Source organism: Hibiscus syriacus, unplaced genomic scaffold, assembly GCF_006381635.1.
Source record: "Hibiscus syriacus cultivar Baekdansim isolate YM2019G1 unplaced genomic scaffold, ASM638163v2 tig00009796_pilon, whole genome shotgun sequence".
In the NCBI taxonomy this organism is placed as follows: Eukaryota; Viridiplantae; Streptophyta; class Magnoliopsida; order Malvales; family Malvaceae; genus Hibiscus; species Hibiscus syriacus.
Window position 1 is genome coordinate 65,418 of NW_024062201.1, and position 56,419 is coordinate 121,836.

General features: G+C 35.1%; 4 protein-coding genes and 3 pseudogenes across 8 annotated transcripts; 3 read left to right on the forward strand and 4 right to left on the reverse strand.

Moving 5' to 3' along the window:
- Positions 1–14,710: 14,710 nt before the first annotated feature.
- Positions 14,711–20,873, forward strand: LOC120203310 (probable ubiquitin conjugation factor E4). Its single transcript, XM_039203621.1, has 16 exons — positions 14,711–15,718; positions 16,651–16,855; positions 17,049–17,200; positions 17,320–17,602; positions 17,687–17,839; positions 18,299–18,502; positions 18,608–18,720; positions 18,808–18,922; positions 19,012–19,101; positions 19,207–19,410; positions 19,503–19,598; positions 19,737–19,859; positions 19,991–20,083; positions 20,189–20,353; positions 20,448–20,537; positions 20,616–20,873. The coding sequence occupies exons 1-16, from the start codon at positions 14,847–14,849 to the stop codon at positions 20,793–20,795; spliced, it is 3,138 nt and encodes a 1,045-aa protein (XP_039059552.1). The 5' UTR covers positions 14,711–14,846; the 3' UTR covers positions 20,796–20,873.
- Positions 20,874–21,295: 422 nt separating this feature from the next.
- LOC120203289 lies at positions 21,296–24,380 on the reverse strand (annotated as a pseudogene).
- Positions 24,381–26,216: 1,836 nt separating this feature from the next.
- LOC120203313 (SNF1-related protein kinase catalytic subunit alpha KIN10-like) lies at positions 26,217–31,239 on the reverse strand. Of its 2 annotated transcripts, none has more exons than XM_039203628.1 (11): positions 31,168–31,239; positions 30,878–31,085; positions 29,765–29,908; positions 29,457–29,665; positions 29,156–29,287; positions 28,757–28,942; positions 27,840–27,929; positions 27,657–27,740; positions 27,346–27,477; positions 26,822–27,064; positions 26,217–26,695 (listed from the first exon to the last, which is right to left on the reverse strand). In XM_039203628.1, the coding sequence occupies exons 2-11, from the start codon at positions 31,065–31,067 to the stop codon at positions 26,582–26,584; spliced, it is 1,524 nt and encodes a 507-aa protein (XP_039059559.1). In that variant the 5' UTR covers positions 31,068–31,085; positions 31,168–31,239; the 3' UTR covers positions 26,217–26,581. The 2 variants fall into 2 exon arrangements, with proteins under 2 accessions (XP_039059559.1, XP_039059558.1); XM_039203627.1 differs by having other exon boundaries at positions 29,457–29,639; positions 29,724–29,908; positions 30,878–31,084; positions 31,168–31,184.
- A 3,954-nt stretch (positions 31,240–35,193) lies between these two features.
- On the forward strand, positions 35,194–40,720 carry LOC120203311 (annotated as a pseudogene).
- A 2,823-nt stretch (positions 40,721–43,543) lies between these two features.
- Positions 43,544–44,407, forward strand: LOC120203291 (uncharacterized protein At5g39570-like). The gene is made up of 2 exons (XM_039203607.1): positions 43,544–44,220; positions 44,318–44,407. The coding sequence occupies exons 1-2, from the start codon at positions 43,552–43,554 to the stop codon at positions 44,405–44,407; spliced, it is 759 nt and encodes a 252-aa protein (XP_039059538.1). The 5' UTR covers positions 43,544–43,551.
- Positions 44,408–44,578: 171 nt separating this feature from the next.
- On the reverse strand, positions 44,579–46,796 carry LOC120203292 (annotated as a pseudogene).
- A 4,024-nt stretch (positions 46,797–50,820) lies between these two features.
- LOC120203312 (KH domain-containing protein HEN4-like) lies at positions 50,821–55,318 on the reverse strand. 4 transcript variants are annotated; one of them, XM_039203624.1, is made up of 8 exons: positions 55,210–55,318; positions 53,679–54,272; positions 52,794–53,222; positions 52,437–52,694; positions 52,060–52,323; positions 51,746–51,810; positions 51,395–51,457; positions 50,821–51,225 (listed from the first exon to the last, which is right to left on the reverse strand). In XM_039203624.1, the coding sequence occupies exons 2-7, from the start codon at positions 54,249–54,251 to the stop codon at positions 51,424–51,426; spliced, it is 1,623 nt and encodes a 540-aa protein (XP_039059555.1). In that variant the 5' UTR covers positions 54,252–54,272; positions 55,210–55,318; the 3' UTR covers positions 50,821–51,225; positions 51,395–51,423. The 4 variants fall into 4 exon arrangements, with proteins under 4 accessions (XP_039059555.1, XP_039059556.1, XP_039059554.1 ...); XM_039203625.1 differs by having other exon boundaries at positions 51,385–51,457; XM_039203623.1 differs by having other exon boundaries at positions 50,821–51,457.
- Between the last annotated feature and the right edge of the window lie 1,101 nt (positions 55,319–56,419).

Genomic DNA, 56,419 nt, shown 5'->3' on the forward strand with positions numbered 1-56,419 from the left:
TTTCAAGAATAAACTACTACTTTTTATGTTTATTGTTTTTGGTATATCTTCACAGTGTAGTTTTTGGTATATCTAACTTGGTATGTTTATTGTTTTTGTAGAAATTTTTTTCGGCTCAATTGACCTTGAGAAATAAAGTCAGCCTGGCCACTACAATTGCAAAGAAGCTTTCACCTGCTCAAAGACAATTGTTTGAGGAAACCTGCTTCGGGCCATGGCTGAGAGTACAGCATCCGGGTGGAGATGCTAATTTGACCCATTTGTGGCTTCAGACCATGACATCAAATCTACCCGACAGTATACAACGTGGTGAGGAAGAGATATGGTTTCATTTTCCACTAGCGTATACTTGTTTTGGGCGGAAGGAGTTCTGCTTAATCACTGGTCTACGATTCGGACACGATGATGTAGGCCGGTACACTCGTCATATCGCCCGCCCATCATGGTTATCCCGGGTTTTTCCGGATGAGTCAATGGAGAAGCCGAACCTACATGTCGACGACCTGAAGAAATTGTTTAATAAGAAAGCTGGTTTCACTCGGATGGATGACGTCGATGTTGTCCGAGTATGCCTTCTACTACTTGTGTATGCCGGCTTTTTAGGCAGAGAGGCCAGACAACCTATTCATCGGGAGCTAATAATATTGGTAGAGGACCTGAATGCATGGAATCTGTTTCCGTGGGGTTCGTATATATGGAAAGCTACCTGGACTAAGTTGTCGTCTGCCTTTGATGACCGCAAAAGTTTGCGGGGCGATGGGTCCAAATACACTTTGTCAGGCTTTGTTTGGGCCTTTAAGGTAAGAATTTCTATATAATGTTTCTAAAATTATAATTAATTATTTAACAATTACTAATTTTGTTATTATATTGTTTGTAGATTTGGATATTCGAGGCTTTCCCCAGCATGCGTACATATGCAATAAAAACGTCAAATGATATTCCCAGGGCTATTTCCTGGAAGAGGAAAACTCTGTTGGATTGGGAAGACTTAATACCATATGCCACAATAAATAATGTAAGTTAACACAAATACTTTCATATAATATATAAACAAGTTATTAATAGTAGACGTTTAACTTTGTTTGAGTTTTTATATTTTAGGAGGCTAACATTCCATTACAAAGACTGACACTCACGGAGGAAGAGCTTGCCACTGATTGGTGGCAAGCTAGTCAGAATTTTTTTGATGGCACGGATGATGAGCAGCATCCACTTCCTCCAATTTGAGAGCCATCACCTCACCTAGAGCCATCACCCGATCGACCCGACTATACACCTCTAGAACGAGAGCCATCACCTATCCCGTCACATCATCGAGCCTCTTCTCCACCATCACCTCATGATAGGCGACCGGCAAAGATGCCACGACTCCTATCTCCCTGTTCTCCACCTCCACCTCAACGGGATGAGTCAAGGGAGTTACGTGATGAGGTCAATGCCTTGCGTGAGGAGATCGGTACTCTACGCGATAACGATGGTGCATGGCGTGTGGAGGTGTCAACTTTACGTGGTGAGGTTGCCGCTCTACGTGAGATGATAGTATCGTTGCAGAATGAGGTTCATACTCTACGCAACGAGGTAAGTTTAAGATTTTCCATATTTAACTTAATGATAAATTTACTCGTAATTTCACTTAGATTAGCCATTTCACTTAGATTGCTTAGTAAATTTATTCGGTTGCTGCCAATTCTGCTAAACTGTGTATTCTTTAACACTGTGAAATAGTATTTGTCTTTGTTTTGTCTTTTGGTTGAAAGTAAATTTGTTCGGTTGCTGCCAATTCTGCTAAACTGTGTATTCTTTAACACTGTGAAATAGTATTTGTCTTTGTTTTGTCTTTTGGTTGAAAGTAAATTTGTTCGGTTGCTGCCAATTCTGCTAAACTGTGTATTCTATAACACTGTGAAATAGTATTTGTCTTTGTTTTGTCTTTTGGTTGAAAGTAAATTTGTTCGGTTGCTGCCAATTCTGCTAAACTGTGTATTCTTTAACACTGTGAAATAGTATTTGTCTTTGTTTTGTCTTTTGGTTGAAAGTAAATTTATCCATTCAAGTTTCAATTTGCAGAAGAAGAAATAGTTTACTTTCGCAACACGAAACTTAAAATCGCAACGCGAAACCAAAATCGCAACGCGAAATGAAAATCGCAACGACAGAATCGCAACGCGAAACCAAAATCGCAACGACAAGATCGCAACGCGAAACCAAAATCGCATTGCGATTTTCATTTCGCGTTGCGATTCTTTCGTTGCGATTTTCATTTCGCATTGCGATTCTGTCGTTGCGATTTTCATTTCGCGTTGCGATTTTGGTTTCGCGTTGCGATTTTAAGTTTCGTGTTGCGAAAGTAAACTATTTCTTCTTCTGCAAATTGAAACTTGAATGGATAAATTTACTTTCAACCAAAAGACAAAACAAAGACAAATACTAACTTCAGGGTATTAGTTTGAAACATATTTTTCTTTGTTATCTGATGCATTTTGTGAACTATGATAGAATAATGACTTGGGTGAATACAATGCAAGTTTGAAACATATTTGTCTTTGTTTTCACTGTTTAAATATCATGTCTGTTTATTTACTGATTTTTGTATTTAATTATTTAGCGGCCCGATAGAGTGGATGCTTTACGTCGGGTTATGCTTGCACGACGGAGTTCACGCATCAGACAGCGTGCACGTGCTATTAAGTCTTCGTACACCCCAATAGTGCGAAGACACCGCAAGAAGAAGCCCGACTCGCCTGTCATCCCTCAAGAGTCCACTCCTATCGTTGAAGAGGCCCCCCTATCATTCCTCGAGAGTCCCCTCCCACCGTTCAAGAGGCCACTGTCATCATTGAAGAGGTCCCTCCCACCATTCAAGAGCCCGATTCACATGGCGTCATATGTAGGCTTCTTGAGAAACCCTCTGACGTGCCGGACATGATGGATTCAAGTTGGCTCTCGTATGAGTTACCGGCCAGTACCATACCGGTATCTGAAGAGGAGAGGGAACAACTACCGGACACAATTTTGGATAACACCCTTTGGGCTAAGACCGCAGTTGATTTTTATCTACATGAGCGGAGCAAGGGGTGTTTCACTGACATATGCAAGCTCACCGATGATATCTATTTGTTGCTTGAACGGCCTTGGTGGGGCGTATTATTAGGGGTCGAAGACAATGGCTATTTCGATGGGGGGGTAAGTCTTATATTTTTCTTATATTTCAATTTGATTAATTTTTTTTAAATTTATGTAAGTCACTAATATGTCTTTTTTGTAAAACAGCATATCGATGCGTGGGTGACACGTCTTCTAATAATAAGAAAACTTAAGAAAAATAAAAATATACGATATACAATTATGCCGACGTCTTTTCACGCCGTTCACTTGAAGAATGCACGAGATGAATCATTTGATTTGGGCAATGGACAAGCTAAACTTTATCCTGCATGGTGGGAGGTCGTTAAGGTTAGTATTTATTTTAGATTGAGTTTAAAGGTTTTATGAAATAAGTGCGCAAATGAATGAATTATTACTTATGATTGCAGGTGTTTATCCCTGTTTTGGAACGTAAACATTGGATTCTCGTCGAGCTTCAGCTCCCATCCCTTAAGACAATAGTGTATGACAGCATGATAAATTACATATCATTGGCTGATTTAAGAGATGTTATTAAGGGATGGAGCTCTCATTTGGCTAAATTCTTGGATGCGATCAATTATTGGACTCGTTCTGGAAACAAGAAGCCAAAGAAGCTCAATATTACAGTTATTAGAGACGAGACCGCGCCACAACAAACGAGCGGAGCCAGAGGAGATTGTGGTCCTCTCGTATGCTTGGCGTTGGAGCGTTTGACGACGGGAAGCATCAAGTATCTACCTCCCACCGATAGAGATAAAGCTGCAGTAGGCTTGTGGTTTCGGCATTATATGGCTAAATCGATATATACGAGACGCTGCCTACCTGCATCCGCGTTATAAAAATGTCCATAAACAATTGGTAAGTTTATATACTTTTGGTTTGAAAATGTTTGGTTAAGTACCTAGAATTCAATAATTTGCTGTTTGAACAAATGTTTGGTTTCTGCAGGTTAATCTCAGAAGTGAACTGCGTGAAAATGATGTCGAGCTGCAAAAGTTGATTCAATAGTTTAATTGATTGTTTTTTGATTGTTTAATTGATTTGTAAAAGTTGATTCAATAGTAGATGATCGGAAATAAGAATTATTGCTTATTTTTTGATTGTTTAATTGATTTGTAAAAGATGATTTGTAAAAGTTGATTTGTGTAATTGATGCGAATATAATTCTTATTTGTGCTTGTTTAATTGATTGAAATGTAATGGTTGATTTTGTTGATTTCAATCTGCATTATGTTGAAGGCAAAATTGACTATCGCAATGCGAAATGAAAATCGCAATGCGAAATGAAAATCGCAACGAGAGAATCGCAATGCGAAATGAAAATCGCAATGCGGAAATGAAAATCGCAATGGGAGAATCGCAATGCGATTTTAATTTCGCATTGCGATTATCTCGTTGCGATTTTCATTTCGCATTGCGATTTTCATTTCGCATTGCGATTCTCTCGTTGCGATTTTCATTTCGCATTGCGATTCTCTCGTTGCGATTTTCATTTCCGCATTGCGAAATGTAATGGTTGATTTTGTTGATTTCAATCTGCATTATGTTGAAGGCAAAATTGACTATCGCAATGCGAAATGAAAATCGCAATGCGAAATGAAAATCGCAATGCGAAATGAAAATCGCAACGAGAGAATCGCAATGCGAAATGAAAATCGCAATGCGGAAATGAAAATCGCAACGAGAGAATCGCAATGCGATTTTCATTTCGCATTGCGATTCTCTCGTTGCGATTGTAATTTCCGTGTTGCGATAGTCAAATGCATGCCTAATAGTGATAACAACTGAATAACAAGAGTTGGTTAAGTCAAAATGGTTGGCCTGAGTCATTAATTCAACTGAAAATGTTAAAAGTTCACACATAAAATCCACATAATACAACGTTTGCATTTAAAAATCACCTAAGTTAACAGTCCCAAAAGGTGAAGCCAATTGTGATTGGGATTTTAAAGATGGTTGCCTTTTGCTTGACACCATATGAGCTTTGGATTTTGATGAGGATCCATATTTTGGTAGAGGAAAAGATGATTTTGATGGCACTGGTGATCCACATGTCAACCTTGTATGACCACTTTCCTTGCACCGACTACATGTCGATCTCTTCTTCTCTTCACCCTTAGACGGTATACGATCGTGACTTTTTGGTCGGCCAGGTAGCCTTCTGTCCATGGCTGGTGGCAAAACTGTTTGTAAGTCATCTGGTATGTCCCACTCAGAAGGATGTGGAATAGGGTAGACAATCTCGGCATAAGTCTGTCGATAAACTTCTGTAGTGTAGCAATCCATAGCGTATGCGCTTGAATCATCTTGGTTTAAATGAAGAGCAACTTTTATAACATGGCCACACGGATAACCAGATGTTTGCCATTTCATACAACTACACGTCTTTGCATTTAGATCGACTAGCCCATTTAAGTTATTATCCAGTACTTGAAACAAAGTGTTTGAACATGGTTCAACTCTCCTGTCTATGGTGAGGAAAAACTTGGGTTCTTGAACATGTATGTTTATCAATAAAAGTCCTAACTTGAAACATTTTGCAATCTTTTATTCTCTTTGCAATCATACGCCACGTACAGTTTTTGTCAATCATACACCTTGTTTCGAAACGATCTTTGCTTGATTTGTTAACTTTTAGTTGATAGCCATCTTCCACACATTTCGTATACAAAGCTATCTTCAAGTCTTCCTTTGTATCAAAACAATCATCTTTCTTGACACGAATAACTTTTGTGTAACAATCAACTGCTTTCTTTGCCAACTCTTCTTCCGGTAACTGAAGTAATTCTGGCATATTCCAGTTATACTCCCGTGGCATTTTCTTTTCTTCGGGGACTTTTTCTTCTTCTTTTTCTTCTTCAGGATTATATGAATTACAGAATGGATGTTCAACATGTTCATTCACAGTCGTAACTTCCTCCTCATTATCATCAACAACATCTTCCTCGGCAACGGGTGTTTCATCATCAAAATTCGGGTATTGACCAATATGAAAATCATTACACACATGGTCTGTTTCTTCTTCTGAAACATCATCAAAATCCGTGTATTGACCAATATCAAAGTCCGGATATTGACCAAGACCAAATTTCGAATACTGACTAGTACTCACAATTTTTTCTGTTGGCTCATCATCGTCTAACTGGTCAATACGAAAACCGGAATTTGGTGCTGAAAGTTGATTGGGATTTGGATTAGAGAAAGGTTGTGGGTTTTGAGAAAAACTTAGTTGATTACTACCCGCTACTGACCCAACAATACTACTTCTAGGTTCAACAACATACAATGTAACATCATCTTGTGAAACACTAATGTAAGCAATGAATCGTTCAACATCTTCATTGTCGGTTAACAAATAAACTTTACCATTTCTCTGATAAGATAGCCTAAATCCACTTAGGGGCTCTAAATTCAATTTATTTGAAACACGTAGCATTAGAGTTTCATAAGTTAACTTTTGTAAAGACAATTTTAGTTGAAGATTCATGGGTAAAGGCATATATTGTAAAACACCATGAGCATTATCCCATGACCCTCCAAAACACAAATCTATCCAAACATGATCAACATTAGATGATTTCATGGTTGTAAATTAATTTACTAAACAGACGAGCTGCGAAACTAAAACCTGTTGCCGGATTGGGAAGGATGTCGTTGGATATAGGAACGGATGTCGCCGGAGAGAGTGATAGATGGAGATGGAATGAGTTGCGATTTAGGGATTTAGTTTATGATTTCAGTGTTATATACCCAAAATTTCAGTGTTGTGATTTACAGATTCTCGTTGCGATTTACGGATTATCGTTGCGATTTACAGATTCTCGTTGCGATTTACGGATTATCGTTGCGATTTACAGATTCTCGTTGCGATTTACGGATACGCGTTGCGATATACGGATACGCATTGCGATTTACCCATACGCGTTGCGATTTACGGATACGCGTTGCGATTTACGGATACGCGTTGCGATTTATGTGTTCGCGTTGCGATTTTCATATTCGCGTTGCGATTTTGGAAAATCGCAATGCGAATTTGTACTATCGCATTGCGATTTTCAAGAATCGCGTTGCGATTTTGGAAACTGATTTGCGATTCTGGGGATCGCGTTGCGATTTTTATTTCGCGTTGCGATTTTGTTGGTCATTTTGGCAAATCCAAAAAAAGTTGGTTAAAATCGTATATTATAACTTTTTTTTGGTCACTGAGGCGATTTTCTCTTTTTAAAATTGTGAAAATATATCATTGAATTATTTAAATGGGTTCAAAATGGGCACACGACGTTAACATTTAACGGAGTTGTTTACGTGGCAATTAAAAAAAATAATATAATTAGGGCACGGGTGCTTGTAAAGTTACGTATATGCGACGTTGGCACACTACTTTGTTTTCTTCTATTTTGGTCACTACTTTTATATGATTTGTTTCCTTGGATTTTCATTTAATCCAATTTGATCCCGATTTTGTTTTTAATTTGTCTAATGCCTTAATTTGAGCATTAACTTTAAAATCTTTTATTCTAGTCATGTATTAAATTTGTAGATTAAATGCCATAGATTTTAGAATTAATCAATTTGATCACCAATATTAACTTTAATTATTACTTTTTAATTAGGTCCTAATTAAAAAGTAATATAACAAAATGTTGTTTAACTGGGTACTCGCATACCTAGTACCCGATTTATTATATATTTTTTTTATTTTTTTATTTTATATTAAATTTTTATTTATAATTCTCAAATTATTTCACTATAACGTTCTAATTTTCTAATTTATTAAATTTTGCCACCATAACATTCTAAATTAAATAATTCTTAAATTATTTCACATTAACATTCTGAACTATTTTAAAACATTTATTTGAACTTCGAAACATTTGAAATTTAATCATAATTTTTATTTTTATTTTTAATAATTTTTTTTCAATTTTTTAATTTGATTTTTCAAACTTTATGTGTGAATTATATATTATAAACCTTTAAATTTTAAAATTTAGAATTTTTCTATATAATTTTTAAAAATAATATAAAAATTATAAATCGGGTACCCGTGGCCCGAAAATACGAGTACCCAGATGTAATGGACCGGGATACGGGCCGAAATTTTGATACCCAAAAATTCCGGGTACCCAGTATTTCAGATACCTGAAAACACGGGTATCCGATTTTGAACACCCCTAATGGTAAGACTTTGAATGAGTAAAGAGAGTGACTAAACTGTAAAACATACAAAATATAAGGATCTAGATGTGAGAAAATATGTCATTTGTCAAGTGAATAAAATATGAATTCAAACATACTTTCACAATCATCTTATTCCTCTCCTATACGTACTTTGATATACATGAGTTCGCGGCTTATATTGGAGAGTGCTCGTGGTGAAGTTAACAAAAATATTGAGTATAATACAATTAAGAAGTTTAAAAATCTAATTAAATGCATTTTTATGAAGAGATTAATACAATTATTTAATGTGAGTATAAGGGTTAGAATATCCCTTAAATCTTTTTTATATAATATTTAAATCATTTATTAATATGGGTTACAACTCAATCGATAATTATTAATGCTATTTATTGTAATTCATGCATGAGAAGATTTAGGTAAGTATAATAATGGATGTATTTTTTTAATTATAGTATCCGATCTATTGACCGATTAATCCAGTTCGGGTACTGCAAAGACGAGGCGACCCTCCCAACCTAGTTTACTCCATTCACAAACAGTAAGATTCGAACCCCTGACCTTGCTTAAGGGACCTAGTGCCTCATCCCATTAGACCAACTAGTTGTTGGTAATAATGGATGTATTTAAGCCATAATAAATAATTAAAATAATAGGAAGTTGGCAATCCTAAATTGGCACATGTTCATATATAATTCTTTGGTTTATTTATTTTTAGGTAAAAAATAACCATAAAAACTCCAAATAAAATTGGGTAAAGTCTAAAAATGGTCCCCTGATTATAGGATATTACTTTATTGAGTACATCGACTATTAGAAGTTACAAAATGGTCCCTCAACTATGAGGAGTTGTTTTATTGAGTCCCTAGTCTATTAAAGTTACAAAATTGTCACCCGACTACTCATTATGTTCCAAACTCATCATTTTCCGTTGAAAATTAACGGTCGTCTGAGCTGGACGTTAACATGCTGACTTAGATGTGATAGTAGTTTAAGATTATGAGATCAAATTTTATAATATCTCAATCAGCAGGTTAGTGTCCAGTTCAAGTTGTCGTTAATTTTTTAACAGGAAAGGACTAGTTAGAAACATAATGAATAGTCAGGTGATCGATTCATAACTTTTGATAGATTAGGGACTCAACAAAACAACTCTCTATAGTCGGGATCGTTTTATAACTTTTAATAATTAAAGGGACTCAACAAAATAATATCATATAGTCAAGGGATCATTTGTGTACTTTACCCAATAAAATTATACCCTTCTTCACTTTTTGTTGCATACAAATGCAGGGTTAAACTTTTAATTTGTGTCTTTTGTAAATAAGACTACTTGAAAATTAAAAATATTAATCACAAGTAAGAATGAGTCGTGTAATACAAGATATGATTATTGTATTATGATAAAAATCATTGCTTTAGAAATGATTTTGGGCAAATTATGTGTGTAATATCTAAACTATCAATTTACGTTTGTTTTAGTACCTAAACTTTAAATTTTTTTAAAATTATATTTAACGTTTAATTTTTGTTGGATTTTAATATCCGCCGTCAAAAAATTTTAATTCATTACTCAATTATCTTCTCACTCCTATTTTGATCATTGAAATTTAATTTTTTTAATTTAATTACGTAACTTTCAAATTACCCCTAATTTAATCATTCTAACTTTTAAATTTATTTTTTATTTTATTTATATTAATAAATTAATAAAAAAATATTGTGTCACAAAATATTATTAATAAAACAAATCAAAGTAATTTATCTATAAATAATAATAAAAAGTTGAATAGTTATGTTGAAATTTTTTAAACTTTAATGGCCAAAATAAGAGTGAAAAAATAGTTAAATGATGAAAGATGTAATTTATCCATAAAAAATGTCATGGAAAAAGTTATGTTGAGTTTTTAACGATGGATATTAATATGAAATAAAAATTAAGCATTAAGAAAAAAACAATAAAAAAATATTTTTCGAAGAGGAAACATTCAAGAAAAATACACCACTTTCTACAACAAAAAGGAACCACCCTGCAAATCAAATATCAAGCAATGGTCATCCATAGTTGATTGCTTTCACTCCAATCAAAGGGAACAAGCATACGCATAAGAGCGCTTGCAATCGCGTCTCGGAACTCCGGTTCGGGTCGTCGGACGACCAAATCCCGCCCCGGAAATAAGAATCAATACAGTTCCATCATAGAAATGAAACAGAATCAAGTGAAAGGTTTGAAACAGGAGAGAAATCTATCTGGGAACAAGTAGGGACAAGCATTCGATCGAGTCGAATGCATATAATGCAGATGCATATTATACCACAAATCGAGGAAAACAGTAAGATTTCCTCATCTATATATCTTCAAGGAACATACAAGAAACTCAAAATCACAGTGTTATGAAGGATTCAAGGCATGGAAAAATGATGGCTTGAATGAAATAAGACACAGTAAGCATACGGGTATGTTTCTGTAATGTGTGTTTGTGTATACACACACATACGTATATACATTTTTTTGAAAGGACATACATATATACATACATGTATGTGTGTATATTTAAGACTAAGATATGTAGATATACAGTTATATATACATATATAAGCTTAAGATATATAATTATGATAATGAAACCTTAAAGATATAGAATTACAACACTGGATTTATACAAAAAAGTTTCCTTGAAACATGATGAGAGCTCAAGTCCGAGTCATCCAGCTATCATGAAACTTCATTTCAATTCGAATCTTTAGATACCAAAGATCGTAAACAAATACCCAAATTACTGGAAAAAATGGCAAATCATCTTAAAAATCTCAAGTTCAAGTCATCCAACTATCATGAAACTTCATTTCAATTCAAATCTTTAGATACCAAAGATCGTAAACAAATACCCAAATTCCTGAAAAAATGGCAAGTTCAAGTCATCCAACTATCATGAAACTTCATTTCAATTCAAATCTTTTGATACCCAAGATCGTAAACAAATACCCAAATTCCTGAAAAAATGGCAAATCATCTTAAAGATCTCAAGTTCAAGTCATCCAATCCAACTATCATGGAACTTCATTTCAATTCAAATCTTTAGATACCAAAGATAGTTAACAAATACCCAAATTCCTGAAAAAATGGCAAATCATCTTAAAGATCTCATGTTCAAGTCATCCAACTATCATGAAACTTCATTTCAATTCAAATATTTAGATACCAAAGATCGTAAACAAATACCCAAATTCATGGGGGAAAATGGCAAATCATCTTAAAGAGCTCAAGTTCAAGTCATCCAACTATCATGGAACTTCATTTCAATTTAAATCTTTAGATACCAAAGATCGTAAACAAATACCCAAATTCCTGAAAATGGAAAATCATCTTAAAGAGCTCAAGTTCAACTCATCTAGTTATCATGAAACTTCATTTCAATTCAAATCTTTAGATGCCAAAGATCATAAACAAATACCCAATTCCTGAAAAATGACAAATCTTACACAATAACCAAAATTACCTACAGATTGAATCAACAATTGAGATAGATAGATATGCAGGAAAATTAAAGAACCCAAAAATTGAACACTTAAAAAAACATGTACTATGAAATAATGATCTTACAGAGTTTTGGGTATCTTTATATGATGAGAACTGAGAATTTTAGCTCTCTAATCCTCTATGCTTCTTTACGTTTTCGTTTACTGTGACTGTATAAACTGGATTACTGCTAGAAATGAATGCAAAATAGGGGTTTTTCAGTTTGTGTTAACTTTAGATTAGCGTTTGATCGAGTTGATTCAAAAAAAAATTAGTTGTTCGAAGTGACAAATCTTATTTCATACCTCGAAGTTGACTTAATTGTTTGATTCGAGTTTTTATTTAAATTTAATTATAAATATTTATAATAATATGATAATATTTGTTTACAGTTTAAATGATTTTTTATAACTATATATAATACATATAAATTTCTTCATATGCGATATATATATATTATATAAATTGAAAGGACTCGATTGAAACTTAAAAAATAATCTACTAATTATTAAAAATTTCTAATTATTCGAGTTACCGTTTGAGTTGTATTTTACAACTCGATTTGAACTTAAATTTTTTTAAATCGAGTTGAGGTTATGAAATTATAACTCAAAGCTAATTTAATTTGAGTTCTTTTTGTATTGAATTGAATCGAAAAATTCATTTTTTTTCAAACCGAGTCAAATTTTGTTAACCATAATTAATGTGCATTTGCATTTCCAATCGGCGGTGACGCGGCCTGTTTCTTGTTCTTTAATCTTCAAACGCTGGATTATGATGGTCATTTGTCAGTATACCGTAAACGAACACGAACAAGTAATTTAATTTCTTGTATTTGTTCATTCATTAAAGAATGTAATTTGTTTGTGTCTTATATTGTTTGTTAAAATGATAAACGACCCAAACAGAGACGGACGCAGGATTTTGTGTTAAGGGGCGAACTTGAACTTATAAAATTTTATGGGCTAAACACAAATTTTCAATAAAAAATACATAGAAATAATAAAAAATATATAATACTTTTAAATTTTCAAGGGCGACTGTCCCCACCCGTCCCCTCGATCCATGCCTGGACACAAAAGAATGTAAACGAATATAAAGTAATGCTAATGAAAATAGATGAACGAACATAAAATATAACTTTCTTTTAAATAAAACAAAATTTCCTAAAATAATATAAATAAACGAACATAACTATAAATTTGATTAAACGAATGAACGAAAAAAAAAACGAATGGATTATCGATCATAAATGAATATAAACAAACGAATTGCGAATGTAAACGAACATAAACAAACAAAAATAAATGAACGAATTACAGAACGTTCACGAACATAAGTGAACGAACGAGTCATTTGTTCATGTTCGTTTATTTGATTAAATGAAATTTTTGTTCATGTTTACTCGTTTAATAAATAAATGAACATAAGCGATGTTCTTGCTGAACGGTTCACGAACGATTAGCTGAATGTTCATTTCACTTACATGCCTATATGACATGTGGATTTTTAATTTTTTTAATCTAACAAATCAAAAACCAAATCAGTTTAATTTGAATTAAAATGTTAATTTCAAATATATAATTGAATAAAAAAATATATGAATATCAAATTAAATTAAAAAACTAGGTTAAGGTATTAATTTATACAAAATAATTAAGTTCATGTACCTCATTGAAACTAAAAGAAGATTTCATGTACTAAACTAAACCTTAAATCAAAATAAGATTAGAATTATATATTTATCATTTTAAAATAACCTTAAAATCAACTTATTTTGGACTTTGTTCCCTTCAAAGCTATTTGAATTTGGTAATTTTTTCTATATCTAACTAGATAGTTAAATTTAGTCTTAAGGTATAATTTATTAATTAATTTTTAGGTAAAGTACACAAATGGTCCCTTGATGACACTGTTTTGTTGAGTCCAACTATTTAAAGTTATAAAATGATCATCACATTGTTTTGTTGAGTCCTTCGATTAAAAATAGTCACCTGACTATTCATATGATCCAAATTCTCCATTAAAAATTGATGACCGTCCGAACTGAATGTTAACATGCTGATTGAGACATGATAAAATCATATTTTAATGATGTATATCGACATCGTCGTTGCTTTCAAGCAATGGTTCGATAACATGTTGTTTGAAGCACTAGCTCGATAGTATAATGTAAACATATACCGAATCCTCAAAATACGACTCAAACGGTTATGAGATCAGTATTTTATCATATCATAGTGAGCATGTTAACGTTCAGCTCTGACGACCATCATTTTTTTAATAAAAAGTGACAAGTTTGAAACATACGAATAGTCAAGTGACTATTTTATAACTTTTGATAGTTGAGAGACTCAACAAAATAGCTTCTTATATTCGGGGAGACTATTTTATAACTTTCAATAGTCAGGAGACTCAACAAAGTGACATCCTATAACCGAGAGACCATTTGTGTACTTTACCCTTAAATTTTTTTGTGTCCAATTAGATATGTAAATTTAGATTTTAGATCCAAATTAGTACATAAATTTGACTTCATGATTTAAATATTATTCAGATAAACAATTTATAATAAGTACTAATTTGGTCTAAAAGTAAAGTTTAAGTGCAAATTTGACCTAAAATGTAAAATTCAGGAATCTAATTAGTCGAAAAGGACTTTAGACACCAAATTGAATCTTAAAACATAATTCAAGTATCTAATTAGATAAAAATATTAGGTACTAAATTGCATTATAAGTCCAAATTGAGGTACTAAAATACACATCTAACCTTTATGATGTTGAAGTAAATTAAAATCAAAATCCCTAGCCAAAGAGGAGTTAAACTCTAGTATATATTATATATTAGATTTCCCAATCATCCAACATCCTCGAATTTTCTCCATCTGTTTTCGCCTTAATTTTCTTCGAAGCCCCTTATTTTTCTTTTCATAGGAATAATTAGGACCCCGTTTGTTTCCCAGGAAGATTTAACGGGAAAAGAGCTAAATTTTTATTTCGTTTTCTTCGAAGCTATGGCTTCCCAAAAACCCCAAAGAACCCCAGAAGAAATAGAGGATATAATCCTCAGGAAAATCTTCCTCGTAGCCCTTAAAGAAAATCCATCGTCTTCTGATCCAAGGGTTGTTTACCTGGAGATGACGGCAGCTGAGATCTTAAGTGAAGGGAAGAATCTTTTACTCTCTCGTGATCTAATGGAAAGGGTTTTGATTGATCGTCTCTCCGGCGAATTCCCAAATTCGGAACCCTCTTTTGATTATCTCATCGGTTGTTACAAGCGAGCCCATGAAGAAATCAAGAAGATTTCCAACATGAAAGACAAAACGCTGCGTTCCGAGATGGAATCCGCCGCTAAACAGGCGAAGAAGCTGGCTGTTTCTTATGCTAGGATTCATCTGGGGAATCCCGATTTGTTCTCTAATGGTGAATTAAGGGATAATAAACCTAAAGTGCGTCCTTCTGGGTCTTCGAATTCCCCTTTGTTTCCATTACTCTTTGCTGAACTTTCGAATGGAGTTATGCTTGATGGATTTGGAGGTAACGATTTTGGAAGAGGCGTGGATTGCCCACCTGGGTTTTTTGAAGAGTTCTTCAAGGATTCGGATTTCGATACTCTAGACCCGATCTTAAAAGGGTTGTATGAGGATTTAAGAGGGAGTGTTTTGAAAGTTTCTGTTTTGGGGAATTTTCAGCAACCTTTGAGAGCTTTATCGTATCTGGTTAAACTTCCCGTTGGTGCTAAGAGCCTGGTTAATCATCCATGGTGGATTCCTAAAGGGGTTTACTTGAATGGACGTGTCATTGAAATGACTAGCATTTTGGGTCCCTTTTTCCATGTTAGTGCTTTGCCTGATCATACGATTTTCAAGAGCCAGCCTGATGTTGGGTGAGTTTAGATTGTGATTTTGTGTTTGTGGTAATGCTTGTTTTAGTTTTTGTGTTAATTGAGAACGAATTTTACCTCATTATAACTATCGTTTTTAATTCAGGTCTAGATTTCTAGTGGCTATGTGCATTGTATGAGTAGTTATTGGAAACATAGCTGGCATTGCTGAATGCGGTTATGCTTTTAACCTTGGATTGAATGGTTGAAGTCCTTGACTATCTGGTACTAAAATTTATGGAGTTTAAACTAGTGTTTTGAATGTTCATTTTAGTAGGGTAACTAATCTTAGGGAGGTTATAATACATTAGTAATTAGGAAGCATTTATTCATTAGTATAGAGTGGGCTAGCAATGGCAGTCAATTTCAACTTTTGTTGTTTTGATGATGTCAACTATTGGAGTCTTTGTTGAGGGCCGACTCTGAATGATGTTGCTTGTTTGCCGTTATTGTTGTTTCTGTCTTGATTGCTCCTCTCAAGTTTTGTCGGGGTGACCTCTAATTAGATTGAGTAACCCTTTCCTCATTAAAGGCCTCCTTCTTAAATTTAGATTGATTCTTTGCATTGGTTGAGTTTCATAGTTTTTGTTCAATGGTTTGTTCTTAGTTGAATTATTTATACGTTCATGTAATATTCTCTTTGGCTTGAGTGTGTTCCATACGATGATGTTTGATTCGGCTCTTTATTTATTTGGAAGCTACTTGATTTTTAAATTTTTTATACCTCAAATATTGCAGTAGTTAATTACTGAATCTTCTTTCTATTAGTATAATTACAGAAATTTTAAATTGTTATCAAAGATTCATGCCTTTGTGTTTGTCTCATAGTATAGTTTTTTCTCACTTGTAATTGTTTTTATGCAATTGTTGTCACTCTGACTTTTTCCTTCTATTAGCTTTTGTCCAGTAATGGATTTTCTCTTTTGAAATTACAGCCAGCAGTGCTTCTCAGACGCATCCACTAGACGAGCGGCTGACTTGTTATCTTCATTCACCACAATCAAGACTCTCATGAATACTTTATACAATGATCTGGCTGATGTTCTTCTCTGTCTCCTTAGAAACGCTGAGACCCGTGACAGTGTCCTAGAGTATCTTGCAGAAGTCATCAATAAAAATGCATCAAGGGCCCATATACAGGTCTCCCTCCTAATTTTGTTTTCAAGTTTAAGTTAGATTGCATCAAGAGCTTAACTATTGCATCAAGAACTTGTTCTTTGGTTTATTCTACCTGAGAATGGTTAACTTGAAAGGCTGATTTGTTTCTTAATTGTAAATCTGGTTATGTAGTCTGGCCTCGTTCACACTTTGTTTATGTGGACCTGTTTGATAGGTGGATCCTATATCTTGTGCTAGTTCTGGCATGTTTGTCAATCTCAGCGCCGTTATGCTCCGGCTTGCAGAACCATTTTTGGATGCAAATTTATCAAAAATCGATAAAATCGATCCAACCTATGTCTTCAACAGTAATCGTTTGGATTTGAGGTGAGGTGGTGGATTTTTTTCTTCCCTTTTTTTTTCAATGGGGAGCATTATTGTTTTTCTTCAATCTGTTAGACGCTTTGAATCCTTTTATTTAAGTATTGATAGTGAACCAATTTTAGGGGGCTAACTGCTCTGCATGCTACCTCGGAAGAAGTTGCTGAATGGATTGATAAAGTTAATCCTGTAAAAATTGATGGGAGTGGACTAAGTTGTGATGGTGAAAATCGTTTGAGGCAAATGCAAGATGCATCCAGTTCAGGAAGTACCCACAATGTGAAGCCTACCCAAAGTAGCGGTGTAAAAGCTAAATATACATTTATTTGTGAATGCTTCTTTATAACAGCTAGGGTACTTAACTTGGGCCTTCTAAAGGCATTTTCAGACTTTAAGCATCTTGTACAGGTAATGCATCACTGCTTACTGAGCTCTTTTTTGTTCTTGTTTCATCTACTGATTAGTCGAGTTATTTGATACGCTGTCACCCAGGACATTTCGAGAAGTGAAGATGCACTGGCCAGCTTAAAAGCTATGCAAGAACAGACACCTTCTCCACAACTGGAGCTCGATATATCGAGGCTTGAGAAGGAGATCGAATTGTATACACAGGAAAAGTTCTGTTACGAAGCACAAATTTTGAGGGTACATCTTATCTCCTCCTCCTTAGTGTGTCTGCATATGTTGCTCTCATTCTTTAGTTTTCTTGAACATACATGTGTCTTATGCATATTTGGATATGGTATGAGGATATAACTCTGCAAGTATCCTGCAAAGAAATTGAAAACTTGAAAAAAATTTGAAGATACCCAAATCTACATTAAATAGGTACCTGGACACTTACTTGTCTACTGAACTTTGAAGTGAATAGGTGCCATTGTTGTTAATTAGAAGCATGTAGTCTATCTTGTAGATTCAGGGCAATCTCTTTGTTGTTTTCCCTCTTATTCCTTATTTAGCATTCCGTTTGTGTCGAATAGGAGATTTTCTGTTTATATGATTATATCTGTTTGATCATCTTTTCTTTGCTTTTGATATATTTGTGGAAAGGAAATATATAAACTTGGTAGAATTTGAATTGTGTTGCTTTCTTCTTTTCACAAGGACGGGGTGCTTATTCAGCGTGCACTTTCATTCTATCGACTAATGGTGGTTTGGTTAGTTGGCTTGGTTGGTGGATTCAAAATGCCCCTGCCGTCTACATGTCCAATGGAATTTGCTTCGATGCCAGAGCACTTTGTGGAAGATGCTATGGAACTATTAATATTTGCCTCCCGGATTCCAAAAGCTCTTGATGGGGTTATACTGGTAGGGTTTGGATTTAGATAGCTATGTGTCTTGTCATACCACAAATTTAATTGTATCATTACGATTTTATTTATTTATTTATTCTCTTGCTTTTTGCTTTGTCAGGATGATTTTATGAATTTTATTATCATGTTTATGGCAAGTCCGCAATTTATCAAGAACCCGTATCTCAGAGCAAAAATGGTTGAAGTTTTGAACTGTTGGATGCCACGTAGAAGGTTAGTCAATCTCATTCGAAGAATATATACTGTTTCCCCATGTTTCTTGAATGTAAGTTCACTCTTTATTTATTGCTTTCTTTCCAGTGGCTCATCTGCGACATCGACACTATTTGAAGGGCATCAACTATCTTTGGAATATCTTGTGCGGAATCTGTTAAAGCTATATGTTGATATTGAGTTCACAGGTTCTCATACACAGGTAATTTGCTACCTATAGTTGCTTCTTTTTCATGTTCTAATCTCTTCGAGTTTTCATTGTTGACTCACTCGTTGCTTCTCTATGTGCAGTTCTATGATAAGTTCAACATCCGACATAACATTGCCGAACTTCTTGAATATCTTTGGCAAGTTCCTAGTCACCGTAATGCTTGGAAACAGGTAGGGTCTTCTTCACAGGCACATACATGTGGAACTTTCTACGATTCATTTTTGCTTTAACAATCAATGTCTTTCCGAATTTTATTGAAATTTAATATCTATCAGATTGCGAAGGAAGAAGAAAAGGGTGTTTATCTGAATTTCTTGAATTTCCTGATCAACGATAGCATCTACCTTCTCGATGAAAGTCTTAACAAAATCCTTGAACTCAAAGAGCTCGAGGCCGAGATGTCAAATACGGCAGAATGGGAACGCAGGCCTGCTCAGGAGAGGCAAGAGAGAACTAGACTGTTCCACTCCCAGGAGAATGTCGGTTTCCCTTCCATTCCTTTGCATGTATACCTATGATTTGTGTTTTTGAATTTAGACTTGATTAAACATTTCTTACGGATTATTTTCAGATTATACGAATTGATATGAAGTTGGCAAATGAGGATGTTAGCATGCTGGCATTTACATCCGAGCAGATTACAGCTCCTTTTCTACTCCCTGAGATGGTAACATAATTTCATCCATACATTGTCATCTGGCAAATTTGTGCCGCCTAGTTTCCACGTTTGATAATGTTATACCATCTCATCTCGATTCTTCTAAGCTTCGGTTTGTCCATTTTTGTTCCGTGTTCCTTTTTCCAGGTCGAAAGAGTGGCAAATATGCTCAACTACTTTTTATTGCAATTAGTCGGCCCTCAAAGAAAATCTCTTACGCTGAAAGACCCTGAAAAGTATGAATTCCGACCGAAAGAGTTACTCAAGCAGGTTAGCAAGATGTAGAATTTTCATTTGAGTATATTCTAAACAATGAGGAAGTAAGAAGTTAATAATTTGATTAGAAAGTGACTTCGAATTTAACTGATATTTTATGTATTGCGAATTGCTTGTACTTGAAGATTGTCCGCATATATGTTCATCTGGCGAGGGGTGATTCCAAAAACATATTTCCCACCGCCATCTCCAGTGATGGCCGATCGTACAACGAACAGGTATTTTTACCCGCGTTCAGCCATTCGTTAAATTAAGTAATGGACTGATTGTGCATCGATGCTCTCATTGAGTCCTAACAACCTGATAAATCGGGTTTGCTCCAGTTGTTTAGTGCTGCAGCAGATGTTCTTCGAAGAATCGGTGAGGATGGGAGGATTATACAAGATTTTATTGAACTTGGTACAAAGGCCAAGGCTGCGGCTTCAGAGGCCATGGACGCCGAAGCGGCACTCGGAGATATACCCGATGAATTCCTTGATCCAATTCAAGTATGTCTATTTGCATTCCAGCTATATTTTGTTTACTTTCAGAGTTCATCAAACAGAAATTAACTGACCATTAACACACTCTTCTTTCCTGCAGTATACGTTGATGAAGGATCCGGTGATCTTACCATCTTCGAGAATCACAATAGACAGACCTGTTATCCAGAGACATCTTCTAAGCGATGGCGTAAGTCTGCCTCACATATTCTGTTCTTATAACGATAACGTTTGCCAGAATGTCGTGCTAATTCGATATGATTTGCAGACCGATCCATTCAACCGATCTCATCTTACCGCGGAAATGCTGATTCCGGACACCGAACTTAAGGCAAGAATTGAAGAGTTTGTCAGGTCCCAGGAACTGAAGAAGCATGGAGAAGGCTTGAACATGCAAAGCTCTAAAGGCACAATACAACCAACCAGTGGAGAGATGTTAATTGATTAGGTTGAATTAGGGTTCATCATAGTTTCTCGAATTGTGTATTTATTATGTTTTTCCATATATGTATTCATGTTATATATAGCTCTTTATTTTCTTTCGAGAATCGGTGTTCGAGTTCGACGTCTGTGTCCGACACATAACCGGACATAGTATAGGCTTACTATCTATCAGGGATTCTTCAAATATATGATAAAAATTGAACATATTTGTCAAATTGGTCAACAATTTTCTGATTTGACATGTTAAAGTGCGCTCAGCATACCGATAACTAAACTATAATTTCATCGACATCATTTGATTTATTGTTACCCAAATTTTGTCCTTCGAGCTGCTAGCCGGATATGGTTTTCATTCATTTGAAGTAGTTCATCAACTTGATCCGATTCAAAGATTAGTGGACCCGAATAGCCAATCTTCATCTGATGATTGAAACCGTAGATTAATTAAAAGAGCGAACCAAAATGTTCATTAATGTGAAAATTTGAGGAAAAAATTGTGATGAATTACAGATTATCGAAACTGATTCTCGCCTTGTTTTTGTGTTTAGTCATCAGGTAGTCACGAGGAAACCCATCAATGGCGTCAAACAAATCCGCTTGTTGATCAATTACACCTTCAGAAACATCTTGATTCTCTTGTTTCGATGAATTGAAGATGGTGTCTGCATTTTTGAGGATGAAGATCGATGAATCGATTATCTCACTGATCGAACTTGGTTGATTATAAGAAAGCGTAGATCTCGCTTCTTTTTGCTTCTTCGCCCATGCGAAGCTGCTCGATCCGGTCACCGGCGGCGGAGCGGTGAAAACATCGCCTCGAGACACCGTTGTCACTTGCGATGTCTCCGATCTCGTGTCGACTGGTTGATTCAGGCCTGCTTTGGGTTTCGGATGATTTGCAGTAACTCCATTGTCCTGCTGTTCATTCATGTACAGGGTATGAAAAATACATCATCGTTAGGTGTTTGTGTTAATGCCTGGCTGAATCAATTGCAGTTTTGGGAGTTGCAGGTAGGTCTCCTTGAGATCGATTCGGTCAAAAACTCGATAAATATTCGAATAGAATTGATCCGACTCGAGTTCTTAACGAACCGAAACGAGTTGGTTGATACTCGATTTGAAAAGCTAACGAACAGCTCGAGAATATAATATACTAGGGTTTTATTTTTTTTTAAAATAAACTATTAATAATATTAATATTTATACGATGATTTTAAAAAAATGCAGTATAAGATTTTTTGTATTTAAGTTTCGAGTTTGAGTTCAAGACTTCAATCGAGTTAAGTTTAAGCTTCAGTTCATGGTTTCGAGTCGAGCCGAGCTCAGCAATACTCGAACTCGATTCGACGCGTTTACAACCCTAGTTGCAGGTACCTCTTTCGCCACTGTTTTATCGAAATTGTTAGCTTCTTGCAATGATTTTCGAGGTCGTCTTGCTTTTCTCATTACTCCTACTGGATCTCGAATTTTAGCTCCAAACTTCTTCCTGAAATGTTATGAACAATGCAATGATTCATAATTGTTAGCCATAGGCAATGCAGGCGACTAAATTCGGCCGAGAAGTTCACCTTCGTAAGTCATCTTGTTGCTTGGCATCGAAATCTTTTTTCGGCGAATACTTGGGCAAGCTCGAAGGTTCGCAGGGGTAGGGCTTTGTGCAGAAGTACTGAAACGATCGAGAAGTGAAAACAGATCATAAACCCCGAACATAGACCGTAAAAAAGATCATGGACGTGAAATAATCGAGAAGTGAAAGTGGAATCCCTTAATGGCGGCGAGGCATTAGTGTTTTCTTTCTTTACCTCCGATGCAAGTGCAGACGATGCAGTCCCACGCTTGTGGGGTTCGATGGAAAGATGAGTTTCGAACAAGTTCAAGGCTGTTGCCGGGATTTCTTTGCACCATTGTCGGAGACAACTCTCGTAAGGATGTTGGGGCCTAAACATTGTGGAATGAGGGAGCTTGAGCTTCGTCCAATACTCGTCTGGTGGCGATCCACAGAGTTTGAAGATTTTATGGAGTTGTTCAACCTGCCAAAAATCACATAGCCGTATGAGTGTCGGATTACGAGTATATATTCGACACGAGTATCTTCATCGTCGTTTAAAATTCACCTTGGTTCTGCCTTTGAGAATAGGTTTGCCCATAAGAACTTCAGCAAAATCACAGCCAACACTCCATTGATCCACCGTGACATCGTAACTCGTGGATCCCATCAAAAGCTCAGGAGGGCGATAACAGAGAGTGACGATTCGGCTGGTTAACCGATGCTTGTTCTTCGAGGTTAAGATGTTCGCCAATCCGAAATCCCCCAGCTTCAAAACTCCTTGGTTGTTCACCAAAATGTTGGATGCTTTAATGTCTCTATGCATCACATTACGCAAATGGCAATGCTCAAGCCCCATCAATAGCTGCTTCATATAGCACTTCACCTACACAAAGGTAAATCTAAACTCAACTTCTTAAACATTCAAGATATCATCGGATCGGATTCACGAACGCATGTCGAATCGGATGAGCTGCAGAAACGAACCTGAGCGTCACTGAACTTGATATAGGGACAAGATGACAGACCAGAAAGATCATACTCCATGTACTCGAAAACCTGGATGTGATCACGCATTACAGTTTCATGATTTTCGGATGGTTCAGCCTGCGTAGAATCGTTATTTCTCGAGCCATAAACCGAATGCTTTCGGGTTGAAAGTTGTCGAACCGCACCTTCTTCAATGCGACCATCCTCCCGGTTTCAACCTCCCGTGCTCGGAACACGCTGCTGTATGTGCCCTGTCCGATCTGCAAAACTCAAAGGTAAGCAAATGGACAATTAACAGATATATGTACGGAATATTGGAAAGGCATAATATCAAAATCACCGAACTTCGAGTGTTAATATCAAAAAGAGTGTTGATAATATCAAAATTAACCCCCAACTTTTATCAAAATAATAATTTTGGCCTATATTTTTTTGTTAGAACATTTTAGCCCACAAAGTTTCATTTTCACCAAAAAGACCCATAATATTTGATAGAATATTAACTTTAGCCCCTTTTTTTTCTTGGAGCACTTTGATCCTCAAAGTTTCATTTTCGAGTAAAAATGCTCATATTTTGAAGTGTTAATCAAGAATTTCTATCTATAGATACGGTTTTTTTACCCAAAATGAAATATTAAAGGTCAAAATATTCTTTAAAAAAAGAGTAGGGGTCAAAATGCGGGTGGCGGAGATAAAAGACACTATACAAAAGATAAGGGTCTGGTTAGGCACATTCGATATGGCGGAAGAAGCGGCGAGGGCGTACGACGAAGCCGCTTGCTTGCTTCGCTGAGCAAATACGAGAACGATTTTCTGGCCTTGTTGTTCATCATTATCGTCGACGTTGAATCCGACTCCGGCCCTTTCTTCGAAGATCAGTGATTGTCTTCTCCAAAGGATCGAAGCTAACAAATATAATCCGTATTCTCCATCGCCGCCGCCGCCAACTTCTTCCTCGCCGCCTCCAACTTCTTCCTCGCCGCCTCCTGTTAGTATCAACAATGCGAACGATGTTCTTGAAGATTTATCGAACGATGAAATCTTCAATGCCATGAGCGTTATTGATAACGAAGATGGAGCTGGGACATTGGATTTCCAGATCTTGGACGAGATTGGAATCGAGTCGTCTTGTTCTCCTTTCCAGTTCTTTGAAGAGCTTCAGTTACCAACAATGGCAGCTGAGAATTTCGCAGATGAACACTCGATGATATCGTACGAGAGGAAATTCTCAGCTTCACTCTACGCTTTCAATGGGATTCCGGTGCTGTTAAAAAGGAAGATCGGATCGGAAACTGCCATGGCGGAACGAAGATCAGAGCAATTAACAAAGCTTTCAAATGCATGCAACAAGAAGAAGAACATGAAAGATAATGATTTAGAAGATGGTGAATCTCTTTGGGCTATTGCTTTGTTGAGTCCCTCAACTATTAAAAGTTTCATAATGATCACCCAACTATTCATTATGTTCTAAACTTGTCCTTTTCCGTTAAAAAATTGACGGTATTATGAGTTGAATGTTAACACGTTGACTGTGATATGATAAAACATAATCCAAGAATCTCAAATGACTATCATGCCTTAGCCATCATGTTAACGTCCAGCTTAGACAACAACTAATTTTTAATGAAAAAAGATGAGTTTAGAACATAATAAATAGTAGGGTAACCATTTTGTAACTTTTAATAGTTGAGTCGAGTTAAATTAAAGTTGACGAGTCGTATTTTATGACTTGAATTTTATAGGTTAAAGTACACAAATAGTCCCCCGACCGTAGGATATAATAAAGTCTTTCGACTATACAAAATGAAATTGCTTTGTTGAGTCCCTCGACTATTAAAAGTTTCATAATGATCACCCGACTATTCATTATGTTCCAAACTCGTCCTTTTCCGTTAAAAATTGACGGTATTCTGAGTTGAACGTTAACATGCTGACTGTGATATGATAAAATATGATTCTAGAATCTCAAGCAACTATCATGCCTCAACCATCATGTTAACGTCCAACTTAGACAACAATTTTTTTAACGAAAAAAATGAGTTTGGAATATAATAAATAGTAGAGTGACAATTTTGTAACTTTTAATAGTCGATGCACTTAATAAAGCGACATTTTGTAGTCGATGGACCATTTGTGTACTTTACTCAATTTCATATTCTCACTTTCTATCATCAAAGTTAACGACTGTTAACGTCGAGTTACCATTTTGTTATAAATTGATAACGCTAATGACCAATTTGTAACTTTTGAAATTTCAATAAGAGAAAACAAAAACTTACTCAAACTTTAGTGACCATTGGAGTTTGAAAACAAATAATTTTATAAGCAAAATCAAGTTTATTCCACTTGGTTATTCTTTATTCCATGAAATGCTAATATTCGCACTGAAATGTATGGTTCCATATAATATTTTTTGGGGGAAATTCAGTGAAATGCAGAAAGAAAGAAAAAAATTCTTAAATAACATTTTAAAGTTATTTTTACTATTTTAAATACAAAAAAATTTACATTAAAAATAAAATTAATAATAAATTAAATTCAGATTAAATAACTCTCAACTTTGTGAACCATATCGCAATCTACACTGCTTTTTTTCTTCTTTTCTTTTTGATTAATACGTAGTAAATACAACATAATACATGTTTAAAGACAAGTCTCGGCCATTTAATATTGACAGTTCACACCCTTAACATTTCTGATGCTCGAATCCGAAACCTAAAGGAATAACCATAATTCCTTTATCACAGAGATCGTTCGGTTCGTGCTACACTGCTTTTGCTCAAGCAAGAAAGGGCACCTCATCCTGGAAAGTCCAACCATATACAGGAGAAGAATAGATAGATATGATGCATGAACTAAAACCTGATATCTAGCACATGAATATACAAGTTCGAAAAAGAAAAAATAAGTCGCATACTCGTATCTGACGCTTACACCCGATTACGCCGAACAAGAAAAGGATCATCGAAATTTCGACCTATGTGAATTCCACAAGACCAAGGTAAATTCTATCACGATAATTCATAAAAATTCCCCTAGGTTCCATAACATTGCTGAAACCATGATCACCAGTAAAGGCACAGTGTTGGAAGCTGGACTAACATACATAACCGAACCGAGTAATAGTGCCTTGGACAACCGGCTCCACACACACACGCACGCCCAAAAAAGAGAGATATACATAGAATGTTGTTATTCACATGCATCATAGGAGATTCATGGAGAAGGGTCCTTGGAAATATATCATACTCGTTTTAGAGGACCCGGAGCTGTGCAAGGAATGCAGCACAAAGATCCAGGAAGAGAAACTGTGGCCCCTGAACCCTTTGAAGATCCAGCAGATACTTCTCCTCCCGTGTTTTATAAAGCTGTTGATATCCATGGCAGAAGAAAAAGTGTTAGAAATTTTATTGAGGGCATTTGATATTCTACAACTACACTGCACGGTAAAATTCCCATGTTCTCTCACAATAATCAGTTAAGACATTCATTACCTGCACTTCGAATTTGACAACATTCGGCAACTTGGTAACACTGTCATTCTCTATAATGGCTGATTCGTCACCAAAATAGTGATTATTGTGCACGGGATTGGTGAGCATGCCTTCATTAAGACCAGGTATGCTAGGAAGCCACCTGCACTTCATGTTGTAATGCCCTATCTTCTTCCAACAGACATTGAGTTCTTGCAAAGCTTTGAGAACTTCTGTCATGATTTCACGAGGATGCGCCCGAGACTGAATATAAAAACAGAAGTTAAACTCTGGGACATAAAAGGAGTTAGTTTGACCAGTGGCCGTCCACATGTGCTACATGTCAAATCTAGTCTTAATTGTATGAACTTCTTAATTTATCATGTCGGTTATAGTTCATTTCCCCCCATAGTAAGTCACTGTCAGAAACAAAAAGCATGGACATCAAAATGCCTATAGACCGAAGCATAATCACCCAAAAGACTACAATCAATATCATACAAAGTCACCAGTGTGGGAAAACTGCTTGAGATTCAAAACTCAACCTGAAGTCCAAGAGCCCATTTCCTCTCGGGGCCTCTTAAACCCATTGCTTGATAATCAGCATATCCTGGAAGGCGGTGTCCAACAGCTGGAGATGTAGGTTCACTTGGATGTAGGCGGTTGAAGCCAGATTCCTAAAATACAGATTAAAAAAAGAATTAGAGTTCGAACTCAATAAGTGAAGGAAGAAGAAAGACGATGTCAATTAACTAGTGTAACAGAAATATGTCCTAAACAGTGGATTCCATAACCATGAGGCATCTTCAGATAAGCAATGTCAACAATAAATAGAAAAATTACAAATAACACGCACCATAGTTTCTTGAAACTCAGCTCCAAGATAGCCACTTGAGACTCGGAAACGATTGTCCAATAGTAAGTAATAAGCAACAGTTCCCTGGAAGATAATACAATAAGAAATAAGCAACGGTTCCCTGGAAGATACTCAACAGTAGGCGACAGTACCATCAAGACAATGAGTTGGAGAAGGATCAACCTCATTCTGAATTCTATTGCGAAGAGATTCAACCAGATGATTCCTTTCAAATCCCATTCGGACCACTTCCTGAAGTATCTCTTCATCAATCTGTAATTATGTTTCAGTCAGACACTCGAACTAAGACATGGCATAATATCAAGTATTGAAATTAAAATTATCTAATATTAGTAGAATTAATAACTTCTCTGGCACTACCAAATCACAAGCTAAATCTCATTATATGATCCAGGAAACATCCGAGCTTGTGTCACTTATGGGGTTGAGAATAGTAGGGAAGTAGATTATTGGAGTAAATCTATTTCCAAGAGTCCAACAAGCAAGAAAAGTCGATGATTACAAAGTATCTTACATCAACCTTAAAGGTATGGGTGTTGAAAAGGTACTCCCTGGAATAAAAACTGTGGTATTCGGTATTCAATGTACCAAAACTACATCCAGCAGCTGACAAGAGTTAACAATTTCACAGGAAAGTGCAGTCTAGGTATACTTTTTAGACCCTGATGGTTACTTTTAAGTTATCGCGTCAATGCCTTTCAGTGTTCAATATAGCATTATATAAGCATATTTACAACTGAAGGCTGAAGCTGAACACTTGAAGTTGGGAGAAAAATCATCAACCTTTCTTGCTTGTTGCATTGTATCTGGTGGGGGGAACCTTAAAGGTATGGGTGTTGAAAAGGTACTCCCTGTTATAAAAACTGTGGTATTCGGTATTCAATGTACCAAAACTACATCCAGAAGCTGACGAGAGTTAAAAATTTCACAGGAAAGTGCAGTCTAGGTATACTTTTTAGACCCTGATGATTACTTTTATCACGTCAATGCCTTTCAGTGTTCAATATAGCATTATATAAGTATATTTACAACTGAAGGCTGAAGCTGAACACTTGAAGTTGGGAGAAAAAATCAGCAACCTTTCTTGCTTGTTGCATTGTATCTGGTGGGGGGACAGCTAAATATCTTGGAAGATGTGCTTGAAACCACGGATGCAGGCGGATCTCAGGAATGGTCATTCTTTTCATTGGATCTACTACAAGCATCCGTGGAATCAAATCTCTAGCACCAGGAGATAAATGGCTTGGAAGCGTGTATATGCCTCCCTGACGGAAAAATAATACCAAACACAAGGTATCAGTTCTTTAAGGACCTAAGCAGGTAAGAAACATGATTAAAAACGAAAATCTGATTCTAAAATTATTGACAGGACAGAAATACTACAAAGTGAAAATAAGATGAGCATAAGCATATAATTAACTAATAAATATTTTGAAAGACCTACTAGAAATCTTGGACTAAAATATGATGTCACTTACCTTTATTTTCTTAAAGAGGTTTGGAATGTTTTCATCATCAAAAGGAAGGGTGCCACAAAGAAGGGCATATAATATAACACCACAGCTCCATACATCCACTTCAGGTCCAGCATACAGTTTCCCAGAAATAACCTATAACAACGGAGATCCATACACATTAGGAAACGCCATCATGACATGATACAAATTTCAATTAAATTAAAGAAAACTGAAACAATACGACAATAAATGTAAGAAATCCACCATTAATTTAATTAAAGAAAACCTATAACAAGGGCATTTAAAATTCACGGACTCCTACCTCTGGGGCAGCATAGTTTGGGCTACCACAACTTGTCTTCAGAAAATGACCATCTCTCATAATGTTGCTCAAGCCAAAATCAGCAATCTTCACATTGCATTTGGAATCCAGAAGCAAATTTTCAGGCTTCAGGTCTCGATGAACCACCATATTTCTATGGCAGTACTCCACCCCAGAAATTATCTGCTTAAAGATTTCATACATAATTTCTAAGAAGAAAAACAATGATGGTAATTAATAGTAATAAACAAGAATTTCCAACCAGACCTGCTGAAAAAAGTTACGAGCCTCATCCTCCTGCAACCTCCCTTTCTCCACGATATAATCAAAGAGTTCTCCGGACTTCACATATTCCATAACAACAAAGATATCTGTTGCTGTCTCTATGACCTCATAGAGTCGTATGATGTGAGGATGCATAAACAATCTCAAAATTTTAATCTCCCTTCTAACTGCACCAAAGATGAAGTCTTCCTCATTCAATAATTCTAAGGAATTTGACAACCACATGCAAGAATCCATGCAATCATGACTCAAGACAGTTTATAAAGTTTGAATCACTGGCGGATGCATGTATATGCCCACCCTGTAATCCGAATTTCTTTATACTAGTTCATTTTACTAAAGATGCCCACCCTAAAATTTTATTGTGCCCACCTGAAATTCGAATTTTTTTTATATTAGTTGTTCATTTTACTAAAGGAGCCCATATGAAATTTTATGTGTTTGCCCCATACGGAATATTAGTTGTTCATTTTACTAAAGGAGCCCATATGAAATTTTATGTGTTTGCCCCATACGGAATTTTTTTTATTATTAATACATATGTACCCAGCCTGAAAAATATTTCTGGATCCACCACTGATTTGAATTGATAACTTTTTATTTTAGTTCCGGAAGCAGGATAACATGCAGAAAATGTAATAAGTAATAAATTAATAATCAAACTGAACCTAAGAAATTTAATCCTTCAAAATAGCAAACTCTAAAAAAACATTCGAAAAAAACAAGAAATCTAATTTATAATCAATGCTAGACTCAAGGTGTGCTTGATCGAGCAAAAATGTGGAAAGTGAAAAGAAAATAAATTTTGAGCGAGCTAGGTAATGTATTTTTAAATGTTTAGCTTTATTCTTTAATTTTCCAACTCTACCAAGCTATGTTTTGGAAGAAAATTATTTTTTCTTTAATATTTTTAAAATATAAATATTTTCTTTCAAATTTCCTCCTCACATTATTCATCTTCCCAACTTTCTACCAAACAAAGCAAATTAATGTCGCAAATTTCGTTAATCTAACAAATTACTATATTCTTAATTATCAAGCTATTTTTCTTACTTCAAAGACTAAACAAAGCCTAAAATTCAATCTCTAAAACCAAAATAAAGAATGAAGAAAAAAGTTCTCCAAAAAGAATTTACCTTTTTCCTCCATCTCCATATTCTTAATCTTTCTCCGATTAAGAATCTTAATAGCAACTTTATAACCAGTGGAACAATGTTCAGCAATCTTAACCTTTCCGAAGGAGCCGATTCCAAGCGTTTTTCCAAGCTTGTAATTCGATAATACATTATCCGCTCCACTTCCTCCTCTTCCTCCTGATCCATCCATTTTCCTTCCCTTTTTTACTTCAAAAAACGCAAATATGTATAAAAAATCAAAATCAATTGAATCAAATCTGTTAAAAATCTTGAGAATTAAGTGAGATTACCTGATTCGATCGGAACAGCCTTCGCTAGTTTTTGTTTTAGATGGAGAATCCAATCGGAGAAGAAATAGCGAGCGATTTTTTTTTTTTTTTGTTCTTATTGGCTAAAAATCTGACTTTTTTCCTTATTTTCTCGCCCTTAGGATTCGATAGAATTACCGTGATGCCCCCCTTTTGTCGTTTTATTATATTTTTTTAGATTTTTTAATCAAAAGAAGGGATAATAACATATTTGGTACTTTTACGTTAACAGAAATTTTCAATATGGTATTTATACTTTTAAAATGTGCAATTTGGAACCTGTACTTTTTAAATTTTCCAATGTGATGGATGTACAATTTGAAAAAAATATTTTTTTTGTTTTTGATTTTTTTCACATATCTATGTGGATTTACTAGAAAAAAAGAGTCAAAAACTTCATCACGTTAAAAGGTCAATATGGTATATTTGTTTTTTTTATTATCTTTTGTTTTTTATATAATATCTTTATTTTTCTCTTATTTTTAATTTTTAATAAATCTATTTTTATTTATGTTTTCATTTGTTTTTATGATATATTTTTTATCTTTTGACACGTTTTTTAATTATTTGACCATTATTTTTTATTTTTTGTTTAAGAGTTGATTTGATTTTCGTCACAATTGATCAAGATGAAGTTTATTTATTACCATAATGATCTTCCCTATTTTAGTCTATCTGATTGGATTTAGTTACTTGGTTTGCGTTCATGGATAGTTTTTTCATGTCGCTCATCTATGATTTGTGGTTTCGTCAGTGGACTTTCAATATCTTGATCCCTTTTTACGGTTCATTTGTCGATGCAATCAGATCTATTGTATCTATCTTTGTTCGAGTTTTTTTGGTTATGTTTTTTTAAACTTTCCTTGTATGATCCTTGTACGATCTTAAGTTGTTAGTTTTATGTTAATAATTTTAGAAAAATGTTATAATTATGCGCTTAATTTATGATTATGATAGTAAGTCTACATTATAATTCAATATACTTTATTATTTAATAAAATCAATGGTTTTTAAAAAAACTTCAACATGTTAAAACTTTTATCGATTGCTTTAGCATTAACGTTATCAACCTTAAAAAGACGTTTGGTTCCCGAAAAAGATTATAAAAAAAGATTATCAAAGGGAATAATCTTTTTCGAAATCGTATTCTCACATTTAGTTCACGAAAAATATCATTACCATGTAATAACTTATTATCAATAGTAGATTTTTTTTGTTAAAATACTGAGAATGTCATGACCTCCAAATTCTTAGATAATGAACAATTCCCACCACTTTGGACACAAATACCCCTAAAAAAATGAATTCTTTTCATATGGACCATTCTCAATTTTTGTTCTTCGTGTTTCACTCAAAATTACAAACTTAATAATAATAATATACAAAGAGTTTAATTTAGTAAAATATTAATAAATTTGAGTAGTTAAAATTATTTCATATTTTTAATATTTGTATATTAATCATTTTGTAATTTTATAATGTGAAAATGTTATTATTATAAAAAATATAATTATTTAAAATAATATTTAATTTTGAGTTATTAAAAAGTAGATCTTACACATTAAAAAATAACATATTTGTCTACTTGAGACCACCATATTATTTTTGTTATTATATTATGTCTTATATAAATAAATATGATACTTACGAAAATGATTTAAAAATATAAGTTTGATATACTAATTATGTTAATTATATGTTAAATGTATTTTTTTCTTTAAACTTGGACAATGTAACAATTAAAATATTTTTATATATTTTCATTCAAATATTTATAATTTAGTATTAAAGTTTAACTTGTTAAAAATATATATCGTAAGGACAATTTGGTAAAATATGCATCCAAATAATCTTATATTACTCTATACAAACACTGTAATCTTATATTTCTGCTAAACAAACAAAACAATGTAATATAACATTCTTAGAGTAATGTTATATCCCTGAACCAAACACACTCTAAGTATTATAATAATACATAAAATGATAACTCATGTATCATATTAAATATTTTTTAAAAATATAAGTATTATATTGAATAGTTTAAAAAATATATATATTGTATTAGATATGTTATCAAAATATAAATACAGTATCAAATAGGGCAAACTACACAGGTGTCCACTAAACTTTGAGAAATTTCATTTTGATCATCGTTGTTTCGATTTGATCAATTAGACCACTCAACTATTTAAATACTTAAATCAAGCCATTGACCATTAACTTTTAATGAAGGAGATGACGTAGTAATTAAAAATTTGGTATAATTGCATATTTGGTCCTCAATGCTCATAAATTATATCATTTACCAATTTCTTCTATTTCCAGTCTAACTCATCTTCTAAAACTCAGCTTTTGGCAAATTGGGTCTTCCCTTTTATCTGTACTATTCTATTCAGCAAACAAACTACAGAAATGGATTAACCACCAACACTAACACGACAACCCAACAAAAATTGGCACTAGGGCTGTCACATGTGTCACCCTCTTATTTGATGAAAAATATTAGATTAAATAAATAAAAATTAAGAAAATATTCTCTAATCAAGTAGGGACACATGTTATAATTTAATTGGAGATTAAATTTAGTTTAATTGAATAAAATTATGACTAAAATGATATAATGTATAAATATTGAGGACCAAATAAGCAATTATACCAAGTTTTTCAACTTCCACATCATCTCCTCCATTAAAAATTTCACGTGCAATGGCTTGATTGAAGTATTTAAATAGTTAAGTGATCTGATTGATCAAATCGAAACATCGGTGGTTAAAATGAAAATGGGAAATAGTTTAGTGGTCACCCGCGTAGTTTACCCTATTAAAATATTTTAAAAATATAAATATTATATTGAATATTTTTAACAAGATTAAAGCATTTAGTTTTATTAAAATTTTAAAAAAATATTCAAATTACAATGATAATTTACAATCGTAAGAGTAAACTAAACAAATAATTAGAACATTTTTTCTATAATTTTTAATACAAAAAACTAACTACTTAAGATCACACAATGACCAAATAAAGAAATGTTAAAACCTTAACCAAATAAACTTGAATAAAAAGTAGATACAAACAGATCTGACTGCATCGACAAACGAATCATAAAAGATATCTTCTAATAAAAGGACGAGTTTGTAACTTTTAATAGTTGGAAGACTCAATAAAATAATACCCTATAATTAGAGGATCATTTTATAACTTTCAATAGTTAGAAGACTCCACAAAACAATGTAATCAAATGACTCAATAAAATAATATTCTATAATTGAGGACCATCTATGTATTTTATCTCTAAAAGTTTTGACCCTTCACCTTTATATAATAATAAAATCTATAACTTTTACACAGTACAAGGACTAGCAAAGCATTTGACCTAAAATATAACACATGAATTTGAAATAAGAAAAATAAGTTGTTAAAAAATACTTGTCTTTTATTAGAACCCTAATAAGAAATTTTCTAAAAACAAAGATCAAATTTGTGATCCAACAAAAAAATAAATAAAAATCTTTTCTTTTTCATATTTCCAACTCCGTACACACTCTCATGTAGGGATGAACATAGGTTGGGTTGGGTCGGATTTTTGATCCACCCAATCGGAGAACAAGGGACCCTCTACTCGATCCGACCCGAACTCGAACTAATATATAACTTAAAAATTCAATTGAATCGAAATAATAAAAAATATTATTTTTATTCAATAAAAACAATGATTTAATTGAAAAAAAATATATATAGAGGTATATTATTGTAATTATTCATAAATATATATATAAATAAAATTATATATTTTTTTAAAGTCGAATCGAATATTTTTCACTCTAAATCCAAACCGACCCGATTCGACCCAAATATTACACTAAAAAATCTAACTCGAACCCAATTTAAAAAAAAAACTCGATCTGATCTGATCGAATCGAAACTCATCGGGTTCGGGTCCGGTCACATGCCCATCCCTATCCCTACTCCCATGTAACCCAAAACGCTCCAAAATTTCTTCAGAGTTCACTCCTTTCCTAGTTATTCCCAAATTCCCTCAATTGGAATCCTCGAGAAAGGTACCAAATTTCCGCACTGGATCCAGTTTTTCCCCTGATTATTTTTGGGTTGAATGAAGATTGTTTTACCTTCCAAATCGACCCAGATTTGATGCATCATGATTCATCCTTTAAAATACTGACCTCGAATCATATTTCTTTGTTCAAGTGTTAGTATGATTTTGTTTGCGTTTTGATGAATTGGATTGGATCTGGTTTCTGGGATTTGAATTTGGGTTTTTCTTTCATTTTTGAATTATTTTCAATTTATTTTAGGTCTACACGTTGATTCCTTTATTGGGTTTTTATTGTTCTTTCTCTCGAGTGTTGATCTCGATTTAGTTATTTTTAATCTTCAGTTTTGTAGTTACTTTGGTTCAAATTTTCTTGCCCTTTGCTGCTTAATTCCAGAGGATAGTATTTGACTCTGCGTAGTTTAATTATTTGTCTTGTACTTTAGAATAATCCAAGTGAAGTTCATACTAATACACTACTGGTAATTGATGGTTATCAAAGGGCTTAACTTTTATCTTCGTTCTTCACCTTTAAGGCAGCATCTGAGAACATTCATTTCCTAGTTTATATTCGATTTCGATTGTTTTGACATCCATTTGTTGATTGCAGCTGATAGCAGGATTTTGCCCGAGTTTAGCAATCTCGTTTGAGTAGTTTCCGGCTTCTTGGTTGAGAAATAATTTTCAGTTTCATTAAGAATTTGTTTGAATATGGGGGATCTAATTACACAATCTAGTTACAGTGGGTTTAATGGAGAGCTTGTCAAGCCTTCTAAAGGTGCTTTCGCATGTATGATTAATTCTGAAATTGGGGCTGTTCTGGCTGTCATGAGGAGAAATGTCCGGTGGGGAGTTCGTTATGTTGCAGATGATGATCAGCTCGAGCACTCTCTCATCCATTCCTTGAAAGAATTGCGGAAACAAATTTTCTCATGGGGATATCAGTGCCAAAATGTTGATCCAGTTGTGTACCTTCAGCCGTTTTTGGATGTAATTAAATCTGATGAAACTGGTGCACCGATAACTGGTGTTGCCTTGTCTTCCATTTATAAAATCCTGACCCTTGATGTACTTGACGTGGATAGTGTAAATGTGGAAGAAGCTATGCATCTGATAGTCGATGCTGTGATGAGTTGCCGGTTCGAGGTAACTGATCCAGCTTCTGAAGAATTGGTACTAATGAAGATACTTCAAGTTCTTTTAGCTTGCATGAAAAGTAAGGCAGCAACTAGATTGAGTAATAAGCATGTATGCATGATAGCAAATACATGCTTTCGTATTGTTCATCAAGCAAGCTCCAAAGGTGAACTGTTGCAACGGATAGCTCGGCATACAATGCATGAACTGATTAGGTGTATTTTCTCACATCTTCCTGAGATCTGCAGCACTGAACATGAGATGGCCAACGAAAGCTTGTTATCTACTTCAGGAGTGGTAATTTTTGTCATAGTTTGGGTTCTTAGTTGAACATAGTAACTCATTTGTTGCCTTCTAACCTATGAAATTCTTTTTTTATTTCACAGGTGGGTAAACAAAATGGGAATCTTGTGCTTGGAAGTTCACAAGTAGAAAATGGAAATGTTGGTACCATTTGTGATGGTTCATCCTCTCTTGCTGCTGATACTTATAGTCCTTCGTTGGTGCAGTCCAGTTCTGAATCCGACACAATTGAGTCTGGCGAAAGGGAAGAGAAGACGGATGCCCTACATGATGAAAGATTGATGTCTGCACCTTTTGGGATCCCATGCATGGTGGAGATATTTCAGTTTTTGTGTTCTCTGTTAAATGTCATTGAAAATATTGGTATTAGCCCTAAATCGAATCCTGTAGCATACGATGAAGATGTTCCACTCTTTTCCCTGGGTTTAATTAATTCAGCTATAGAATTGGGTGGGCCATCATTAAGCAAGCATCCCAAGTTATTCGGTATAATTCAGGATGAATTGTTTCGTAATCTGATGCAATTTGGCTTATCCTTGAGCCCACTTATTCTTTCTACTGTATGTAGCATCGTCCTCAATCTCTATTATCATTTGCGCTCGCAACTAAAAGTGCAGCTCGAAGCTTTCTTTTCATGTGTGCTTTTGAAGCTTGCACAAAGCAAGCACGGGTCTTCTTACCAACAGCAGGAGGTTGCTTTGGAAGCTTTGGTCGACCTTTGCAGGCAGCAGACATTTGTGGCCGAGATGTATGCTAATTATGATTATGACATAACTTGCAGTAATGTTTTTGAAGACATTGTCAACCTGTTGTCGAAGAGTGCATTTCCCGTGAATGGACCTTTGTCTGCAATGCATATCCTTGCTCTGGATGGTTTGGTATCTACGGTAAAGGGTATGGCTGAGAGAATCAGCAATGAATTGCCTATATCGAATGAGGAATCGACAGATTGTGAGGGATAGGAAGCTTTCTGGACATTGAAATGTCAGAACTACAGTGATCCTAATTCTTGGATTCCTTTTGTCCGAAAGATGAAGAACTTCAAGAGAAAGTTGGCAATCGGAGCTGATCATTTTAATCGAGATCCAAAGAAAGGTCTGGAATTTCTCCAAGGAATCCATCTATTACCTGATAAGCTTGACCCAGAAAGTGTAGCATCATTCTTTAGGTACACAACTGGGCTAGATAAGAATCTTATCGGAGATTTTCTAGGAAATCATGATGAATTTTGTGTTCAGGTGCTTCATGAATTTGTGAAGACCTTCGATTTTAGTGACATGAATCTAGATTCAGCATTACGTGTTTTCTTGGGAACTTTCAGATTGCCTGGAGAATCACAGAAGATACAGAGAGTGCTCGAGGCATTTGCTGAAAGATATTACGAGCTATCACCACATATATTGTGTAATAAAGATGCTGCCCTCTTGTTGTCTTATTCACTCATATTGCTTAACACAGATCAGCACAATGTACAGGTTAAGAAAAAGATGACTGAAGAAGATTTTATCCGTAACAATCGACTCATCAATGGTGGGAAAGATCTTCCTCGAGAGTACTTGTCTGAGCTTTACCACTCTATCTGTGAGAACGAAATTCAGATGATCCCTGATCAAGGTTCTGGTTTCTCAGTAATGACTTCAAGCCGCTGGATTAATGTGGTTCACAAATCCAAAGAAAGCACCCCTTTCATTGCATGCGATTCTAGAGCACTCCTTGACCTTGATATGTTTTCTATCTTGTCTGGTCCTACAATTGCTGCTATATCTGTGGTTTTCGATCAAGTGGAACATGAAGATGTTTTGCAAATGTACATAGAGGGATTCTTGGCTGTTGCCAAAATTTCAGCGCACTATCGCTCCGGTGATGTATTGGATGATTTGGTTGTGTCTCTTTGTAAATTTACGAACCTCTCAACTCCATTGTCTATTGAAGAGGCCATTGTTTCCTTCGGAGATGATGCCAGAGCGAGGATGGCAACCACAACAGTTTTCACTATAGCAAATAGCTATGGTGATTGTATCCACAGTGGCTGGAAAAACATATTGGATTGTGTCTTAACCTTGCACAAGCTCGACCTTCTACCTGCATATCTAGCTAGTGACGCAGCTGATGAAATCGAGTCCTCCTCTGACCATGAGCGGGGTAAGCCTGCTACAAGTTCTTTGCAAAGAACACAGACAGCACCTGCAGCCATTCCCCAGAAATCTTCTAGTCTGATTGGACGGTTCAGTCAATTCCTATCCTTCGATATGGAAGAGCCGAATTTGTACCCGACTGAGGAAGAGCTCGCTGCTCAACAGTGTCTTCGTGAGATAGTACAGGAATGCCACATCGATAATATATTAATGGAGAGTAAGTTTCTCCAAGCGGAGTCTTTATTGCAACTTGTTGATGCCATTATCTTTGCTGCATGTCGATTCAGCAAAGGAATTGAAGATGAAAACACTGCAGTCTTCTGCCTGGAGTTATTGATCACTATCACACTGAATAACCGGGATAGAATTTTGATAATCTGGCAAAAGGTATACAAGCACATATCGGATATTGTCCAGCAGAATGCGGTACCATGCACTCTAGTTGAAAAAGCTGTGTTTGGGCTCCTTAAGATATGCCAGCGCCTGCTTCCTTATAAGGAAAATATAACCGACGAGCTTCTAAAGTCCATGCAACTAATATTGAAACTTGATGCTCGGGTTGCTGATGCGTATTGTGAACCTATCACGCAAGAAGTCATGCATCTCGTGAAAGCAAATGCAACTCACATCAGATCCCATTTGGGTTGGCGCACGATTATCTCCTTGTTATTTATCACTGCTCGACATCCAGAAGCATCCGAGTTCGGATTCGAGGCACTAGCATTCATCATGTATGAGGGGGCACATCTTTTGCCGTCTAATTATGTTCTTTGCGTGGATGCGGCAAGGGAGTTTGCTGAGTCTCGGGTCGCAGAGGTTGATAGGTCTATTTCTGCCCTAGACATGATGGCAGGTTCAGTTGTTTGTCTAGTAAGATGGTCTTTCGAGGCTTGGAATGCTGCGGAAGAGGAGGCTGCTTTGGAAGTAAGTCAGGACATTGGAGAGATGTGGTTGAGGTTGGTGCGTGGACTGAGGGCGGTATGTTAGGACCAGAGGGAAGAGGTGAGGAACCATGCCGTTTTAATGTTACAGAGTTCTTTAGGAGGGGTAGACAGAATTCAGATTCCGAATGCTTTGTGGTTCCAGTGTTTCAACCATGTGATTTTTTCATTAATGGACGATTTGCTAGAAATTGCACAGGGTAGCTCCTCAAAAGAGTACCGGAAAATGGAGGGTACACTTGTTTTAGCCACAAAATTATTGTCGAAAGCTTTCTTACTGTCACTACAGGATCTATTGCAGCAACCATCCTTCTGCAAATTATGGCTCGGGGTTCTCGATCGTATGGAGAGATGCATGAAAGTCAAGTTCCGAGGGAAACGTGGTGAAAAAATGCATGAATTCGTCCCTGAGCTTCTCAAGAACACTCTGCTCGTGATGAAGACTACTGGGGTGCTCGTGCCGAGTGATGATCTCGGCGGAGAGAGTTTCTGGCAATTGACATGGCTGCATGTGAAGAACATTGCCCCATCTTTGCAATCCGAAGTGTTCACGGAACAAGAACTGGAGCAGGTACAAGCAAAACAGCAAAAGACAACCACTCTTCCATTGACCGACGGGGCGTTGCTCATTCCATCAATTGAATCGACAGTTTGAAGAAGCAGTCGGAAAATCCCAGACCACAAATCTGTTTGAAGATGATGTAAAATCCAGTCATACATGTTCACCATTGCAAAATCTCAGAAAGTCCAGAACTGGAGCCATGGAAGAAGGGAAGCTTGATAGTTTGGTTATGGCAACTCCATATTTTCCGTTGTAGTCGAACTTGGAACCGGAGGTCCGACCACCAGTTCAGTACACTGTCCAATTTTTTATTCCCTTGATTCGAAGAGTTTGCAGGTAGAGTTGCCATTTGTTCTACAAACAAAAAGGGATTAGAGTTTGAAAAATTTTGTTTTGGCACATAAAATCTCTTTTTACCGGAAACCATTTTCTTTGTATACTAAATCATATTAATAAATTTTGTACCAACATGTTTTAATTACTGTTTATTTATATTTAGGATAAAGAACTCAAATGGTCCCTCGATATAGGATAATGCATTATTAAGTTCATCGACTATTAAAAGTTATAAAATTGTCATTTGACTATGGAGTGTTACTTTGTTGACTTCCTCGAATATTAAAAGTTATAAAATTATCATCCGACTATTCATTATGTTTAAGACTTATTCTTTTCCGTTAAAAAATTAGAGGTTGTTTAAGTTGGATTTTAACATGATAATTAGCTGACCCTTATTGTCATATGTAATGAGGTAAGAGGGAGGTAGGATAGTAGGCTGCCCTCAACACCAGGTTGAGAGCAGTTTCCGTAGGAGACCTCCAAATTATAAAATGCCCTCCGTGGGATTATATCCCACTACCCCAATGTTAAGAGCCTTGTGCTCTACCAACTGAGCTGGATTTTAACATGATGATTGAGATATAATAGTCGTTTCAGATTTTGGGGTCGAATTTTATCATATAACATTTAACAAATTAACTTTCAGCTCAAAATATCATCCATTTTTTAACGGAAAATGTCGAGTTTGGAACATAATGAATAGTCAGGTGACCATTTTATAACTTTTAATAATCGAGTAACTCAACAAAGTAACACTTCATAGTTGAAATTGTAACTTTTAATAGTCGAGAGACTTAATAAAGCAGTACCCTATAGTCGGGAGACCATTTACGTTATTTACCCTTTATATTATTTAGTTTCTTTTTATAATTGTAGGGTCTCTTGTTTGAGCTGCGTATGAGATACGAGCGTTAAATCTTAAATTTTAAATCAATAAAAATACGACTTATCAAATCGATTAATTTAGAATATTATCATACATATATATATGACATGCAGACCATGAGCAAGAACATGCAGGGCAAGGTCGGGTTGGATCAGAGTCGACAGATTAACGAATTGTCATGCTTCTTCGTCCAACAGTTCTCGAGTCGAGGCCACCCGTTCCGATCGACAGCAGGCGGGTCCGAAACATCTATGGTTCAAGTTAAGGGAACAATTTCTCGTAAAAGCAATCACTTCTATCAGAGTTATTCCAACCTACATGTTTGATACATTGATCCATATATGTCCTTCCAAGTTCCAAAGGGTTCCCACAGAGACCCGACCCTTCATTGTCGGTTATGATGCACCTTTATCGGTACGTCATAACCTACACATATACATAAATCGACTGATTATGTGTTTTTGAGGTTTACAAAAAAACATGTAATCGGTCGATTTTCGATAAATTTTCTTTATAAATCTAGTTGACTTATAATGTATATGATAATGCTTTAAGAGAACTGTTATTTCATACATGCCCGAGATTTTTGTGGCCCTAGGACAAACTTAAAGTTTAGACCTCTAGTAATAAATATACATAATTCAATTATCCCTTAATGTTTATCAAAAAGGTTTATTTTGATCTCTACTCTTCTTTTTTAGCATTTTGATTTATTTTAGAACAAAAAAACCTTAACATTTGACTGAATAGTCATTTTGCCTCTTGTTATTTTTCTTTTTGGAGCATTTTGTCCCCCGACATTTTATTTTACAGAAAAAAATCCATATTTTAGGGCATTAACATTTAGTTAACTAATAATTTCCATTAATATAGAGAATTTTTTTTGTCTCAAAATGTTACGTTTGGAGCCAAAATGAACCAAAAAGAATAATGATCAAAGTGAATATTTAGTCAAACTTTAGGTGCAATTTTAATATTATACCTAACAATTATAAAAATAAGAGTTAATTGCATCAAATATCCCCAAACTATAACCTTTATTTTCAATTAGTCCTTAAACTTTTAAAGATTCTAATTTGATCCCCAAACTATGACTCTCATTCTAAACTAGTCCTTTAACTTTTGAACATTCTAATTTCATCCCCAAACTATGACATATTTCTAAATTGGTCCCCAAACTTCTAAATATTCCAATTTCATCCCCAAATTCATCCAAATATGTAAATAATTTCACCATAGTTTAACCTAAATTTTTCCCCAAACTTATAATAATATAACTTGGTCTAACGATTTTATTAATAAGGGATGTGATTAGTATATGCATATAGTTTAGGATGCAATTGGAATGTTCAAAAAGTTTAAGGACTGATTTAGAATGAAGGTCATAGTTTAGGGATGAAACTAAAATATTCAAAAGTTAGATGACTAATTTAGAATGATAAATACATTTTAGGGATGATATTAAAATATTTAAAAGTTTAAGAACCAATTTAAAATAAAAATTATACTTTGAGAACATGTGATGCAATTAACTTAAAAAATAATTAATTTTTAATTATAAATTTTTAATTGTGGACCCTAAGCAGATGACCCTCCAGCTCAGGCCCAACAAAAACATTGGTTTTATAGAATACACATAAAGACGGAAAAATAATTTTAATGTAGAGATGCAAATTTAAGAAGATATATTAGAAATTTAGAATATACGAAATTAGATAATCAACATAGAATAATTAAATAAATGAGAATTTAAAATTTTCAGAGATACAACCACACCCAATCTCTCTTAATTCATCCCTAAATACATTCAGTGATGAGAATGAGGAGTTAAGGGACCTAATTGCACATTTATGATTTTTTTAGTGACCAAACATCACTTCATGGCCCTATTCAAACGGTTCCCCACCTTTCTCTCCTAAACGTTCTTTCCATCGTATATTTATCTCCATGCACAAATAAGAATCCCTTAGTTTTTCTTCCAAGAACGTAGAGCCAACGCCGGAAAGATGCCGTATTACACGACGCCGGACAACGACGAACCCGATGAGTTCGACGAGTACAATCCGAAGCCGTACAAAGGCGGATTCGACCTCTTCGTAACCTACGGACAACCGTTGGAGCCATGCAAGGCCACTTGCTACCCTTATTCATCCGAAGGTGATTTCGATTACGAACGTCCGAATTTCGGCTCCGGAAGCATACCTAGCGCATATGGCGGTGGACATGGGTCAGGTCATGGAAGGAATCCCGGACATGATGAACGACCTGGTCGAAAATCTGAGTACGGAGAACACGGATCCGAATACGGGGATTCGGAATCCAAATACGGGTCTAGTCATGGGAAGAAGCCAAGCCATGGTAGTGGAGGGTATAAGAAGTCGAGTTACGGGAATTCCGAGGATGAAGAAGAAGGATATAAAAAGTCCAGTCATAAGAAATCGAATTATAGGAGGTCAGAGTATGACGAAGACGAAGATGATAAGAAGCCGAGATATAGGAAAAAGAAAGAAGATGACGAGGATGATGATGATGATGACGACGGTGAGGATAAGAAGTCAAGATATCGAAAAAAGAAAAATGACGACGAAGATGATAAGAAATCGAGATATCGAAAAAAGAAGAATGATGATGACGAGGATAATGATGATAGGAAGAATTATGGCCGCAAAAAACACGTGAGTTATTCCAAATTTAAATAACATAGATCCAAGTGTAATGTACGTATCAGTCCATCTCAAAATTCACTCAATTATACCATGACTAACATTGCAGGGTAATGGCAGTGACAGTGACGGTAGCGGTGATGAAAAGAAGAGTCGTCGAGAGCAAAACCATCCGCGCCGTGACTACGACGACGATTAACCGGACCGGTGACTCACTGCATAAATGGAGTTCGATTCATGCCATAATATATACAGATACTAAATAAAGGGTTAGGGCATGCCTCATTAATGGTATCCATTACCTATCATCTTGTGTTTTCCGTATTATATCGAACGATATGTTTTGATTTCAAAATAAAAAGAAATCGTATTAAATAACATATGATTCATATATCATTCTTAACGGATAATCGATTCCTGATTCATTTGGTTTGACCGAATCCGATCCGTTTGTTTTCCTGAAACAAATATAAAGATTAAAACTGCAGGAAACAAAATGTTCAACTAAAGGAGCTTCTTCATTTCGAACATATACATATAGATTCGGGGTTTAAGTATTCGTGTCCGACACATATTCGAACATATACATAAAGCTTCGAGTATGTATCCGACATACACATGAACATATCCATGAACCTATGCTCAAAATTCGTGTTTGACGCGTATTCGAATATGAATCCGAGTTAATAAAGCGAAATTGGAAGGGTTATGGTAAATGGCCTTTCATCAACCTGCCCTTTTTGGCAACCATGGATCAATCTTTAGCAGCAATGCCAGTTTTCCAAGCAAAATCGATGGTGATCCTTACCGGAGGCCGGTGATTAGCTGCCAAAAAACAAGCGGTGTAAGCATCGTTCTCGGCCGTGGTAAACGCAAAGTTGCCGGAATCCACATTGTCTCCGATGTGATAAATGTGCCCATAAGCTGAACTCACCTAAAAAAACAAGTGTGTATACGCAAAACAACTTGTTATTTACACAATTCTTCTAAAATTCTAGATCAAAGGTGAGAGTTAATTCATAGGTTGACACTATAGATGGAGTTCGATTAACATGACACGATAGATCACATGTGACCTGTCGGATATTATGTCAAAAGGTTGTAACTTCCGAGAAGTACAAGACTCCGAAAATCCTACACCTAGAGATGTTCTTTTGAGACATCAATTGAGGATATATTTTCTGGAGGTCTTGGTATACGAAAATAATACAACAATCATACACACTAGAGCCATGATGATTATTTAAATTATAGGTTGACACGATAGGTGGAGTTCTCAGTTGTTAATTAATTTTAATTCTGACATATCACATGCGACTTGTCGAATATTACGTCAAAAGGTTGTAGCTTCTGAGAAGTGAAAACTCCTAAAATCCTATACCTAGAGATGTTCTTCGAGATCTCAACTGCCGATATATTTTCTAGAGGTCTTTGTATAAGAAAATGATACAACAATCGTACACACAAGAGCCATGATGATTATTTATAGATTGATCCGATAGATGGAGTTCAATTGATATAATCAGCTGTTAATTAATTTCAGTTATGACATATTATGTGCGACTTGTCGAATATAACGTCAAAAGGTTGTAGCTTTCGAGAAATGCAAGACTCCGAAAACCCTATACTTAGAGATGTTCTTTCGAGACCTCAACTCAGATATATTTTCTAGAGGTCTCGATTATGGCTGTAAATGAGACGAGACAGATCGCGAGCTACTCGAGATCGACTCGATCAAGGCTCGATAAATACTCTGATCGAATGGACTCGACTCGAGTTCTTAACGAGCCGAAACGAGCTACTCGATATTTGACTCGAAAAGCTCGTGAATAGCTCGAAAATATAATATATTAAGATTTTATTTTTTTAAAAAATAAATTATTAATAATATTAATATTTATGTATTGATTTTTTTAAAATACAGTAAGATTTCATGTATTTAAGGTTCATGTTCGAGTTTGAGTTTGAGGCTTCAATCGAGTTAAGTTTAAGATTTTTTTTCATTTCGAGCCTTTTCGAGCTGCTCACGAGCTTCAATTCAGGATTTCGAGTTCGAGTTGAGCTTGAAAATTTTAAGCTTGCGTGTTTTCGAGTCGAGTCGAGCTCCATTTCAGAGTTTTCGAGTCGAGTCGAGCTCCGCAATACTCGAGCTCGACTCGGCTCGGCTCGTTTACACCCCTAGTCTCGATATACGAAAATGATACAAGTACAATATTTTCCTATATCTAGAACATATAAATATATAATCTAACGTTCTCACTCAAATCCGAATAACATAAAACCCTAACAATTAGGGTTTTCTATTACTCGATTGCAAACTTCTACCATAGATTCAATCTCCAAACATTAAAAGAAACCCTAAAAAAATAGAAATAGTAGTTGGTGACATACCTTGACGGTGAGTTCATGAGAATCAGGCAAAGGGTAACCTTCGTCCTGATTGACAATGGAGTATTTGCCGACACTCATTCCATTTGTCTTAACATCTTCGGATTCGCATCCAACTCGAACCTCATCGACTCCCCAAACTCTGGTTCCAACATTAATCCTAGGACTATCAGAACTAAACCCAGATTTTGTGTACACATTCTTGTCTCAAACAAAGAACAAAAACAAATCTTAGAGTTTGTTTCGAACAATCGGATTGAGATCAGTTCCTTTTGATGTTGCTAATAATATGAATAGTAATGGTTAGAATTTGCCAATTTGGATTGGAACTGGGGGTTTTTTTATTAATGCCACGTTTGATACCCGTACTTCGATAAAATATTTAATGTGATATTCAAACTTTGACACCAGGATCAATATTATACGTTCTTTTCGAATAGTCTGAAATGATTATAAGATAATATGTGTTCAGAATCATTCTTAATCATTGATAACAAGTACAATAACAACACTCTCCTTGACCACCGAAGTCGCTTAATAGGTTCGATACTGTACATACACCATAATTAGTGTACTTAAGGTTAACATTATTGGTAAGATGTTTCATCAGGTTTGTCTCAATTCTCATGTCCATTTGGCTTTTAAAACCATCTCAAGTTCATGTCTTTCAGTTTGTAAGAAGTGACTTTAACTTGAGATGTTCCTTGGATGTTTTTCATCATAAATCTAGCATGAGATTAGGGGCGTGGCTGAGGCAGCGCTAAGTGCGCGACGGTGCAGGGCCTAAAAAAATAGGGGCCCCGAAATAGAGTATATCTATCGGTTGTTACTATTAAGAAGCAGAAAAATAGGTATAGAGCAGTGGTTAGATCATTGAGCTCATGACTTTGTTGATCTAAGTTCGAATCTCATTAACAAGTAAAATTATTTTTGGAAAAAACAATGCAAGTGGGCATGCTCAGTGTAATACAATTGTAAATTATTTTCGAGATCTAAGGACCCTTTACAAGAATTTGTACAGGGCCTCCAACAACCTAACCACGGCCCTGCATGAGATAAATGAGACAATGGTAGATCTCGCATGGGGTGATTTTGCACGTGGAAGACAACATTATGCAACTCACAAGTGTCTTCTCTTGTCCTTTTTTGTGTAATTTGAGTAAATACTGTGAAGAACACAAACAAAAATATTTTTATTTAATAAATAAAATTGTACATTACAAATTTGGTGATTGAACCCTACTCTTTCTCTCCTACTTCACTCACTCTACTTTAAATCTTTTCGATTTGCTCACTGAATTTAATACATTGAACTTTTTTGTCATTCAACCATTAAATTATTAACGACTTTAAAATGGGTTGTTAGATAAATGTAAAATACGTCGTTTTTAACGCCGTTAACTATTTGACGTCGGAGTGACCACAATAGAAGAGAGAGTAAAGTTCAATGACAAAAAAATCCAATATATTAAATTCAATAAGAAAATTGAATACTTTTAAAGTTTAATGAGCAAAACAAGAGAATAAAATTCAATGATGAAATTTATAATTTACCATAAATAATAATGCAAGTGCGATAGATTTGATTTAAAATTGCACGAACCAAGTTCTTGTTGGTAAAGAGATGATTATTATCCTTAGACGTCCCGGATTCGAGCACAAGTTCATTGTCAAATAGTATAGAATTTTTAATAAAAATACTACTTTATAATCACTTCAATTTAATTTAAAAATTGATTTAAAGTCGACATCGTCTTTCAAATCGATTAAAGATATAATATTTTTATATTTTTCTTGTGGAAAAAAATATTGAGTAGTTAAAGAGAACCATTTAAAATAAAAGTAATTAATACCCTAATATATAAATAATTGTATTTAAATATAAACAAAAACTCAAACAAATATATCCAATTGGCCCTTTATCATGTTTTATTCATGTAGATATAGCATTCACAACACTTTCCATTGTTCCAGTCAATTCCCAACAACACATTATAAGAGGGGCTTTTGTCCGAAAGTCTTTAGTCGAGAAGTCCGGTATCTCGTTCTCAAGATTCGAACCGCTCGCAAGACGAGACCGACACCACCTTAACAGACAGTATAAACCCTAACTGCAACATCTATAACTTCACCTATTCCTGAACACAGAAAAGTGGCAAATCCAGACACCCGTTTTACTTTAGTTTCAGTAGAGGACATGGTATGCCTGCTGCATTAGTTGTCTCTCACCATGGCTTTGTTCTTTTGCCTATTGTCTAAAAGTTCAACTTGAACCACCATGCGCGTTCCGTTCAACTTGACCAAGCAAGGAGCAAAGAGGTTACCCCGACCTCGGGGCCTTTGTTCGATCAACTCATTTAATCATCCTTTAAGCAGATACATTATGCAACTCGGGATTCAAATCCCAACACCTGCAAGTCCGTTCTCTTATCGGCTAACCCCCTCTATTCTAATAACACATCAACAGTTAAAACAGCATGAGTTAAGAACAAGGGGAAGAAAAGCTTTGAATCGAACTATAGAAGTGCCACCAGCTCCGAATGCAAATCCTAACACCTGCAGTCAATTCTCTTATCTCTGGAATACAACCGCCATTATAGAAGAAAAACATCAATAAATCAAGAGTAAAAACTATAGAAGTGCCTGCAGAGATAGATTAGTTCAATTATTTTCCTTATCCTCCAAAATATTTCCAACCACTTCCGCAATCGGATCAAATTGATATTACTCAAGCAAAGACATGGTAAACAATCAAGACCAGAATAGGTTTATTTTAGTAACTAGCAATGGATTGAGCAATAGATCGAATAATATGGACATTGCAGCAGTAAGAATGTAGATTAAAACACAAAGCAAACTTCTGCAACAAAAAAGAAAAGGATATTAAGCACCACATCATTTAGGCCAAGTGTATGCATTCTCGACTCAGCCGGTTCAAATCCCTCTTCCAGACTTCCCCGAAACTTAGAATAAAAATAAAATGGTTTTAGATATAACATACTCAAATTATTCGACTCTCCAACGAAGCACTTACTTCAAGTATAGAATAAAAAGAAACTACACCAATTTTTACATCAATGATACTCAGAACCTCCCACCAAATCAGTTTCTCATATAATGTAAGTAGCTATGGCACTGCGATTTTTCATTTTTCTTGAAATACCCATATCCAACACGTTTCCAAAGGATGGGGGTTATGACCCTTAACATGAAAAAATCAAACCAAACATATCGGACACATACCAGTACCCTCAAATATGTCCAAGTACCATACGTAAGCAGTCCAACAATATTGGTAATAGAATATACACCACACTAAAGGGAGATTAAGCAACTCAGTTACTGGCGTGTTGCAAAAACCTCAATGAGCTCCTTCATTTGCTCAAGTTACAACAACCATTGAAAAAGGAATAAACTCTTGCCTTTCATTTGAGGTCTTTGTGCCGGACTTAATTAAAAAACATACACTGTAGAAAACAACAATACATAGTCCCTTCCCATGCTTATGATGTCCTTCAGTTAAGAAATCCACTGGCAGCCTAAACTAGCATGTTTTACCACTAAACAATGCCTTGCATATATCATTTGTTGACGAGTGGAACCACAAACATTGATGACTAGATGCCATTTTAGATCCACAAACACCATGTTTAGCATGGCAGGAAAATAGAGACGGAAAATGGCAAGGTAAAATGGGGGAAGAAAGTTATTTTCCTTTCTCGTGTTTGGCATAAAGGATGGGAAATAAAGAAGCATAATGGTATATTTAAATAGAAAGAGTTTCCTTCTCCAAGCTGTAAATACACCCATTTTCATATTACAAAACAAAGGGATGCATCAGAAAACTTTGTTCTTTCCACCCATTTCTTTCCTTTCCCCCATCCAAACATAGTAAGATATTATGACTACCACCAAATTCTACAGTATAACTCGGAATTTATATTGCATGCTCAAAGGAAATGGTTTAAGCTGGGGGAAAGTAGAAAATAATCGGTATTACTCTTCAAGTTTATGAATTTTGAGTAATCATGTTTTCATGAATCTATCCCTCAATAGAGTTCAGTAGATACCAATGGATTTCTTGATTAAGGGGCAATATGAAGACACAAGGACCATTTAGCTTATTCAGATGCTAATAAAATTGAATGAAAATGCATGTATTCCCGTTTTTGTCTTCACCGCTACATATTGGGGTAAACTGGGGATAAGATTCAATCATAAATTGAGATAACCAGCGAAATTAAAGAAATAAAGAAGACAAATGTCAGATAATAAACTCAGCACTCTCAGTACAACTGCCAGTGGATGGAAGACGGTACAAGGATTAGAACCCCTAAACAAATGCAAACTAAAAAGCAGAAACAACAAAATAAGGAAATAAAAGTCTGCAACAAGCATGCCGGCTAGCTAGGTTCTTGGGAAGCACATATAACAGAGCTTGGTGTTTTTGGTGTCATGGACATGGCAAATTTCAAAGATAATACTAAGATCTTCACATATATTTGATCCTTCTAGGTAGTTGCATCAGGGTGGGCCATGAGTATGTCAAACCATGGTTCATCTGGTCTTCAGGTTTAGGCAGGCTTCAGCAAAGTAGGCAGTAGGCTGGCTTCAGGCTTCATAAATCAGCTGTTTTAATGGGATTGGAATGGCAACAAAGGGAAAAAAGAGCATCAGATCTGTAATTAGGGAGATTGGATAGGCTATACACTAGTATGTATTGGTCCAAATCAGAGAATTGCCAGTTATAGAAATAGACATACAAATACTTAGAAAACTATAATCTACCTGCACGTACCAATTCACGGAATTTTAGTAACTGTGGTTTTAGCGCCGGGAGATAGGGTTATGGGTTGATAACCTGGTAAGAGAAGTTAATGATGAATATTGAAGAATCCTAATAGAGTGAGCATGTACCAACCTAATCAAAACTAAAAGACCTCAAGACATGCTTGGGAAAGAACAAATTTTAGACAGGCATTGTGCCCTTGAAGAAAACTTTATGCCATGTAGTTCAAATATTTAAATGTAATGTTTGTAAAAGAGCAATCACTTCCCCAGACCCAAGCATTTTTTCCTACAGTAAATGGCATCCATGACAATAATATGAACAACAAAAATGTTCTTTTAAGGAAAGAAATCATCTCACCCAGTACCACCACGCCCTGAAGAATAACCTCCATAAGCTCCATAAGCACTGGAACTACCACCAATCTACAAATAATATTAACAATCATAATTATTCATTATCACCACGGTGAGACAGAAAGAGATGCAACAATGTAAGAAAAATGGGAAAGCTAAAATACTAAAAGAAACTATATAAGAAACAAATATGGAAGGGAACAACCGAACAAGATAAGCCACTACAAATATTCACTCGATAACTGGGATAACAAACAAATTATATTTTTATACTTCACCAGACTAAGGTACTATAAAACAGTAAAAGTAAAAAAATACCTGGAGACCACCATAACTTCCATAGCTGTCATTATGAGCTAAATCACTGGAGCCATAACCACCAGAATAAGTATGCAGACGCCCATGTCTCTTGCCCTCTCTACTTTCATAACTCAAACTGTCTGTTCCTTCAGTTGGCATGTGAAGATATGGCAAAACTGGCACTAGTGCAGAAACAGCACCTTCCCTATCAAAAAGATTGGCTCTTAACCGCGTTGTTACTTGTACCAGGGCATCCTTAGCAACATCAAGGTCTCCAGAAATCTGATAATACATATAAACCAGAAATGTTTACTCTCCATTCCTGTTAATTAAAAAACATACAAATACAGAGAAATGATTACGAAAATCCTACAAAAGCACCAATGGTACTACACCTGAACCATCTCATCATCTTCAGATGCTATTTTTGGAAGGTTTTCCTTTGACAAGATACGGATATTAGCTTTTGTAATCCTTCTCATCTCAGTTACAATAGCTCCACCTTTACCAATAAGGCAGCCAATACGTGAAGTTGGCACAAGTAAACGGGTTGTGAATGATATAATTCCAGAGTCTCTTTCAATCTTCTCACTGCATCTAGGTTGCAACCGTGCAGCTGCTTCAATAGCAGGTGAAAATGTATCCTCAAAGAACTAATACAACACAAGATTAGGAAAATCATCAAATCTAGCACAAGGTACAATAACAGATACTTCCACAAGACATAAACATAGAAAAGGTTAAAAGCTGACCTCTTTAGCTGATATAGTTATTATGCAATCATCTCCATCTGTACTTGTGCTATCTACTTTGATAGCTGCACCTGATTCCCGCCTGATCTGGTTAATTATTGCACCACCTTTGCCAATCACACCTCCAATATTAGCAGTTGGACAAACCAAACGAAGAGAAAATTCTTTTGATGACATATCATCCCTTGGAGCTGAGTACATGGAGCGTGGCCATTCCCCAGTGTCACCTTTGTATCGTCCATATGGACCAACCAATGAAGTTAGCCCTACAATCTGGGCACCAGAAGATGGACCAAGCATTGCACCACCAGCAGGATATGCATTGGACACAGCAGAAGTAAGCAAGTGCTGAGTTCGTGAAGGATTCTCATGAAGGCGAGATGCAATTTGATGCAGAGCCCTTTTCACAACAGCAGCTTCACCAGATATCTATAGCCAAAAGTAAATTAAAAGCATAACAAACCAACCATCTGAGAACATAATAATAAGATGAAGAAGAAAAACTATCAATGTTACAGCTTACAGGTAATAAACAAGAGTAAAAATATCAGAGGGAGTTAAAAATATAACATATCTGATGCATGCCAAAGTAGGAAGCGCAAAATGCTAGGAGTATAATTCATAAACCGAAGAACTCAAGACTGAAAAGTTAAATGCTGAATTTGAAGACTTCAGCAATTAAAGACAACAAAGTTTGCGTCCAAAACATTGACCCTAACCACAAGTAAAACATCTTGCTAATGCTTTTAATAAGCTAAGACTTTTCTCCGAATAACTTTTCCTGTATCAATGTATGGTGTGAAATATATTTTAAATGAGAGGAGATAGTGAAATAAATCAGCATAATCTAAAAACACTACCACAACAATTGAATAGTCAAATTACCTGTACAAGTTCATCTGAAGCGAAGGCACAAGAAGGTAAATCATCCTTAAGAATGCGAATCTGGGCACCAGTTTCACTACGTATGTTTTGAACGATCTGTCCACCCTTTCCTATGATACATCCAATCTGATCAGAGGTTACAAGAAGCCGAGCAGTAATTTGGCGGCCTTCAGAATCTTCATCACTGTGCAAATCTTCAGCAACAACTTTATCATGCACACGGAATAAAGCATCTTGTGCAGGAGAAACAAAAGTGTCCCCATCTTCAAGGGCATTTGTATCATCTCTAGAGCTGTAGATAGTTACCACACGCTCCTCGGAACCAGGAATTGCCTCACCAATTCTAATCTTCGATTTGGTGTCTGCCCTTAATTGCCTAACAATCTCCCCTCCCCTTCCAATAATGCTTCCTATCTTTCTCGCAGGGCACAAATACCGATACACAGTATCATCTGAACCAATAACAAATTGTTCCCTGTCATCACCTGCATTTCTCCTCTTATATGATCCATTCTCAGAATTATCAGACTGAGAATGAGCCCGCTTCCCATAGCTATTCCTCTGACCCGCCATTATTATCAGCTTAATAAAGACCTGACTGCAAAATGTAAAACATTTCAAAGACTTACTAACTGAACCGATCTTGAGGATCAAACCACCCAAAATGTAAGGCACCAGCACAAACGCTCATCAACAGGCCCAATCAACAGGTAGTACAGTGGCATATTTTCATTTTTCAATCATCAAATCATAATTCAGATGACAATAGATTTCCACTTGATTGTTGGTTTTACGACTTGCTTATACAAACAAAAAGAACAAAAAAATGTCTAGATAGAGAAACATATACATATTTTTGAAAAGATAAAAATATTCACCATAACGAACAGCAATATGTTCAAAATTACTTTCACACATAAAAATAATGTTTCAACTTTGAATGAATACTAGGTTTCAAACATTCGTTCAAATAAAGTGAAAAGCAAATGGCAAAAGTATCAGTAACAATATTGAAAACAAAACATTTTCATAAATCCTTAGCACTCCATAGCTCAGCTTTTCAAATAGGCAAATTCAAAGATAAATAACCAACTCATGTCAACTTTGACCAACAAGTTCATCTGCTACAAGAAATTAAAATCCCACTGCAAATCACCCATCCGAAACTAATATAAACAGATAATGAAGAGAAAACCAGTATTAGAAAGACTCAATAACGTGAAAGAATATAAAAATCAAATGAAATGAAACCCACAAATTCACACAGCATACATGCAAATAATCTCGAAAAAAATAACAGAAAAAAATAGACTAGATGAATAAACTACAATGCGTCACATCAAACACAATAAAGCTCAAGCCAAAGGGGGAAATACCTATAATTTCAGCTAATAATGAATTGAAAAAGTTAATAAACAACATCTATAAACGTAGATCTGATCAAAAGAGAGTCTAAGAAAGAAAAAAAAAGAGGAAACTAAAGAAGAGCAATCAAAGGGGAAATAATTGCCAAAAGACTTTGGGGTTTTACCAGAGAATTGAGGTTGATTCTCAACGTGTAAACGACGAGATTCTAAACAAATGAAAGAAAACAAAAAGGAATTTGGGGGCGAAAGATGAGTTGCTTTCGTTGCGTGAATTGTTCTTGATTTTTTTTCTAGGGTTTTGCTTGACCGTTCTGGCTTTATTATAGAGTAAATTACGTGTTTAGTATCTAAACTATTAGTTTTAGTTTGTTTTAGTATTTTAACTTTTAATTTTTTTAAATTATATCTAAAATTTAGTTTTTGTTTCGTTTTAGTATCCATTCAAAATTTAACATTAAGTTTTGAAAAAAATTGAAAGTTTAAGTACTAAAACGGACCAAAACTAATAGTTTAGGTACTAAATTCGTTAAGTTTTTAACGGTGGGGTACTAAAATTAAACAAAAAATATACTAAAATTAAACAAAAACTAAATGTTATGTGTGATTTTGAAGAAATTAAAAGTTTAGATATTAAAACGGACTAAAATTGATAGTTTATGTACTAAATGCATTAAGTTTTTAACGGTGAGGGTACTAAAATGAAATAAAAACTAAATAATTAAAAGTTTAGGTGCTAAAACGGATCAAAATTAATAATTTAAGTACTAAATTCATAATTTACCCTTATTTTTATTATATATATATATATATATATATATATATATATATATATATATAACAATTGATTTTTTATTTTTGATGAAATAAGAGTGTAAACTAAAAATTAAACAGCAGCTTCCAAATCACGAAACAACAGAGTCTTGCTGTAATAGAGAAGCAATTTCCAAAGGTGGCGTGCAGAAAACCATGTCAGCAACACCTCTTGTTACTGCCATTTCGCTAGTTTATCAGCAACCTGTTAATATGTCTTAGGGTCAAACAATTGACTTTAATCCAAAAAAAATTAGCCATTAATCGAACCGAACTTTCTTTTTTAATTAGATTAATTTGAGTAAAATAGATTTATTTTTATTTGAATTAAAATTTAATTAGGTATTTATAATTTAATAATCAAGAAATAATCGAATCTTAATTCTTAATAGGCTTCAGCTTGAAATATGTATTTAATATATATATATATATAATATTTAATAATTTCGGTTAATTTAGTAAATTAAGCCATAGATATTTATAAGTATTACCATGTCATCACATGGTTATGAAGAAAGCGGTGGGATGATTAAAAAAATCAATCTTTAAAATTGAGGGATTAAA

Coding starts and splice junctions, on each gene's coding strand:
- LOC120203291 (XM_039203607.1), top strand. CDS start 43,552: ATGCCGTATTACACGACGCCGGACAACGACGAACCCGATGAGTTCGAC. Junction 44,221..44,317: donor ATTATGGCCGCAAAAAACAC/GTGAGTTATTCC, acceptor CTAACATTGCAG/GGTAATGGCAGTGACAGTGA.
- LOC120203312 (XM_039203624.1), bottom strand. CDS start 54,251: ATGGCGGGTCAGAGGAATAGCTATGGGAAGCGGGCTCATTCTCAGTCT. Junction 52,695..52,793: donor TAACTATATCAGCTAAAGAG/GTCAGCTTTTAA, acceptor GTGTTGTATTAG/TTCTTTGAGGATACATTTTC. Junction 52,324..52,436: donor AAGATGATGAGATGGTTCAG/GTGTAGTACCAT, acceptor ATGTATTATCAG/ATTTCTGGAGACCTTGATGT.
- LOC120203313 (XM_039203627.1), bottom strand. CDS start 31,067: ATGGATGGATCAGGAGGAAGAGGAGGAAGTGGAGCGGATAATGTATTA. Junction 29,640..29,723: donor CTCGTAACTTTTTTCAGCAG/GTCTGGTTGGAA, acceptor ATCTTTAAGCAG/ATAATTTCTGGGGTGGAGTA. Junction 28,943..29,155: donor ACCTCTTTAAGAAAATAAAG/GTAAGTGACATC, acceptor TTTTTCCGTCAG/GGAGGCATATACACGCTTCC.
- LOC120203310 (XM_039203621.1), top strand. CDS start 14,847: ATGGCTTCCCAAAAACCCCAAAGAACCCCAGAAGAAATAGAGGATATA. Junction 17,201..17,319: donor AGTAATCGTTTGGATTTGAG/GTGAGGTGGTGG, acceptor AACCAATTTTAG/GGGGCTAACTGCTCTGCATG. Junction 17,840..18,298: donor ACGAAGCACAAATTTTGAGG/GTACATCTTATC, acceptor TCTTTTCACAAG/GACGGGGTGCTTATTCAGCG.